Here is a 63,576-nt window from a genome sequence, read left to right as displayed (position 1 = left end):
TGTTGAACGCTGAGCTGTAGTCAATGAACAGCATTCTCACATAGGTGTTCCTTTTGTCCAGGTGTGAAAGGGCAGTGTGGAGTGCAATAGAGATTGTGTCATCTGTGGATCTGTTGGGGCGATATGCAAATTGGAGTGGGTCTAGGGTTTCTGGGATGATGGTGTTGATGTGAGCCATAAACAACCTTTCAAAGCACTTCATGGCTACAGACGTGAGTGCTACAGGTCCGTAGTCATTTAGGCAGGTTACCTTGGCGTTCTTATCGACAGGGACTATGGTGGTCTGCTTGAAACATGTTGGTATTACAGACTCAGTCAGGGAGAGGTTGAAAATGTCAGTGAAGACACTTGCCAGTTGGTCAGCGCATGCTCTGGGTACACGTCCTGGGAATCCGTCTTGTGAATGTTGACCTGTTTAAAGGTCTTACTCACATCGGCTACGGAGAGCGTGATCACACAGTCGTCCGGAACAGCTGGTGCTCTCATGCATGCTTCAGTGTTGCTTGCCTCGAAGCGTGCATAGAAGTCATTAAGCCCATCTTGTAGGATCGTGTCACTGGGCAGCTCATGGCTGTGCTTCCCTTTGTAGTCCGTAATAGTTTGCAAGCCCTGCCACATCCGACAAGCATCGGAGCCGTGTAGAAGGATTCAATCTTAGAGGGCATTGCGGTATTTCTTGGTTAGAATCCTGCTCCTTGGAAGCAGCAGCTATAGATGTATTTCTGTGCTGATTCTAATAATGCATGCTTTATTTGTGTCTACTAAAAAGTGGAGGATGACCTGACTTTCTTTGGTCATAATTACCTGGCGGTGTTATGGATGCGTTAAATAGGTTGGTCACGATATACCTTCAATGCCATGAGAATATGATTAGGGCAGGTCACCAACCCCGGGGCACGACACGCCCCCTTTCTCTGTCTGTTTCCTCGCGCCTCACAGAATGCGCAGAGCACTCAGAAATTAGAGCTTTGAATCTGTATCTCATTGTTGAACAAGTATATCTTATTAACAGTGTTATCTCAACAAAAATCACTTTTTGATGATATGTTCTTTGTTAAAAATCTCTGTTATTTCTAACAATCACGTGGCATTAATAGGCCTACTTGCTGTTTAATTGGCCTGGCCTGCATCCTCATAATAGTATGTCGTTGGACAGCGTTTTCACTTTTCAGAAGACATTTACAAAAATAAAATACAAAGGCTCACTGTCACTGATTCTTCGACGTGAGCATATACTGTTTAGTTCCCTTTGAATGATAAGGGTATCTGTGGTCCTTCAATAACACATTTAAAACAGAAAATAACAAGAGGAATTCTCCCCTCAAAACCTTTCACTTGAATCCAAAACTCAATTAACAATTATAAGATATTCACATAAAGTCATAATGAATCAATTTGATCATTAACAGCTCATTGACAAATCCTTATGTGTAGGTCGTAATTAAAGGCAATTTATATGAATATAAATAAATCATATTTGATTTATTGTAAAGCAATCCACCAATGTCACATGTCAATGTCACATGGGTGACTAAGATTGAAATGTAGGCCTATACTTGTAATCAACTCTACGGATCTTTTGGTTAGAGCCCGTTCAGGCCCAGGTGGATGTGTTTAATCTGCGTCCATGCTCTGCAGTTATTGACAAAACTGACACAATCTCATATTATTTCACAAGGCTTTTAAGCTTCACTGGTTTTGCTATTATAGTTACAATTTACTATACGTCATAATAAAAATAAAACAATACATATTTGAAAACTAAAATTGAGCTAAGGAAATAAAATATTTAACCTCGTAGGGCCGGCCCCTTGCACGTTTCCACTAGTTGACACTTCGGTTTTTAATTTTTCTAACCTCTGCTTGTACAACTATATCTATTTTATTTTGTACATGTTGTTGAGTTTATAATATGCGGACCCGCAGTGTACAGGCTATTTTTATTCGGCATAATGTGAGTCATTCAACTAAAATATTCGATGACCCCTCCATAGGCTTCTTATTTTTTAGTTGAAAAATTAAAGCGTAAGAAACCATCTCCAAATACTGAATCCAAGGAGGCGACGAGATAAGTATAACTCATTGACGTGAGAAAAACATTTTATATCATATTTTATTTAAACTAATGTAAAATATCTTGATAAATGCAATATGGCCAAACATCAAGATATCTTTCTCTGTTCCAGACATGTTGAGTGAGGTAGGCCTGTCCAAAGCCTTATGTTTGTTTCCTGAGTAGAACGGTTAGAGTAAAGGTATTCAAGAGCGTCATTATACATCCATGATTATTACAGAAAAAGACTAACATCATGTTTTGGAAAGCTCTATTATTTTTAACCAGACTGAGTTTGGCAGTTGGCATCCATGTGTTTTTGTATCCTCGCATGGGCGCAAAACCGATGGCTGACATCTGGTTATGATACATTCAGATTTAGACCAAACACATTTCATCGTTAAATTACAATGATTTGAAGGAACATTTGAAATTGCTGAACTTTTTAACAAGAGTTTCTAAACAGAAGCTTTCGAGTTTGATATTAAGACTTCATGCTTACCTTGATATATAAATCCAATCGATATTGGTTTGTCCAGAAATAGGACAATTAGAATAGGCTATAAAGGCCTCTCCCGTTTGGGGAATTATCTGTGAAACTATCAGGCAAGATGTCACCGAACAGCTAACAGCTGAAAGTCATATATCAAGTAAAAGGATATGAATTGATTGTTTTGAAATCGTCGCTGTTTGGGTGTGGACAGCATAGCCTACAGTTTGGGCTATAGGCTATGTTATTCTGGCTGTTTCTAATCATTGGAAATCGGTTTGGCATCAAACGACAGTTAGTGGTTATAATGCAGATTTATGCAGATTCTATTATTGACCGTCCGCTATTGACCGTCGGGCCAAATTTAGATTTATCTATGAACTCGCGGATGATTAATGGTCAGCGGAATCCCACGGACAAAAGTGGCCTAGTTAGAGAGAGCATAAGGCGCCGGACGGAGCCTGCTAGATGACAAAGTAAAAAAGTAACGAAAGATGTCCAGTGTCAAAAAGTTTTTTTCTGAGATGTGTGCCTAGCCCCCAGAGACAAAACATAAAAGGGTTAACCGGTTGTTTCTGAGTTAAAAATAAAATAAAGCAATTTCTCATAGCAATCGGTTATATTGTCCTAAAGAACAACAATAGCAATTTGCAATATTCAATTTTTAGCTGACATTTGGATATTGGCAAATATAATGAAGAAAAAAGTTGGGAGCCCTTGCACTGCCTGGGATGACCCCTGAGAGCCAGCCAGATGAGAGGTCATGATCTTTGACCTTTACCAGCTCCAGGTTGTCTTTCTCCTGTAGATGCACACATTGCAAACTAACTTGGTTTTTCGTACAGGAGACCGGGTCTCCAACCCGGATCTAGCGACTGTCAAGCCAACACCTTAACCGTTACGTCAAGAGGTCCGAACCTCTTGATGAGGTAGACATCGCTAGATGTTGGGTTAAGGTTGCTACATTACCTCCTTCCTTCTGGAGAGCATGTCCTCACATCTCTCAGACTCTCTGATGGCCCCGCGGCTGCCATCCTACTTCTGACACCAATGTAGCGAATTCAGGCAGTAGCCTTGACCGGGACTCAAATCTGGGTCCAGCGACTGTCAAGCCAACACCTTAAAAGTTACGCCAAGAGGTCCGAACCTCTTGATGAGGTCTCTAGGTGTTGGGTTAAGGTCACTACAATATCTATTATGTTGTGTTTGGGACAAGGTTCTGAATATTGTTGTGTTGTCTTTGGGACAAGGTTCTGAATATTGTTGTGTTGTCTTTGGGACAAGGTTCTGAATATTGTTGTGTTGTCTTTGGGACAAGGTTTGGAATATTGTTGTGTTGTCTTTGGGACAAGGTTTGGAATATTGTTGTGTTGTCTTTGGGACAAGGTTCTGAATATTGTTATGTTGTCTTTGGGACAAGGTTCTGAATATTGTTATGTTGTCTTTGGGACAAGGTTCTGAATATTGTTGTGTTGTCTTTGGGACAAGGTTTGGAATATTGTTGTGTTGTCTTTGGGACAAGGTTTGGAATATTGTTGTGTTGTCTTTGGGACAAGGTTCTGAATATTGTTGTGTTGTCTTTGGGACAAGGTTCTGATTATTGTTTGACTACCAAATTAGCCCTCAATGCAACTGTCTCTTTCATGATCTATTCAGATAGTAGGCCTAATTAGTCCAAACATGATGGGCCTTCCTCAGGGTTGAAAAACTGATTTTCATTGAAGGGAAATAATATGCCCTGTCTTGAGAAATGGGCTATAAGGTCCAGACCAAAGTAAAAGTAAGCCTAGGACTAAAGTAAGCCTAGGACTAAAGTAAGCCTGGGACTAAAGTAAGCCTGGGACTAACGTAAACATAGGATTACTACGTTAGGTTACCCTCCAACTTCTTCTGAGTGCAATGACGTCACGTCTATCAGTTCACCACCCCGAAAAGACCTTTGGAAATGGTGCAACAAAAGATGTAGTGCTCTATCCTGTAGCCTCACATGCTCAATCATGATTTAGACCTACTTGAGAATAAACTATGTGGATATATTTTTCCTGAATGAAAGATAGGACTACAGTAGCCTAAATGAAACGTAAATACGGTAGACGCGACACATTGTGAAACTATAGATGTTTTCACTTCTGTACGAGCAGTGAATGAACGCCGTGTGACTGTCTTATTTCATTCACTCTGCATGCAGTGTCAGCTGATCGCGTCACGTGATCCAGTGTCGTGGGTCATTCCTCTCTCAAAATGGAGTTGTCTGAGTCGGTGCAGAAAGGGCTGCAGTCTCTAGCAGACGCGACGTTTTTCGACATGAAAACCTTCTCAGTGTTGATAGAAGTGGCTTTTCGCAGTTTGCTATCAGCCCATGCAGATCGTAGTGTTCTCGGTAAGACCGCTCTGCTTTCCCTTGTTCCTGTCGCCTTTTGTGTCTGCTGCTTCCAGAGCTTCCGGTTTGTTCCCAGTTTGATTTGAAGGCTAGCATTATCGGCTTGAAAGCTAGCTTTATCGGGAAATCTCAATCTTGGAATGTACGATACAGTGTAACACCCATCGATCTGAAACGTATCAAGTGTTTGTATCCTTCATGTTTTAAGTGGTAGCGTAATTGGATACTTTGTAGCTAGTTATGGCCAGGAAATGTGACAATAGGCCTGCTGATAAGGCTAGTGAGGGTGCAAGCTTGGCTACCGTTCTAAAATGATTTTAGGAAGCAATCTGGAACCAAAAACTTGCAAATGGCATTGCTCCCAATTACGAAATTTGATATTTTTATGAAGTTGTATGTTTCTAGTTGTAGCCGAAAATAGTGAATTAATTGGGCTATAGAATTTATTGGACGTGTGTGTGTGTGTGTGTGTGTGTGTGTGTGTGTGTGCGTGCGCGCTACAGAATGTTGCATGTTGTTAATTTGCATGATCAATTTGATCCCCTTTGGTTAAGTTTAGGTTACTGGAACTGGAGAATATACACTCTAATGATGATTAGGCTCACTATAATACGATACAACAGTTCACAGAGAGATTAGGATACAGTTATTATAGATGTGATGTATAACTGGTAATTGATTTTCTCTGATCACAGATCAGCCTGAATTTAAACGTCTTGACCAGAAGTTGCTGAAACATTGTCATACTGCTGCCACGACCTGCATACTGGAGGGGGTCAAACAAAATGCTGACAAATCCACTATAAGGTAAAGCTTGGTCTGTCCTGTTATATTATTGCAAATGGAGGTTGACCTCTCTGAAGTTAGTGAATATTTAATCTTGATGGTACCCCAGAGCCTGGGGACAATGTTTGAGAAGAATAGACCTAGACCATATTTTACTGTCCACGCAATGTTGAGGGTTTACCTTTGGCTTGATAAAATGAAGCATGACAAAATGTGGAGCACTCTGCCATCAAGATTATTCCACTTCACTGCCTACAAATCAAATCAGTAGGTCTTGATCAGGAAAAAGACAGTGTGAGTTCATTATGATTACTGTATTGATAAAAAATTGAGCTAATTTTGTCATTACAGTGCGTGCCTGGAGGATGTTAGTTTTGATGCGGAGAGAACAGAAGTATTCTACACTACATACCAGGTGATAACTACCTTATTATGTTAATAGCATGTTGATACCTTCTTATTGCAAGGAAGTTAATTTAAAGTCCATTCCAGATCTCAACCCCAAACTGTCTTTTTTTGTGTGTTCTCCAGAAATATAAAAGTGATCTGGAAACTCTTTTGTCAAGGTGAGATTATGTCTGTATTTCCTCTAGGCCAATTTGAAATGCCATAATTCATGACTGGAATTATTGTGGCTGAAGCTTTGAGTGGACAAATCAACTTGATTTAAAAAATGAGATTTAAAAATAAAATACTATGTCTGTTTGTACAAAAATATTTCTGGGTCACCACAGTACAGATTGGTTTGTTTACTGTGGGCCCACATTCTAACACATCTCAGCAATGCAGACACAGTCGTATAGAAAATACTTTATCAGAGTTTGATTTGTGTTGTGTTGTTTTTATGGCTCATGGAACATGACTTTGGTGATGATGCAGTTTAGACTTCATTAACGCGCGTCTCTGTAGTACTATCAAATAGTATTGATCTCTTCCATTGACATTTTCCAGTTATATTATATATTTTGCCCAGTACACATTCCTATCCCCATTGAAACATCATGCACAGCCTAAAAACAGAGGAGTGGACATTAAAACCATATAGAGGTTTTCATTGGATAAAAATGTGTTTGTTTAATGTTTGAGTCATAGAAGTTTTGGGGGTTTATTTCAAATGTATTGAACAGTTACATTTAGACACTGTGAAATCAGAAAATATAAATTCTACATTTTCATAAACCCAGATGAGTAAACTGAATAAGCTTGATTAGCATAGTTGCAATTAATGTGATTATTTTACAAAATGTTTAGTTCATTTTAAAAAAAAGTTTATAGCTACTGAGCTGTCAGCACATTGACCATATCGCTTCAGTATTTTTATGCTTCACTTTCCTAGAGAGCAGCAAACTAGGCTATGGAACTAGCCTAACTCAGTTCACATTTATTTGTGACTTATATTTTCACATGATTCTTGATCGTTTAAGATTATTGAATTGCCCTGCAAATGTGACATGACAATTTGGTTCAAACAAATACTTTGAATCGGTTTATTTTCCTTGGAGAAAGTGCCGTTATTGTACGAGGAGCGTTTGTTTGTAGCGCATTGATATACGCTGCTTTTACATTGTAATTAAGCAAAACGAGTGGCCCCTTTGTCTTCATCCTGACAAACAAACTTCAGAAATCTGAAAACTGTTACTCTGGGCCTGTTCCCCATAGGGCTCCAGCAGTGATAAGACGTGTTTGATTTTTACACGTAATATCACTAACACTTGGAATGACTCTGGTTTAAATAAACAAAAAATATGTTTCATTTAATAAGGCTACCGTTGAACAGCCTATAGATACATCTCTATTCATGGGATCATGAATGCATGCTCGTTGCCTTGTGAATATAATGTTTTAATATTGTATGTATCTGGGAGCCTAATTCAGTATTTTGGTTGTCATTTTAGTTTAGGGAGATGCCCACCTCATATCAATGACGTGTCCTGGCGTTTGGAGTACTGTATCAAGGTATTGGTTGGTGATAAACGGCAATACGATCAGATAATTATGGTTTATAAATCATATAGTGACTCGATAGACTTTGTTTCCATGACAGAACGGGCATGTGCATAAGGTCAACGAGCCGTCCTATCTGATTTCATTAAACGTTGAGGTATGTTCCTTTCCAGAACCCAATGATCTAAAACTGTTTGGTATATTAAACGTGTCATCATAACCGATGTTAGCCTATACTTTTACAGAATGCCAACAACGGAGGATCGTCAGAAGATGTACATTTTAGCTGCACGATGGAACAACTTCAGGTAGCTAATGTGTTGTTGCAGCCTATATGGAATGTGGGTCTATCCATTAGTTGGTTAAGGTCATTTCACAGAAAGTCTGTGATAATGTTTGACATACAATTCTGAATGTGCTATTGATTTGAATAGACAACACTGTATTTTCCAATTCGGCTACTTTACAGATATGTAGGCCTATATCATTAGCGTTTAGGTCCACGTCAATGAGCACAATCACACGGAGAAAAAAAACAGTTTCGGGTGCAGCCTGCAATTCAAATGATTATGAAACTTTTTCTTGAATAAGATGTCTTTCAACAATATGTATCTAGATGGGTGTCTTTCTACTAGATTTAGCAGAGATGTAAATCTTATCCTACAAAATAGCTGTATTTTAGTCCATGTGCAGTAATCTAATTTCAAAATTGTTCTGGAGACGGTTCGATCCATCGGGTTTGACATTTTTTTCCAATTTATTCTAAATATGCATCTATTTAACAGAAAAACAATGGTGATTTCAATTCTCATTTTTCAGTAACATCTCAAATTGTCGGTTGCCAAATCATCAATTTTCTGTGTGGATATTGATGGAAAGACTCAGCGGTTCAGCTTTTTTGACAGGGCATGCAGTGGTCTCAGGATTTAAAAGTTTAGCCTATAAACCTATGCTTATCCTAAAAAAAAAGTCTCAATTGTGGCATGTTCTTTAAACTTTTGCTTAATTGAGTTCGATGTAAGCCAAATCCCTTATATTTTGTATGTCTTCACTGCGACCTGAGGTTGTCTGCTTCAACATCTCATGCTTTGGCTTCTTCACTACACTTTAACCATGTAGCTAAAGCTTCTATCCAGAGTTAATTGTATTGAAACAGCCCCATAATGTATTTTGAAAAGAGTTTACTTTGTGCCAAGAGATAGGGAGTTTGTTAATGTGTCTGTTCGGAACACTCTGTTTTAACCCTCTGTTGGGTGAGGTGAACCTGAACGGTTGCATTCCATTTTAGTTGACGAACATTGTTATAATAATAATAAAAAATATATTTACTAATGAACGAAATGTACAGAGGCCTACTATGATGACTATTCAGTTATGAATTTAAAAGGAATCGACTCCCATCCTGCCAGGTTTTTAGCAGAACATTTCTTGGTAATCTGACTGACATGGAGTGACCGAGGCAAGGTTATAATTTATATTCAACATAGTTTCTCCAGTCAGTGAGGGAAACCATTAAATGGTTTGTGATTCAAACTCTCCCTCATTCACTGTTTTGTAGAGGACTGACTGTGTGACTTTGTTTTCAGGATTTGGTGGGAAAGATGAAAGACGCTGCCAAGAGTCTCGAGAAGGCTACGCAGTTGTAAACTTGCGTTGTGCTCGAAGCGCCCTGCAAGAACTGTGGACTCCGGTTTCTCACGTGACCCAATCTTCTCATCTGCTCCTCTCTTCTCAAAGCAATGAAGTTCAGCGATTTCAAACGGTGTTGATATTATTTGTGTCCGCATTGTATTTTATACAAATTTATTTCATAAGTATATATACTGTTGGTTGTCCGTTCTGCAAAGGTGTATTGTTATCAATAAATACGTTCAATGAAATGCATGGTTGTTTTTTTTCTGGGAACTTGCAGGCTGAAGAGGAGAGGAGCCAAATTATATTAAAGTAGGTTATATAGTCCAAGGCACATACTTCATATCATCTCTAGATCTGTAGTCTATGTAGAGAACGCTTTCTGCCTGATATGAGCTTGTAGGTATTTTGGAAAGAGACTTTGCCAAAGGAGGATTTGTGCCACATGACGACGAGAGCTGAAGGGGACAGGTATTTGTATCAAACAAATAATCCAAATTGGAGAGAACCTCGTGTCAATGGTGAGGATGTCGTTACATATCTAGTTTATAAACTGGTGTCAATGCACTGTGGCAGTCATAATGGCTCGCCAAAGGGAACTGCACAGTCTACAGTTTATGGGTCAGAGCCTCGTCCTATAGCCGAGCTATTGTAGCCTACAATACTTCAAATTCTTAAACATTGGAAGATGCCCCTCTTTTCAGGTCGATCCTAAATTAGTACGCTATGGGGTCGTCGGTTATGGAATATAAACACAGTAGCTAAATATTTCTATCGGCTCTGGTAATGAATGGTATGTTGGCAAAGGTATCCAACGCATTTATGACAAAGACGCATTTTGCCAAGCTCATTCTTTTGGAAATGGACATGGGGGAGGCACAGAATAGAAACGGGAGTTGGAAAAACGCACTATTGTTTAGAAAACATCGGTGCTGTATGTTGTAGCTTTAAGTGCCACTAAAACGTTCAAAGCAAATGACCCAATCAGTCAACATGATGGGCTTTGGATAACCTAGATATTCTTTGTGTCATTTTACAAAGCATCATGAATTGGCGAGCCTTCCGAATACACCGACACTAATTTCCATGCCACCCTTAAGGAATGATAGCACGTGACCAGAGCGGGGCGGTCGAACTACAAGCCATTTTGGGGACGGTGTCAGTTTCTACGGAGCCACACTGCTGCATTTTTCAAAGAGCCGATTTTGGAGGCAAAGTAATCAGGAACGCACACACACCATTCGGAACGCACAGCCAAAAGTCTGGAATCTTCGACAACGGAGGACACTTTACGCACCTAAAGTGCACAGCGGGAGAAAAATACGAATTTTACGCATCTGAAATGAGCCCCGGGTTGCCTTGCACTCTCCGCAATTGACAGCGTCTGCAGCTCGTTCGTTTCAAGATGGCGGCTGAGCTCGAATTAATTTACTGCTGATCGCCTCCTAACTTTCATTGTCTCTCCGTCTCCAGTCTCGCAGATCGCCAGCCGAGTCTCTAGGTATGTATTATTCGATATATATTCTTACCAACGGACGAATAACGAGTGGGTTTTCGGCGTTTAATTGTGTTTTTCTGCGGGTTTAAATGGGGTTCCAGAAGGTGGTGGATGTGAGGCTTTGACGGTGTCTCGCGCACACGGACGTGGAGCTCTGTCCTGGCACTGCTTTTTAAATTTGGTTCCCTTCACGCGTACGTCTTGGTTTTGTGTTCAATAAACCAGCGCACCACATGACGTAGTATTTTATGTAATGATCTGTTATGCGTGTCCATGGAGAGTGTTTCTGTGACATTTGTTAGATTTCCACAAAGTCGGTGATCTCAATCGAACAGGACGGAGATGGGTGAGGTGTTTACGGCAGCACACAGTTCAATGGTTCTCCTGGTTGGTTTGGTTCCATATACTGTCCCCATTTTATAGAAATATGATCCTTTGGATGTTGGGGACAGATCAGTGTGGTTGCATTACGCCCACGTCGCTAAGTGTTGTTTTTATGAACTTAACTTCCCTCTTGGTGAACGGGTCCTCAGTAGCCTATATGGTGGAGGGTAAACCATTTCAATTATTAATGAAAATATCGTCACCAACAGTTGTAAAATATGGATTTGAACGTACACACGCAAGCTGAGTGCATAACGATGTTGACGCACATGAATCATGCATTAAACCAATTTTAGGATTTTTCTTACGTTGGCTACAAAAGTCCATTGATTGATTGAGTACAAGGGTCTTGTCAAGTAGCTTACCATCTTGAAATGATCTGTAAAATTCAGATAGGCCTATTTACTATTGAGTTTCGTCACGACTTGTTACCATCCGTAGCCTCCTTGATGTTGTATTGAGCCTTCATCAGCCAACATGAGTTCAGAGGATTTTAGTTTTTTCCTCTGTTGAAACCATCACTCTGGACGCTTTTTGTTAACTCACAGTAGAGCATAACATGTTTTATAAAGTGGGAACATGCATAACAAATTAACCCTGCAAAGATCAGACATGTCAGACTAAGAACGTTTTACACAGTGCTAGAACATTTTCTTGCTGGATTGGTTTGATATACTATGTGTTTGCATGGATCGATGGCGTCTGCTACGTGTATGCCTTGCGTCGTAATAACATAGGTATGAGCAGGTTATCAACCTGCACATGCTGAGTGGGAGATGATCTGTCATGTGGAAGGGTACTGTTTGGTACTGAATATATATATCCTAACGTTGTTTGACAGTTGACAACCTACCAATAGAGGATTTATGTTGGCATGAGGTTGCCAACGTCGGTGCTTGTATACTATTGTTGTGGCCTGATTTATGTTGATACAATGTTTCTGTTTGTGATACTTGTTGAAGTACAACTTTGACGCCCAGTCAAAAAAATTGAGATTTCGAAGTTGACTTATTGATCAATTCTATAAAGTGAGGCCTCGTCTTTCCCATAGCGAAATTAATATCTGAAAATGGTGACGCAAATCCAGCTGCTGATGAATATAGATTAGGGTTCCATCCAAAACATGTCGAGAATGGTGCAGGATATTATATATAGACCAAAACAGTCAGCACTCGAGGACGAGGAGAAAGGTGCTATACTGTATTATCTGTATTCATTTTGCATTACCAGAGAATAAATTGTGTATATTGTGTTTAGATTATACATGGGTGATGCTCCACTTTTCCTTAATTTTTTTGGGGGGAGACAAAAACCTGCCTATCCTACATACCAATTTCAGCCATTCCTTTTATACCTAGAGAGAAACCCAGAGTCGCGCCATGCAACACACAGTTCGTGCATGACCCAATGTGCTAGAATGCAATTGGGATCCAATCTTGCCAACATTGTTATTGATAATACCGCTGTTTTATGAGTCTCAACTAAAATGTATTTGGAAATACATTTTATGATACTTTTTCCTCTAGTGCTTTATTGATGTTTTAGAGTTGTGTCCTGTGTTGTTCCATAGTGATGCTTGCAGAGGAAGTTACAATATGCATGTTACTGCATGGCAGCATTTACTTTACAAAGGCTCTGCTATGACCAGTGCCAGTTGTGCAAACATCAGCTAGTTAATCGATTGATGGCGTAACAGGCTAGCTGTTTGCGATGCACACGATGCGTGACAGCCACTGTAATGACAGCCACTGTGATGGCAATGTGGGATCCTCCGCTGGGTTTCATTCAAATAAATGTTTTTAATGACAGGAAGAGCTGGGGTATTCCACAACAGTGGAGTCCATATCGGTATTTTTATTTATCTATTTTTCTCAATCTATTTGACATAAGTTGCATCCTTATAAAATGACGAGCCCGGTAGTTTTTTTTTCACCATACAAGCAGAATCGTTCCAATTTATATAGCGCGAGCGTGCTGTTATGCATGACCAGCAGTGCACATGTGACTATGTTTCTTGTTTGGTCGTGAGTTTTATTCCTTGTGCCAGGAAGCCAAAAGCTTCTGCCACACAGAATCAGTCCATTTTCCCCATGTTTTGACTGAAGGCTCAGACAGACGCAGACCCATAGTCGTTCAATTGGCACCGCAGTCACCATGTTGCAGAAGAAAAGCTAGTCGCCTATTAACCCCACCAAAGAATGTCTACAAAAAATATTGTGGAACTTATTTAAAAAATGTCCCTCCCTCCAAACAGTGTTTTCTGAAACCTTTTCCTACACCACATTGCAGTTACCTGCTGGCTTTTTGAATCTGGCCGTTATATGGCACTTAATTCGTGATCCATGTGGTGTTGGCTGATCAGTGGCGAGGTTTCTCTGGGGCTTCAACTTCATACGGCCAGAGAAAATACTTGGTCAATGTAATCTTAAGGTCGAGCCATGTTGTTATTGCACTGTGCCGCGCGCCCAGGCAGACTGCAGGATGCACACGGAAACGACACAAGCAACGGAAAATATGTTTATCCAAACTAATGCGTAAGGCATGGGGATACGATTGGCTACCAGGAATTAGGAACAGAATGTAACATGCGTCGGTGTGGAAATTGTTCCCCCTTGTCGGGAATCGCACTAATATATTCTAGCGAGGCGTTCTTTACAAAATGGCAGCCATGGTGTGGGGACTGACTGTACTCGCTTCGCGAGGGAAGGACGGATATTTATTTTCATAGCCTATTATTCGTCGTCACATTAGCATCAACGCGAGCGGTGATCAGTCTCCGAGCGAAGCAAGTCTCTCGGTATTGGTCACTGGCAAGATGCCAAGTAGTGCAACCTAAGTTGCCATAGAAACGGTAAGAATTTCTATGTGTGGTTACACCTGACACGGAGTGAATTACGGTCTGCCGCATCCTCAAAGGTTAAAGGATTCATTGAAGAATATCGTATTCAATGTTGCAACTGGCCGGAATGATGTTTTCCATTTATCATCGGGTTCCAATAGGCGAATAGAACGTTAGAACCCCTGTGCTTTGGATCTTCTATACTGAATCGCGTTAGAATAGACGAGCTGATGTAGGTTGGCTACGTGAGTCTATACAGCGTTTCTTCGTGTGTAGGATTATATGAGATCCGTTGAGCGACCAAAGGACCGCCGTTCTCCCATATCTATCTATAGAGGAGCGCTGTACAGTATATATGAACAATCCCAATGAAAGGATGGATTTATGATAACGCAGTGCCCTCAACAAATCCACACGGATCGACTCCCACCAATTGCTACCTATCAATCAAGCTCTAGGTCAGCGTCTCAAAAACGCCCAACCTCTTCCCAGTTTATTATAGGCTACTATTAGCATAACGTATGGTGTTTCTCTACCAGTAGAACAACAAAACATCCTTCCAAATGGTTTAATGAACGACCGCTTGATCAAGCTGTGAAAGAACTGCAGTCCCGATCGATAGGCATTTATTGTTGCCGTCTGTTTACATTTTTTTTTTTTAAGTAGCCTCAATTTATAAAATCTTTATTATAGATATAGGATACCCGTTCCTGTTAGACTGTGACTCTGTTCCTCTCCCTCGCAGGTGTCTTCCTTCCATGACGATGCATCGAACGACCAGAATTAAGATAACTGAGCTGAACCCCCACCTCATGTGTGTGCTGTGCGGTGGATACTTTATCGATGCCACCACAATTATAGAATGTCTTCATTCATGTGAGTGACACAGGCTGAATACAGACACGGGAATTGGACCAGTCATGAAATGACGGTTGTAAATTCACACTATAGTTTATTAGTGTTTATAATTCACTCTTACTTTCTCTTCTCATGAATGCATTGGTTCTGTACTATTTATATCAGATTCACTAGATGCAACAAAGTAAAAAAAATAAAATAAATAAATAAATGTGTGTGGCAATGAACAACTCTTCAATCTGAGATCTTAAGTGTCAGTTGCATTATTCATACCATATTTGGACTGTAGTGTGTTAGTGTAACAGAGTGTTATCCACTGAGAAACTAATCCATATGTTTTTTAAACTTGTGTTTCAGTCTGCAAGATGTGCATTGTACGCTATCTGGAGACCAGCAAGTATTGCCCCATCTGTGATGTGCCAGTGCACAAAACCAAACCTCTGCTCAATATAAGGTAATGCATCACTTTGTTTCTTGGGAAAAACATTTTTATATTTAGCCGTACAATGTTTTGTCACATTTCTGCTGTTTGTTGCTATTATTCACCCAATGCAGTTAGATGTCATCAAAAGGATTGGTCTATTTCCATTAACTTTGGTAGGCTACTTTCTCGACATCTTTCAATTTATTAAAACCTCATAGCATGCAATGAGTTCTGGGTCAATATGACTGAGTATGAAAACTCTTTTCAAGGTCTGACAAAACCCTACAAGACATTGTCTACAAGCTGGTCCCTGGTCTCTTCAAAAGTAAGTGGAATCCCTCATATCAGTAATGGCATTGTCTTGTTCTCAGTGATGTCATCTGTATGTCCTGAATGGTTGATTATCCTGTTTAAAATCGGAGCTGCTGTCTCCCCTTGCTTGTCTCCCGTGGAAAATAGATTAAAACCCATCTACGGACAGATGCTGAAATGGGTGCTATTTAGCTAAAGCATTGACGGTGCAATGCATCAGACTGTGTTTTTAATCCCTATTCAAATAAACATTTGTGACAGAGAGTTTTTTTTTTCTCTTCCATTAGATGAGATGAAGAGAAGGAGAGACTTTTACGCAGCACACCCTTCTGTAGATGGTGAGTCTCTATTGGAAAAGGTGCAGAACTTTTCTTTCTGAGGTCAGCCAGGGTGCAAGTCCACTGGAGTTGTACCAAGTTAATTCATGTGTATATATATATATATATATATATATATATATTATATAATATGCTATTCTCATGAAGTAGTTTTATTTCTAACCAAAAAGGTTGAATAAGCTGTATTTATTTCCTGCTCCAGTAAGATTGTCTTGATTTTCCCCTCAAACTTCAATATATTATTAGCTGATAGTGACTAGGATTTCTGAGATCACGGTTTTCACAGTTTCTGGGAAAACTCTTCCAACTTGTTGATTTTGTGTGTGTGTGTGTGTGTGTGTGTGTGTGTGTGTGTGTGTGTGTGTGTGTGTGTGTGTGTGTGTGTGTGTGTGTGTGTGTGTGTGTGTGTGTGTGTGTGTGTGTGTGTGTGTGTGTGTGTGTGTGTGTGTGTAGCGACGACAAGGTCTAATGAGGATCGAGGGGAGGTGGCGGACGAGGACAAGAGAATCATCACAGACGATGAGATCATCAGCCTGTCCATTGAGTTCTTCGACCACAACAAGTACGTCAACAACATGCACTTACAGCCAGGCTTTTTGGAAATCATCCCATATACTTGAAAATGTCTAGGTGAATACTTATGGTTATTATAGTTCAGTGTGCAAAACTGATTAGCTCAGTTGTGTTAGTGTGTCTATTATTTAGTGTACATGAACGTCTTCCTTTCTAGAATACTTTTAATCTTGACTTTGGTTTTAGCAGTGTATTGTCATTTTTTTTAAAGTTACATTTCAAACCATGAAGATCTTGAGGTCATTATCAAGATGTTTTCTAACACAAGTGTGACATTGTTTTTCTCAGGGCTAAAAAGACCAGCGTGGCTGAGGACAAACAGTCTAAAGAACAGGTAGGCTGTCTACTGCTGAAGCTCAGGAGCGTTCCGCTGTCAGATAGTTCTGACACTCTGTTGTTGCACAGAGCCTATTGATTGGTTTCTGATATAGAGTTGTTCTTAAATCTGGGCCCTTAAAGAGCTTGTCTTCAAATCTCACTGCATGTCTCATGTCTATTTTATATGATGGAACTGGACATTATTAATACTTTAAAGTAGAAAACAAAAGGTAGTGTGTAGTGAAGTCTCCCTCAAATCCAATTGTCTTTAGAAACTATCTACATTCTCAGGAAATCTGTGTGTCCTCCTCCAGGTCAATAATAAGAGGTATCTGCAGTGTCCTGCAGCCATGACCATCATGCACCTGAGAAAGTTCCTCCGCAGTAAGATGGACATTCCTTGTACCTATCAGGTAAAGATTTATACATTTTATTTGAAATTTGTTTGGCTTTTTAAAATAACACAGCCACATCTCTTGCATCACTTTTTATTTTATTAAAACATTTTTTATAAATAAGATGTATTAAGAAACATTAGTACAAATCACTGCAGGATGATTTGACAATATATATTATATCGGAGGACAATGGAAGTTGAATAGAAAAAAATACTTCTTAGCCTATTTGATCAAATAATTGTGTAATTTCTACAATGTAGGTTGAAGTGATGTATGAAGACGAGCCACTGAAAGATTACTACACATTAATGGACGTAGCCTACATCTACACCTGGAGAAGGGTAAGAAACATAACATTAATGGACGTAGCCTATATCTACACCTGGAGAAGGGTAAGGAACATAACATTAATGGACGTAGCCTACATCTACACCTGGAGAAGGGTAAGGAACATAACATTAATGGACGTAGCCTACATCTACACCTGGAGAAGGGTAAGAAACATAACATTAATGGACGTAGCCTACATCTACACCTGGAGAAGGGTAAAGAACATAACATTAATGGACGTAGCCTACATCTACACCTGGAGAAGGGTAAGAAACATAACATTAATGGACGTAGCCTACATCTACACCTGGAGAAGGGTAAGAAACATAACATTAATGGACGTAGCCTACATCTACACCTGGAGAAGGGTAAGAAACATAACATTAATGGACGTAGCCTACATCTACACCTGGAGAAGGGTAAAGAACATAACATTAATGGACGTAGCCTACATCTACACCTGGAGAAGGGTAAGAAACATAACATTAATGGACGTAGCCTACATCTACACCTGGAGAAGGGTAAGAAACATAACATTAATGGACGTAGCCTACATCTACACCTGGAGAAGGGTAAGGAACATAACATTAATGGACGTAGCCTACATCTACACCTGGAGAAGGGTAAGAAACATAACATTAATGGACGTAGCCTATATCTACACCTGGAGAAGGGTAAGAAACATAACATTAATGGACGTAGCCTACATCTACACCTGGAGAAGGGTAAGAAACATAACATTAATGGACGTAGCCTACATCTACACCTGGAGAAGGGTAAGGAACATAACATTAATGGACGTAGCCTACATCTACACCTGGAGAAGGGTAAGAAACATAACATTAATGGACGTAGCCTACATCTACACCTGGAGAAGGGTAAGAAACATAACATTAATGGACGTAGCCTACATCTACACCTGGAGAAGGGTAAGAAACATAACATTAAAGGACGTAGCCTACATCTACACTTGGAGAAGGGTAAGAAACATAACATTAATGGGGACATTTATACAAAATATTTGAAAAAGGTTTTGATTTTGAGCATAAAGTTATTTACAATTTAACAATGAAAAATGTGAACTCCCAACAAGGAAGGTATGCCAACCTAATCCCCCCCCCCCCCCCCCCACACACACACACAGTCCAGTGGAGACATTTATTATTTAAGAGGTGTATTGAATTCAAATTTCAAAAGATTTAATTGCTGTTTGTATTTAAAGGCTATGTTTATTTTTTTACCAAGCTGGATGATTTAGTTTTTTTAGTAAATAATTATGTAGACAAATTATTATTTCAACCTTTTGCCCTGTGATATTTGCATGGCCTATAGGCCTACTTTGGAGTGTGGAATGTATGAAAGTTCACTATTCAAAGTTCAAATGCTTTATTTCCCATGAAAGGAAACATTTGAGAAGTGCAAGCATTGATTTTCGAGCCAAATTAGGTCTAAATATTACAACTATTTTTCAGAATGGCCCTTTGCCGTTGAAGTACGGCGTCAGACTGAGCTGTAAGAAGATGAAGATGAGTCATCCGCAGCAGGAGGGCCAGAACAGCACCGGTCGGTCCGCTGAGAGCGACTCTGCCAGCGACAAAGCCTGCAGCCCTGCCGGCGTCCCCTCCACCTCCTCCTCATTGCCCAGCCCTGGTACCCCGGTGCAGTCCCCACACTTCCCCCACATCTCCAAACCCGTCAACGGCGCCTCCACCTCTGCCCCTGCCCCTACCAGACCATTCCCCTTCGGAAACAAACCGCGGAAGGCCTCGCTGAACGGTTCTTCTTTGTCCTCGGGACTGGCCTGAAAACCGGGCCAACAGCCAACGCCAGACCGCTCTGCTAATATCTTCATGCCAACGTAGTTCCATTGTTGTAGACGCTCTCTTTTTGTTATCGTTGTTATAAATATATGATATATGTTTACTGTAGTGGAAGTGAAGCATTTCTATAGGAACATAGCAGGGTGGGACGTTAAAGGAAAAATCCACTCTAACAATAGTTTTGTATTTTTTCCATTATTCCACTGTTGATACAGTCCAAACATATTTTGCATGTTTGCAGTCAAGTTTTCTAGATAGGATGTTCAAGAAGCGAAGTGTCACTTGCCACATCATCATGAGGATGTGACATTTTTCTTCTTGAAAATCCTATCTTGAACTTGACTACTGACATGCTAAATATTTTTGGACTGTATATAACAGTGGAATAGTGATGACAAAAATACCAAAATTTTGTTTTTTGGTGGATTTTTCCTTTTAAGTTAGTGAAAGGGATGTTGACCACAGTGAAAATGTTAGACTGGTGGTGAATGGCAAATTAAAGTCCCCCAAAAGCTGCATTTTATTCCACAGATGTGACTGAAGATGGTCTTTTATATTATTTTATTTTCAAGTTTTTTTTCTCCAAATCAGAATGTGTGTTGATTCTATTTTAAGTGTGTATTTCAGCATGGTGATGAAACCTTGTAGGCTTTACTAATATTTGAAACGGTTGACTCTACATTGTTCTTTCGATTGGCTTTTGGAAAGCATTTCACAAAGAAATATTAATCGATATAATGTGTAAACAACTATTGTAGTGTTAGGCCCACGATTCTAGGGGAAAACATACGAAATATCTACTTAAATGTAGCCTGCAACGCTTTTATTAGGCTATACTCGAAATTGGAATTGAATTGCTTATAGCCTCAAACACCCTGAAGCCTTGCAGTCATCAAGCAGTTCAGAAAGTCCACACACACACACATGTATATAGCGAAATATATGCATATTTAATCAGCGATTGTCAAATACTTTGACCTGAGCAGCCCCCCCCACCCTTCATTTCATGCTCGACGACAAATGTTTTGATGTCTCCTGTGTTCTTTGTATCTGTATCGCTCGATTATATGGACAACTATTGTATTGTTACTGTTGCACAGTATAAAAACATCTGAATAAATCCTTTTACACTTAAAGACGCTGGGCTGTTTTTATTTTGGGATATCTGGTGGTGTTTGTATGTGCCTTCTGTATGCATTTTTTAAATATCTGTCAAGGGCCTATTTGGACAAATTTCCCTAGATTTTAGTCTCTTTGAATGTTTTCATTTTGGTTTCATTCATGCATTGTTAAGTTAAATATCCGTTGTTTTGTTGTTCAAATAATACGAATTGGCAGACAAAGCAGACCACCAAGGACATTTTGAAAAGATGGACAGATGTCTCGTACTGGCGCAGCACTGATTTAATTGCATTCAAAAGAGACCACTACTCTCAAATATTCATGTTTTGTTTGTTTTGAATAGGCCCAGAACATCATTGACTAAGATATTTTCCATCGCGTTCAATATATGTAACATAAAAATTATTATAAAATGAATGGGTGAACGAAATTGCTGCGAGAAAGTTACATGTTTTCAGTGAAGGAAATCTACACATTTATTTAGGTGCATTTGAGACCGAAGTCATCTTTTTTTGTCAATTGCTTGTCGACCATCATGGAATAGAATACACAAATATTTCAGTACTCGAATTCAAATATGTTCCAATCTTTGTTTGACTTTCATATAATTTAAAGTTTTGCAATATACGATTTTATGTCGAGGTCATTTTCGTTAGGCTATAAGAACGTGTAAATCATTAGGCTGACACTGGTGTGTTCAAACAAGATTAGTCTATCCCCCAAAATAAACACGTTTTTATTAGGTTACATGTAATAAATGAAAAGTATTACATTAAAATATAAATATTAAAGAAGTTCAAATTGGATCGTATTTTGCTGGTGGAAGAGAGACACAGATAATGTTCGGGAAATAGGGATCAAGAGGACCAAGTCGTAGTTGACGCAGCCTGTAGTCTGAAAACACAATCAAACGACTGTCCTATTCAATCATTTTTGTGATGGGTTTCTAGTTTTAATAAATGCAAGTCGTTAAGTTTTATATGCCCAGATACATGTATCTCATATTGTTACTGAGCTCAGGGAATTTCAGGAGTCTGTCCACAGTTTATTCAGTGGTGAGCTAAAGGCCATGGCATTAGGGTTGGGGGCGTTGATGTGCCTCATGTTGACTCGCAGATGGCATGATGTTACTTAATCTTACAATTCGAGCGATAGACAACTTTTGGGTGTGTGCAGGTTTTTATTTTGTGTAGCCTGCATTAGGCGACTGGTGTTTTGTTTTATGTAGCCCATACAGTAGGTCTACTGGTGTGACAGGCAAGTGGAGTGCATTAATGCATGGCGCACCCAACAACCCTTCACTGGAGGGGTCAGGGTTTCTGGTGAGCTTGTTGCTTTAGCTTTTAAAATGTGACATGGTGGTGATGTGTTAGGATATGTTTTTATTCAAGGCCGTTGGTTTTATGAAATGTACATTACATTTGAATAGTAATCTTGGTTGTGGTTGTGGTGACAGATAATATGGACATTGACATTTTTTAAAGGTACAATGCAGCGGTTTTACATCATTATCAAATAATTTCTGGGTAACAATAAGTACATTACTGTGATTGTTTTAAATTAAATAGGTCAAAAAGAAACAACAATTGCTTCTAAGCAAAAAAGCAATTTCTCAAGCAAAACATTTTCTAGGACTGTCTGGGAGTGAGGGACCTAATTGGAGGAGCCTTATGAGAGGGATATGTAACCTGAAAACTAACTGTTATTGGCAGAGATGTTTGAATCTATCTTTGTTGGTCTATTTAAGTGATAATGCCAAGGAGCCGGTGTTTGAAGGATATATTGGCACAGGTGTTGTTAGACCCGAGACAACGTCTAGGCCAATATATCCTCCAATCACCGGCTTCGAGGGCATTATCACTTTTATACAACATGTTCAAATAATGACTGACATATTTTCACTAAAAACTTTATTCAGATTAATTTATTCATACTATTTCTACCCAAGCCGGCTGGTCGTTCGTTCTATTGGTTCAGTTGCCAGAGACGCGACCCAGTCATTCAGTCATTTTGTTCTGTGTCTATGGACACAACCCAGTCGTTCAACCTAAATGTTCTATTGCCATACTGGCTGGCAACTTTATTTTCCCTTGCTGGTTAGCTAGCCAACTACGGCTAATTTACAGTCACATCAAGCAGTGCAGCCAGAATAACAGCAAAGTAGCTGCATTTGAATTTGTTTAACCTGTTTTCTAGTGACATTTTTTGGGATACATTCATAAGAATGAGCTAATGATGCCCGACTTCACCTGGTATAGAAAATGTGCTCTCTCGTCAGAACACTGTTGTTCAGAGGAGCTAGCCAACAACACAGCTAACACAATCACTTCAAACTGAAGCAGCAAAGACTACAAGCTAGCTGCATTTTGTTTCGTTTTACCTGTTTCTATTGACATGTCCATAAAAATTATGATGATTCATGGTTTCGACTGGCTGAGAAAAGCTGCCTGTCTGTCTGTCTCATCTCGACTCCCGACCCCGGCACCTTCATTACTATGGGACAGCTGGAGATCGAATTTCAATATTGAAACAATGTTGCAAATGTCAGAGACAGACTGCAAGTTTTATATTCCAATCTCTGCTTTTGAAAACCAATTGCTAGTCTAAAAGAAATGGGAGATGATGTCTAGATGCTTTTTACAGTGGAGATCAAGATTATAAATTGTCTGTCTGGGCTGATGAGACAGTGGATTACACAGAACAGAGTAAATAGGCATTTATGATTGGTTTTAACCAATCAGCGTCCAGGACTAGACCCACCCAATGTACAATAACTTATAACGCAGGCCAAAACTCCACCCTTGCAAAACGAGCTGAAATGTCAGGCGGTCTTTTCAAAAAGCTCTTACACTTAAAGGGTATCAGCATTTTCACAATTTCACAGTATTATTCCAACCTCAAAGTGTGAAAATATAAAACACAGGAAAATCCCGTTTTTGACAGCACAGCCACTTTAAGCACTTTTCATAATTTTCCTCTTGGTCTTCCACAACGAAAAAAAGATAATGTTCTTAGGCCTCAGATATGGTATCCTGAGATAAATCACACTTCTCTTCAACCAGCGTCTTCCATCAAATATCATTCCATTTAAATCGGACAAATATTTCGATGTAATATAGCCTTTTATAAGACGTTTGCAATATGCTTAAATATATAAACCTATTTTATAAATCTACAGGCCTACATATTGAGCTACTGAATGTAATGTATGTTGTTGTAAGTCTAGGCATAATGACTCAGCTATAGGCATATAGCTATGGTAACTGCAGATACAATTGCCTACTTTGTCAAATAATGCACTGAATAATTAGATACAGACCCTACTTTGAAATTGCCTAAATTGCTACGAGTTAGTTACATCTAATTAGCATCAATAAATTCCATGTGAACACAATTTATCTCTGCAACAATGGAAAGGGAGATTTTGATATTGATTATATTTTCTTATAAGCATTTTTATATTTGATTATAGGCCTATGCACAATTTTAAAACAGTGTTTGTGAAGATTGCATAGAAGGGTTTGAGTGCACAATCACAATATATTTTGCAATTGCCTGCTGGTTTTGTAGTGTTTTGTTTTTATGAATGAATTGATTGCGGGTCTAATTCTCTGGAACCTCTTTCCCAACTCATTCCTTCTCTGATCAATATTTGGATTTACCGATTTACTCAAAATAAATGTACAGTAATTTAATTTAATTCATGCTGAATTTCCCAAGTGGACATAAATTAGGCCCATGCATTAGCCTAATATTGTTTATTTTTACATTCTGCTGAAATATGTCGTCATGAAACGACTTTGCTTTTTCATCTGTTGTTATTTATTAAAACAATTAAATATTGCCTACATATATCAAATGCTTTTAATTCCTAGTAGAATAAAATAAATATGCACAAGTTTCTAATGTATGGTTTATCTTGTAGCCGAAAGGATAGAACATTGTCTTCATTAATTTGTCTAATAATATGTGAGAAACTTTGGAGGTTTTTGGTCTGACAGGTCTGAAATAATGTAGGTTGTGCTTTAGTGTTTCCCTTATCTATTATCCATTCAGTTAATTCTCCATTAGCATAACGCTTAATTTCAGCATAACATATTTTACAATTGTAGCTAGGTCTAATAGGCTTATGTTTGATGTAGGTTACCGCATAGCTTTTTTCTGTCATCATGTAGGCCTATAGGCTACGTGTATTTTTATTTTATTTTATAGTCAATCCATCTATGACTGCGTAAATGTACAGCCATGTAGGCTTATTTGTTCAATGCAGAAATCAGGACAACAATGTTGCTCTAAGACCTGATAGGCTATCCCACCACGGTGGCAACATTGTTACAAACTTAGTGTAACCATTCGAATCTTCAAAGTATCGTTCTAATTATGCTGTGATTAGCTTTTTTACGTGCATAAAAATGTGATCGCATGTGAGCTACCACTATGTTCCATATTTTGACATATAGAATGAAAGAAGTCGTCTTCTCTCACTTGGCAATATATTTTTGCGGGAGCGACACCAGAACTGTCATCACTAGCATCTATTCTATAGAGTCATTGTTCTATACCCACGAAGTCATAAACCTCTCCCATTTCAACAATTTATCTTCTTAAAATGTGATTTTAAACCTAACTCTATCATTAACCCTAACCTTAACCATACGCCTAACTTTATGCCTAACACTAACCTTAAAATGAAGACCAAAAAGCTAATTTTTGAGCTGCACGAGCGCTGAAACCCCTGTTAATGCTTCCGGTTTGTCGCTACGGCAACAGTAACACGCTAACCAAAACTTGAGGCTGTAAGAGCGAGACAGACGCTGCACCGTACTGTTTACAGATGCTGTTTTAGGGGAAACTAACAAGCAACAATATAATTGTTGCAGTTACATATTTATAAGAAAAGTGGCGTTAATTTTTTTCAATTCAATTTGTAATCATGAGTCAACGACAGGTTTTACAAGGTACGATCATTTGTAGCTGCAATTTTTCAAGACTGTTTTCAAAGCTGTTTTGAATGAACCTCAAGAGTAAAGATAGTGCCTGCAAAACGTAGCTAAAGAACAGCTGACATTTTTTAATACTAATGGATCGTTCATTTTTGTCTTTTAGTGTTTGAGCAGTATCAGAAGTCAAGGACACAGTTTGTGCAGACTATTGCTGAGCTTGCAACAAGACCGCAAAACATTGAAACTTTACAAAATGCTGGTAAATTGGGACTTGGGTACCCATTTCTGTATATATGTATTTTTTCAAACCAATATTCTATTTTAGTTGACTTTCATTTATGTGCTGATCACAGTTCTATAGATAACTTATAACAAGACAGAATTCCTTTCCTACACGTCCCCCCTCTAGGTGTGATGTCCCTGCTGCGGCCTTTACTGCTAGATGTGGTTCCTACCATCCAGCAGACAGCTGCTCTGGCTCTGGGAAGACTGGCCAGCTACAATGAAGATCTGGCAGAGGCCGTCGTCAAGGGAGACATCCTCCCACAACTCATCTACTCCCTGGCCGAGCAGAACGTATGTCTGCGTGTGTCTGTGAGTCTGTGAGTGTTCGTGTATATGTGTGTGTGTGTGTACACCAAATGTCGTCAAGGGAGACATCCTCCCACAACTCGTCTACTCCCTGGCCGAGCAGAACGTATGTCTGTGTGTGTGTGTGTGTGTGTCTGTGTGTGTGTATACACCAACATACACTCCCTCATTCACCCTGCTGAATGGTGTCCCTGACCTTGAGAGTGTGTTGGCATTGTACTCTGGGCAGGGGGCCACTCCAAAGGCTAAAGCACCCTTCACACCACAGCAGGGCCTCTCTCTCTCAATCTGCCTTCTCACAGGGGTCTGCATGCATAGTTAATGCTCTGAATGTAAACTCTCGCTTAAAGATTCAATATGTTGAAATCGCTCTGCCATTTTCTGATTGCTAAAATTCCAATAGTTCGCCTAATTTCAGTTTATGTGACAAAATAAGCAATGTATAGTGCAGAGAATCATTGTACCATATAAACCCGCTGAGAAATATATTTTCAATAACCAAAAGTATTGTATTTTCAGCTGTTTGAAGCTGGAGTGCGAAAGCAGAACTTAAAGCTGCAATCTGTAACTTTTTGGCTCTCCCGACCAAATTCACATAGAAATATGAGTTATAGATCTGTCATTGATATTGACAGAAAGTCTAAGAAGTAGTAGATCTTTAAGAACAAGAAGCATAGAAATACTGCACATAGAGCAGCTCTATTGCTTCTTAGACCTGCTTTCAATGCGTGACAAATCTACAACTCACATTTCTATGTGAATTTAGTCAGTTCACCCAAAAAGGTACATTTTGCAGCTTTAAAAGAGCATCTGCTAAATGTGTATTAAATGTTTTCTCCTTCCATCTGCGTGTGTGTGTGTATGTGCAGCGGTTCTATAAGAAGGCAGCAGCATTTGTCCTGCGTGCAGTGGCCAAGCACAGCCCTGCTCTGGCCCAGGCCGTGGTGGACTGTGGAGCGCTGGACGCTCTGGTCATCTCTCTGGAGGAGTTTGACCCTGACGTCAAGGAGGCTGCCGCCTGGGCTCTGGGATACATTGCACGCCACAACGCAAGTAAGGACATACTATACACAGACCAGGGGTTGGAACCGATTCAGGGAACAGAACCAAGAAATGGAAAATAACAAAACATTTCAAGGAACAGAAACGGAACTGAGAACGAAAGTGATCCATACTGTTCCAGAACAGAACCATTATTTTAAAGGCATGGGAATCGGTTAATAACGTTATTTTAAGTTCTAGGCATTTTTCTCTAGTCCCACAAAAAAATGCAACAAAGCACCGATGCAAAGCCTTCACTGTCACTCAGATACGTTTTCCAGTGTCTGCCTGTCAGCTGAACATCTTTACCAGTGTGTGTGTTTAGGCTAGCTGCCCCTCCCCCTTCAAACCACAGGCTACTGTAGCCCCTCCCCCCTTCAAAGCATATGTTACTGTACTGACGTTACCATAGGCTACTGTACTGACGTTACCATAGGCTAGGCTACTGTACTGACGTTATCATAGGCTACTGTACTGACGTTACCATAGGCTACTGTACTGACGTTACCATAGGCTAGGCTACTGTACTGACGTTACCATAGGCTAGGCTACTGTACTGACGTTATCATAGGCTACTGTACTGACGTTACCATAAGCTACTGTACTGTTACCATAGGCTACTGTACTGATGTTACCATAGGCTACTGTACTGACGTTACCATAAGCTACTGTACTGTTACCATAGGCTACTGTACTGACGTTACAATCGTGATTCTGAAGATCGGGAGAGAGACTTTTATTCGCTAGAGAAAAATGGATTAACTTTTCAATGCCAGTTAAGGATCCTATAGGCTTTGTTATCACATTTAATGTTGGATTTATTAACTACAAAAATGTAAGACGTGTTTTTAATTCTGGTGCCGCTCTGCACACACAAGCTTGTTATCTAGCTAGCTCAAGCTTGTTAGCTACTGTAGCTAGCTCAAGCTTGTTAGCTACTGTAGCTAGCTCAAAGGACATTCAAAGTTCCTTCATAGAAGCCACTCCTCCATAGGTATAATTATGTGGACCTAATTCAGATAATACATTTCATAACAAGATGTCCAGCGCTTCAAGCCTCCTCCTCAACTCTCTCTCGCTCTCTCCCCACTCACAAAATGTCAGTTGCATCTTGCGCCATAGGCTACACTTGTCTTTCCATCGCGCATGTAAACAACTAGTTTACCTGCTCTATCTGCACTGATTGGTGAAGTCATTGAGTGAGCTAAATGGAAAAAAAATATTGGTTCTGTTCAGAACGAAACGATTAGAAAATCCTGACTCACACATACACACAAGCAACCCGTGTACGGACACACACACACCACACACACACACGAACACCCCTCTCTTCTCTGTATCTAGATCTGTCTCAGGAGGTAGTGGATGCGGGAGCCGTTCCTCTGCTGGTGCTGTGTATCCAGGAACCAGAGGTGGCCCTGAAACGCATCGCTGCCTCGGCCGTCAGCGACATCGCCAAGCACTCCCCTGAGCTGGCTCAGACTGTGGTCGACACCGGCGCCATCGCACACCTGGCCCAGATGATTCTCAACCCTGATGCCAAACTGAAGGTGAGGGGGCAGGAACACTGAGACAAAATAAGGCTTCCCTAGGTCTGACAGGTTGACACAGTCATTATGTTGTCAATGTAAACAGACATAGATGAGGTTGGAATATACATTACAGTCCACTCTTAAACCCTGTATGCCACTTTTTTTCTTTCCTCCATCCCCTTCTTCACTTCCTCTCCCTCTCCTTTGTATTTTTCTCTCTTCTCTCCCCCCTCCCCCTCTCTCCTTCCATTCAGAGGCAGGTGTTCTCTGCGCTGAGTCAGATCAGTAAGCACTCAGTGGACCTGGCTGAGATGGTGGTGGAGGCAGAGATCTTCCCTGCTGTCCTGGCCTGCCTACGAGACCCCGACGAGTATGTCAGGAAGAACGTCACCACGCTGATGAGAGAGATCACCAAACACACACCTGAGGTACACCCACACACACCAAACATCAGAGGTACACAGACACTACACACACCAGACATCAAAACACACACTCATTGACACCAAACACACACTAGGGGTACCAAACTCCCTAACACACTACCACATTCTCACATGTGCCCCTACCCTCGCCCGAATGTGTATGTATGTGTACAGCTGTCTCAGATGATCGTGAACACGGGTGGTGTGGCGGCGGTGATTGACTACCTGGGTGATAGCCGTGGTAACGTGCGGTTGCCAGGGATCATGATGCTTGGATACGTGGCTGCTCACTCTGAAAACCTTGCCATGGCCGTCATCGTCTCTAAGGTATGTGTGTGTGCCAGGGTTGGGGTCAATTCAGAATTTCAGAATTTAATTCAATTCAAACAATGAATTTGAATTCAATTTGAATTGGCCACACCCCACAGAAAGCAGAAATTGAATCGAATTTGAATTGAAAAAAGGTATAATTTAATTCAAAGCAATTCAAAGCAATTCAACTGAGATGTGAAACATGAAAGTCTTTTTAATTTGACGAATATTTTATCAAAAGGATATGCCACTCATTACCGCAAAGAATACATATATAATTTCAAATATTAGTTTGATTATAACTCAAAGATGTCAAACAGTGTTTTTCTTTGTCGTGAGATGTTAGATTGGGGACTCCCTAAAAACACGCCACTTCGATACAGCTACGACTGGAAGTGACTTTTTGTAGCAGGTTAGGAGAGCATTTTTGCTAACCTTAACTCTTTTCCTAACCTTAACCTAATTCTACTAACCTGCTACGTTAATTCTTCTAACCTGTTACGATAAAGGCACTTCCGGTCGTAGCTGTATTGAAGTGGCGTGTTTTTAGGGAATCTTGTTAGATTGTTCCTTTCCATACTGCAGTGTTTGACCTAATGCATTCTGGGTAGAAGAAAAAAATATGCTGACATTTATAAATTAAGGGAATTATGAGTTATTATAGACAACCCACAACATGATCTTAGCATATTTAAAGACCCCTGTAATTATTTTAAATAGTTTTAGGAGAACTAGCTTTAAAAACTAAATGTTTCAACCTCAGGCTAGATGGTAGTTGTGATCATACAGTGGGGAGAACAAGTATTTGATACACTGCCGATTTTGCAGGTTTTCCTACTTACAAAGCATGTAGAGGTCTGTAATTTTTATCATAGGTACACTTCAACTGTGAGAGACGGAATCTAAAACAAAAATCCAGAAAATCACATTGTATGATTTTTAAGTAATTAATTAGCATTTTATTGCATGACATAAGTATTTGATCACCTACCAACCAGTAAGAATTCCGGCTCTCACAGACCTGTTAGTTCTTCTTTAAGAAGCCCTCCTGTTCTCCAATCATTAGCTGTATTAACTGCACCTGTTTGAACTCGTTATCTGTATAAAAGACACCTGTCCACACACTCAATCAAACAGACTCCAACCGCTCCACAATGGCCAAGACCAGAGAGCTGTGTAAGGACATCAGGGCTAAAATTGTAGACCTGCACAAGGCTGGGATGGGCTACAGGACAATAGGCAAGCAGCTTGGTGAGAAGGCAACAACTGTTGGCGCAATTATTAGAAAATGGAAGAAGTTCAAGTTGACGGTCAATCACCCTCGGCCTGGGGCTCCATGCAAGATCTCACCTCGTGGGGCATCAATGATCATGAGGAAGGTGAGGGATCAGCCCAGAACTACACGGCAGGACCTGGCCAATGACCTGCAGAGAGCTGGGACCACAGTCTCAAAGAAAACCATTAGTAACACACTACGCCGTCATGGATTAAAATCCTGCAGCGCACGCAAGGTCCCCCTGCTCAAGCCATCGCATGTCCAGTCCCGTCTGAAGTTTGCCAATGACCATCTGGATGATCCAGAGGAGGAATGGGAGAAGGTCATGTGGTCTGATGAGACAAAAATAAAGCTTTTTGGTCTAAACTCCACTCTCCGTGTTTGGAGGAAGAAGAAGGATGAGTACAACCCCAAGAACACCATCCCAACCATGAAGCATGGAGGTGGAAACATCATTCTTTGGGGATGCTTTTCTGCAAAGGGGACAGGACGACTGCACCGTATTGAGGGGAGGATGGATGGGGCCATGTATCGCGAGATCTTGGCCAACAACCTCCTTCCCTCAGTAAGAGCATTGAAGATGGGTCGTGGCTGGGTCTTCCAGCATGACAATGACCCGAAACACACAGCCAGGGCAACTAAGGAGTGGCTCCGTAAGAAGCATCTCAAGGTCCTGGAGTGGCCTAGCCAGTCTCCAGAGATGAACCCAATAGAAAATCTTTGGAGGGAGCTGAAAGTCCGTATTGCCCAGCGACAGCCCCGAAACCTGAAGGATCTGGAGAAGGTCTGTATGGAGGAGTGGGCCAAAATCCCTGCTGCAGTGTGTGCAAACCTGGTAAAGAACTACAGGAAACGTATGATCTCTGTAATTGCAAACAAAGGTTTCTGTACCAAATATTAAGTTCTGCTTCTCTGATGTATCAAATACTTATGTCATGCAATAAAATGCTAATTAATTACTTAAAAATCATACAATGTGATTTTCTGGATTTTTGTTTTAGATTCCGTCTCTCACAGTTGAAGTGTACCTATGATAAAAATTACAGACCTCTACATGCTTTGTAAGTAGGAAAACCTGCAAAATCGGCAGTGTATCAAATACTTGTTCTCCCCACTGTATATGATGTCAAAATAAACATTACTATTGTGATGTGTAGAATAAATAAGCCATTTGAATTGCTTCCGGTGGTGTGTGGCCCATTCAATAATTGAATTGAATTTCAAGAGCAATTCACAACTCAATTCAGATATGACCCCAATCCTGGTTTGTGCACTGTGCATCGTCTACAAGCTCTGTGCTCTCTCTTCCTCCCTCTCTCTCCTTCATAACCTCTCTCCTGTCCTCCCTGCTTGTTGTTGCTCCTCCGGTCCTGTAGGGGGTGCCCCAGCTGGCCATCTGTCTGTCTGAGGAGCCAGAGGAACATATTAAGGCAGCAACAGCGTGGGCGTTTGGCCAGATTGGCCGCCACACCCCGGAGCATGCCAGGGCCGTTGCCACAGCTAACGTCCTGCCCAACCTGCTGGCTCTCTACATGGACACAGACAGCTCCGAGGACCTGCAGGTCAAGGTAGGGTCATAGGTCAATGTTGTCACAGGTTACCAGAAGCTTGTGTAGTAGACACAGGGTGCTACTGAAGCTCTACACTGAACATTTCTGAGGGTCATAAGAGCAGCAAACAGTAAACGGACCATAACGTATCCTGTATAATCCTGAGTCCTGACCCCCCCTCCACCCAGGCTAAGAAGGCTCTTAAGAGCATCCTACCAAAGTGCACCTACCTGCCTGCTCTGGAGCCCCTGCTCTACGAAGCTCCCAGCAACATCCTCAAACACGTCGTCTGCCAGTTCAGCAAGGTGGGGGCGTGTTTGTCAACTTTTATTTCCATAAGCCTCTTCACACTACTAGGTATTGCAGAATGGACCCACAAGGGCACCACACAGCCTTATAATGTTTTAGTTCTAAAAATCAGACGGTTTAAATCCAGTCTCTGACTATTTTTAACCATGTTTGAGAAATTATACTTTCATTAGTTAATTTTAAAAGTGCAATTAAATCCAAGATTAGGCTTGATCTCTGTACAGGAAGTTCAGACAGTCCAGAAAGTCCAATGCTTTGTATTCCCTGTATCCTCCCCTACTCCTCCTCTCCCCTCCCCTCCCTCTCTCCAGGTGCTGCCCCGTGACAGCAAGGCTCGTCGTCTGTTTGTGACCAGCGGAGGCTTGAAGAAGGTTCAGGAGATTAAGGCTGATCCTGGATCTGCCCTGCAGGAGTACATCAACTCTATCAACAGCTGTTACCCTGAGGAGATAGTCAGGTACACACACACACACACACACACACACACACACACACACACACACACACACACACACACACACACACACACACACACACACACACACACACACACACACACACACACACACACGCGCCATGTAATTGACTAATTTACTGGCTATAATATCAGATGAATCTAGTGTGTTTCTACTACCAGGCATTCTCTCAGCCCCAAGTGAACCTTTGTTATGTCCTCTGTCCTCCTGCTGTAGGTACTACTCCCCCGGCTACTCAGAGACTCTGCTGGAGCGGGTAGAGAAGTACCAGCCTGTCTGAGGGTCTGGGGCTCACATCCCCTCCTTACTGACACTGAATGTGATATTACGCTTTTACCGTTTCACCCTCATCCATGATTATGAGGACAGAAGACTATATAAAACATTATTTTATTATTGCACTGATTCTGTTGTCTGTCTTTGTCTCAATGTGTATATGCATGCTCATAGCTGAGTCAGCCTATGTGAGCATTTGAAGAGGAATGACAAACGTCCTCATTCATTTGCTGAACAAGTAATTTACTAGTACCATTGAAACATTGTACAGTATATGCACCTAGTTTTGTGTTATTTAAAAAAAATGTAACCTTTATTTAACTAGGCAAGTCAGTTATTTAAGAACAAATTCTTATTGACAATGACGCCTAGGAACAGTGGGTTAACTGCCTTGTTCAGTGGCAGAACGACAGATTTTTACCTTGTCAGCTCGGGGATTCAATCTAGCAACCTTTCGGTTACTAGCCCAAAGCTCTAACCACTAGGCTACCTGTTATTATTCAGAGGGTTTTATATTTAAGCAATAAGGCCAGAGAGGTTGTGGTAAACGGCCAATGTACCACGGCTAAGGGCTGTCCTTAACGTGGAGTACCACAAACCCCGAGGTGCCTTATTGCTATTATAAACTGGTTACCAACGTAATTAGAACAGTAAAAATAAATGTTTTGTCATAGCCGTGGTATACGGTCGGATATTCCACGGCTGTCAGACAATCAGCATTCAGGGCTCGAACCACCCGGGTTATTTGTAAAGGATATATGACTGCACGTCTTTGGTGATAGAAACCCAATCATCCAGGTATTAAAACAAAAAGGATAGAAATATAATGTAACAAGCCTAATACCATCCAAAAAGTCGTTAAAGCAGGTCAGTGAAACTGTAGATGAACCCAATATTAGATACGAACTCCGCTGTTTTATTTCCATATTTCCACCTTAAAATAATGTTTCCTAGGAGGGCGAACATGACCTGTAGATGCATCTTCTTCGTTCATAGAAAGTCTTCCGTTCGATGAATTTACGGTATATCATTTTATAACCTTGTAGGTCTACTCAGTTGGATGTCAACAAATTAATTCAGATTATTATTAAGAAATGTACTTGCCATTTTCGATCATACAGACAGAATGTTGTTGAGAGCTGTCTTTAGGTGTATTTTGTGCGGTTGTTGTAGACTACCGCACAGACCCTTATCAGTTGTAACCAGCACTCTGCTACCCCCTGGCGGCCGCTCTCTCCTCCCATTTCCTTTCTCCAACACCCGTGCCGCACATGGCGACCCTCCCCTCTTTGTTTACTGGCCCCGGCAAGCTTTAACTAGGGATTGCATTGACTCTAAACATATGATTGGTCTGTGTGCGAGTGTTTCTAACCACTGTATCAGCCTATGTGACGCTATTGACACATATGGGCGAAGAGCCTTTTATTGAATTGTTTTATTTAACCTTTATTTCAACTAGGCAAGTCAGTTAAGAACAAATTCGTATTTAATATTACGGCCTACCAAAAGGCAAAAGGCCTCCTGCGGGGTCGGGGGCTGGGATTAAAAATCAAACATTAATGAAATAAAAATATAGGTCAAAATATATCACGACAAGAGAGACAACACAGCACTACATAAAGAGAGACCTATACAACAACATAGCATGGTTTGTTAGCATATAAACCACAGGACAGGACATGAGCACCAGAATATTTTCCCTTATGTTTTTAAATCGCTTGGATATAGAATAGAATGAAGAGAGCTCAGCTGTGTTGGATGCCATGTAAATTTGGACAAACACGTGCAGAAATGAAATGGCCCGTGGGGTGCAACAAGGCTGCATAATCAGGAATGGTTTAAGGTTCACTGCAGTCGTGATCCTCAGACAAGAGAGAGAACTCAATGCGAGCTCTCTGGAGCACACGTCAGAATGAAACAAGTATGTCCAAATGAACAGCAACATATTTATGCTTTATTTTACAATCTCACTAAATAATGTAAGCTAATTAATTAATAATATAATATTAATATACAGGCCAACTGGAAACAATCTATTTTTGTGATGGGAGTTTTGTTCTTGATAGGCTAATGTTAATTAACATAATGGTCGCATTTTAAATAACATTTATTGGAGAGATTTTTTTTTGCAAAAATAACCAAGGCCCTGATACACTCTGGATTAATTATAATAAAAATAATATATGCCATTTATCCAAAGCATTTACAGTCTTTAGTGCATACATTTCACGTATGGGTAGTCCCGGGAATTGAACCCACTATCCTGGCGTTGCAAACCATCTACCAACTGAGCAACAGAGGACTACATTCTGCGGGTGAAACATGGCTCTCGTGTCATTCATGTTCTCTTTTTAGATTGATATGCTTTTTGTCTACTAATTTAGAAATCTGAACGTTTATTTAAGCTACAAAACAAATCTTCGCATTTCATGATTTTCAAGAGGGTTTTGGAACGATTGTTCACATCGAAGGATAATTAGTTTATTATACATTTTGTTCAAACATTCGATACAGAGCGTGTGAGTACATTTATTCATGGTTAATTAATTTATTAACATTAATCTTAGCATTTGAGAAAAACTAAAAAGGATGTAATATTCACACGAGTACTTCATTACACACACACACACACACACACACACACACACACACACACACACACACACACACACACACACACACACACACACACACACACACACACACACACACACACACACACACACACACACACACACACACACACACACACACACACACAGCATCTGGGCAGGTGTGTGTGGCTATAGTGTGCCAATCAGCCTCACTTGATTTGTTCCTTACAGATCATAAAAACCCACGAGAGGTTTAACCCCTCTATTATTCAGTCCTTGCTCCGCCAGGGTTAAAGGCTGCACAATGATATGCTTAAGGCATTCCATCGGACTCTGGCCTGTGCATAAGAATGACCCATGTTACTTTACAAAATGACTGTACTCAACAAGCACAGCCCGTCATGCAACAGAGCGCCGAGGACAACGACTACAATCTGTATTTCACAGTGTTTTGCATGGTGCATAAAACCAGCATTTTTTTAAATTTTTTACAGAGAACAGTTACAGTGGGGAGAACAAGTATTTGATACACTGACAATTTTGCAGGTTTTCCTACTTACAAAGCATGTAGAGGTCTGTCATTTTTATCATAGGTACACTTCAACTGTGAGAGAAGGAATCTAAAACAAAAATCCAGAAAATCACATTGTATGATTTTTAATTAATTAATTTGCATTTTATTGCATGACATAAGTATTTGATACATCAGAAAAGCAGAACTGAATATTTGGTACAGAAACCTTAGTTTGCAATTACAGAGATCATACGTTTCCTGTAGTTCTTGACCAGGTTTGCACACACTGCAGCAGGGATTTTGGCCCACTCCTCCATACAGACCTTCTCCAGATCCTTCAGGTTTCGGGGCTGTCGCTGGGCAATACGGACTTTCGGCTCCCTCCAAAGATTTTCTATTGGGTTCAGGTCTGGAGACTGGCTAGGCCACTCCAGGACCTTGAGATGCTTCTTACGGAGCCACTCCTTAGTTGCCCTGGCTGTGTGTTTCGGGTCGTTGTCATGCTGGAAGACCCAGCCACGACCCATCTTCAATGCTCTTACTGAGGGAAGGAGGTTGTTGGTCAAGATCTCGCGATACATGGCCCCATCCATCCTCCCTTCAATACGGTGCAGTCGTCCTGTCCCCTTTGCAGAAAAGCATCCCCAAAGAATGATGTTTCCACCTCCATGCTTCACGGTTGGGATGGTGTTCTTGGGTTTGTACTCATCCTTCTATTCCTCCAAACACGGCGAGTGGAGTTTAGAGCAAAAAGCTCTATTTTTGTCTCATCAGACCACATGACCTTCTCCCATTCCTCCTCTGGATCATCCAGATGGTCATTGGCAAACTTCAGACGGGCCTGGACATGCGCTGGCTTGAGCAGGGGGACCTTGCGTGCGCTGCAGGATTTTAATCCATGACGGCGTAGTGTGTTACTAATGGTTTTCTTTGAGACTGTGGTCCCAGCTCTCTTCAGGTCAATGACCAGGTCCTGCCGTGTAGTTCTGGGCTGATCCCTCACATTCCTCATGATCATTGATGCCCCACGAGGTGAGATCTTGCATGGAGCCCCAGACCGAGGGTGATTGACCGTCATCTTGAACTTCTTCCATTTTCTAATAATTGTGCCAACAGTTGTTGCCTTCTCACCAAGCTGCTTGGCTATTGTCCTGTAGCCCATCCCAGCCTTGTACAGGTCTACAATTTATCCCTGATGTCCTTACACAGCTCTCTGGTCTTGGCCATTGTGGAGAGGTTGGAGTCTGTTTGATTGAGTGTGTGGACAGGTGTCTTTTATACAGGTAACAAGTTCAAACAGGTGCAGTTAATACAGGTAATGAGTGGAGAACAGGAGGGCTTCTTAAAGAAAAACTAACAGGTCTGTGAGAGCCGGAATTCTTACTGGTTGGTAGGTGATCAAATACTTATGTCATGCAATAAAATGCAAATTAATTACTTAAAAATCATACAATGTGATTTTCTGGATTTTTGTTTTAGATTCCGTCTCTCACAGTTGAAGTGTACCTATGATAAAAATGACAGACCTCTACATGCTTTGTAAGTAGGAAAACCTGCAAAATCGGCAGTGTATCAAATACTTGTTCTCCCCACTGTATATCCTGCAACTTTGAAGCTAAAATCCTTCATAGATTTATTAATACCATAATGACCTTAACAACCCTGCTAACCAGGTGTGGCATGCAGATAAAGGCCTGTCTTTAATCTGCAAGACAATATCGTTTAAATATGGCTAGACGGTTGTGTGAAAGTTGACAGTCGCAGGTAGGCCATATGCTAATTACAAAAGTGTGTGTGTGTATAAGTGCGTGCTATGCAATCTGCTCCCGGTTGAATATAATTGTTTAATCTTGCAAAGCGACGCTTTCTCTCTTCCTCTTGAAATCGTTTAGTTTCAGTTTTTCATGTTTTTTCTCACGCCAGTGTGTATTCTGTTTCTCACGCCAGTGTGTATTCTGTTTCTCACGCCAGTGTGTATTCTGATTCTCACGCCAGTGTGTATTCTGATTCTCACGCCAGTGTGTATTCTGATTCTCACGCCAGTGTGTATTCTGTTTCTCACGCCAGTGTCTATTCTCTTTCTCACGCCAGTGTGTTATCTGTTTCTCACGCCAGTGTGCTATCTGTTTCTCACGCCAGTGTGTATTCTGATTCTCACGCCAGTGTGTTATTCTGTTTCTCACGCCAGTGTGTATATCTGTTTCTCACGCCAGTGTGTTATCTGTTTCTCACGCCAGTGTGTATTCTGTTTCTCACGCCAGTGTGTATATCTGTTTCTCACGCCAGTGTGTTATCTGTTTCTCACGCCAGTGTGCTATTCTGTTTCTCACGCCAGTGTGTATTCTGTTTCTCACGCCAGTGTGTATATCTGTTTCTCACGCCAGTGTGTTATCTGTTTCTCACGCCAGTGTGTTATCTGTTTCTCACGCCAGTGTGTATTCTGTTTCTCACGCCAGTGTGTATTCTGTTTCTCACGCCAGTGTGTATTCTGTTTCTCACGCCAGTGTGTTATCTGTTTCTCACGCCAGTGTGTTATCTGTTTCTCACGCCAGTGTGTATTCTGTTTCTCACGCCAGAGTGTATTCTGTTTCTCACGCCAGTGTGTTATCTGTTTCTCACGCCAGTGTGTATTCTGTTTCTCACGCCAGTGTGTATTCTGTTTCTCACGCCAGTGTGTTATCTGTTTCTCACGCCAGTGTGTATTCTGTTTCTCACGCAAGTGTGTATTCTGTTTCTCACGCCAGTGTGTTATCTGTTTCTCACGCCAGTGTGTATTCTGATTCTCACGCCAGTGTGTTATCTGTTTCTCACGCCAGTGTGTATTCTGTTTCTCACGCCAGTGTGTATTCGCTTTCTCACGCCAGTGTGTTATCTGTTTCTCACGCCAGTGTGTTATCTGTTTCTCACGCCAGTGTGTATTCTGTTTCTCACGCCAGTGTGTTATCTGTTTCTCACGCCAGTGTGTATTCTGTTTCTCACGCCAGTGTGTATTCTGTTTCTCACGCCAGTGTGCTATCTGTTTCTCACGCCAGTGGGTTATCTGTTTCTCACGCCAGTGTGTATTCTGTTTCTCACCCCAGTGTGTATTCTGTCACGCCAATGTGTATTCTGTTTCTCACGCCAGTGTGCTATCTGTTTCTCACGCCAGTGTGCTATCTGTTTCTCACGCCAGTGTGTATTCTGTTTCTCACGCCAGTGTGTTATCTGTTTCTCACGCCAGTGTGTATTCTGATTCTCACACCAGTGTGTATTCTGATTCTCACGCCAGTGTGTATTCTGATTCTCACGCCAGTGTGTATTCTGATTCTCACGCCAGTGTGTATTCTGTTTCTCACGCCAGTGTCTATTCTCTTTCTCACGCCAGTGTGTTATCTGTTTCTCACGCCAGTGTGTTATCTGTTTCTCACGCCAGTGTGTTATCTGTTTCTCACGCCAGTGTGTATTCTGTTTCTCACGCCAGTGTGTATTCTGTTTCTCACGCCAGTGTGTTATCTGTTTCTCACGCCAGTGTGTATTCTGATTCTCACGCCAGTGTGTATTCTGTTTCTCACGCCAGTGTGTTATCTGTTTCTCACGCCAGTGTGTATTCTGTTTCTCACGCCAGTGTGTTATCAGTTTCTCACGCCAGTGTGTTATCTGATTCTCACGCCAGTGTGTATTCTGTTTCTCACGCCAGTGTGTATTCTGTTTCTCACGCCAGTGTGTTATCTGTTTCTCACGCCAGTGTGTTATCTGTTTCTCACGCCAGTGTGTTATCTGTTTCTCACGCCAGTGTGTATTCTGTTTCTCACGCCAGTGTGTATTCTGTTTCTCACGCTAGTGTGTATTCTGTTTCTCACGCCAGTGTGTTATCTGTTTCTCACGCCAGTGTGTTATCTGTTTCTCACGCCAGTGTGTTATCTGTTTCTCACGCCAGTGTGTTATCTGTTTCTCACGCCAGTGTGTATACTGTTTCTCACGCCAGTGTGTATTCTGTTTCTCACGCCAGTGTGTTATCTGTTTCTCACGCCAGTGTGTTATCTGTTTCTCACGCCAGTGTGTTATCTGTTTCTCACGCCAGTGTGTATTCTGTTTCTCACGCCAGTGTGTATTCTCTTTCTCACGCCAGTGTGTTATCTGTTTCTCACGCCAGTGTGTTATCTGTTTCTCACGCCAGTGTGTATTCTGTTTCTCACGCCAGTGTGTATTCTCTTTCTCACGGCAGTGTGTATTCTCTTTCTCACGCCAGTGTGTTATCTGTTTCTCACGCCAGTGTGTATTCTGTTTCTCACGCCAGTGTGTTATCTGTTTCTCACGGCAGTGTGTTGTCTGTTTCTCACGCCAGTGTGTATTCTGTTTCTCACGGCAGTGTGTTGTCTGTTTCTCACGCCAGTGTGTATTCTGTTTCTCACGCCAGTGTGTATTCTGTTTCTCACGCCAGTGTGTTATCTGTTTCTCACGCCAGTGTGTATTCTGTTTCTCACGCCAGTGTGTTATCTGTTTCTCACGCCAGTGTGTATTCTGTTTCTCACGCCAGTGTGTTAACTGTTTCTCACGCCAGTGTGTTATCTGTTTCTCACGGCAGTGTGTTGTCTGTTTCTCACGCCAGTGTGTATTCTGTTTCTCACGCCAGTGTGTATTCTGTTTCTCACGCCAGTGTGTTATCTGTTTCTCACGCCAGTGTGTATTCTGTTTCTCACGCCAGTGTGTTATCTGTTTCTCACGCCAGTGTGTATTCTGTTTCTCACGCCAGTGTGTATTCTGTTTCTCACGCCAGTGTGCTATCTGTTTCTCACGCCAGTGTGTTATCTGTTTCTCACGCCAGTGTGTATTCTGTTTCTCACGCCAGTGTGTATTCTGTTTCTCACCCCAGTGTGTATTCTGTCACGCCAATGTGTATTCTGTTTCTCACGCCAGTGTGCTATCTGTTTCTCACGCCAGTGGGTATTCTGTTTCTCACGCCAGTGTGCTATCTGTTTCTCACGCCAGTGTGTTATCTGTTTCTCACGCCAGTGTGTATTCTGTCACGCCAGTGTGTATTCTGTCACGCCAGTGTGTATTCTGTTTCTCACGCCAGTGTGTATTCTGTTTCTCACGCCAGTGTGCTATCTGTTTCTCACGCCAGTGTGTTATCTGTTTCTCACGCCAGTGTGTATTCTGTTTCTCACGCCAGTGTGTATTCTGATTCTCACGCCAGTGTGTATTCTGTTTCTCACGCCAGTGTGTATTCTGTTTCTCACGCCAGTGTCTATTCTCTTTCTCACGCCAGTGTGTTATCTGTTTCTCACGCCAGTGTGTTATCTGTTTCTCACGCCAGTGTGTATTCTGATTCTCACGCCAGTGTGTATTCTGTTTCTCACGCCAGTGTGTATTCTGATTCTCACGCCAGTGTGTATTCTGTTTCTCACGCCAGTGTGTATTCTGTTTCTCACGCCAGTGTCTATTCTCTTTCTCACGCCAGTGTGTTATCTGTTTCTCACGCCAGTGTGTATTCTGTTTCTCACGCCAGTGTGTTATCTGTTTCTCACGCCAGTGTGTATTCTGTTTCTCACGCCAGTGTGTATTCTGTTTCCTCAGCTAACAGTTCTATCCCTCAGCTAACAGTTCTATCCCTCAGCTAACAGTTCTAACCCTCAGCTAACAGTTCTAACCATCAGCTAACAGTTCTATCCCTCAGCTAACAGTTATATCCCTCAGCTAACAGTTCTATCCCTCAGCTAACAGTTCTATCCCTCAGCTAACAGTTCTATCCCTCAGCTAACAGTTCTATCCCTCAGCTAACAGTTCTATCCCTCAGCTAACAGTTCTAACCTTCAGCTAACAGTTCTATCCCTCAGCTAACAGATCTAACCCTCAGCTAACAGTTATAACCCTCAGCTAATAGTTCTAACCCTCAGCTAACAGTTCTATCCCTCAGCTAACAGTTATATCCCTCAGCTAACAGATCTATCCCTCAGCTAACAGATCTAACCCTCAGCTAACAGTTATAACCTTCAGCTAATAGATCTATCCCTCAGCTAACAGATCTAACCCTCAGCTAACAGTTCTAACCTTCAGCTAACAGTTCTATCCCTCAGCTAACAGATCGAACCCTCAGCTAACAGTTCTATCCCTCAGCTAATAGTTCTAACCCTCAGCTAACAGTTCTATCCCTCAGCTAACAGTTATATCCCTCAGCTAACAGATCTATCCCTCAGCTAACAGATCTAACCCTCAGCTAACAGTTATAACCCTCAGCTAATAGTTCTATCCCTCAGCTAACAGATCTAACCCTCAGCTAACAGATCTAACCCTCAGCTAACAGTTATAACCCTCAGCTAACAGTTCTATCCCTCAGCTAACAGATCTATCCCTCAGCTAACAGATCTAACCCTCAGCTAACAGTTATAACCCTCAGCTAATAGTTCTATCCCTCAGCTAACATATCTATCCCTCAGCTAACAGTTCTATCCCTCAGCTAACAGTTCTAACCTTCAGCTAACAGTTGTATCCCTCAGCTAACAGTTCTATCCCTCAGCTAACAGATCTAACCCTCAGCTAACAGTTATAACCCTCAGCTAATAGTTCTAACCCTCAGCTAACAGTTCTATCCCTCAGCTAACAGTTCTATCCCTCAGCTAACAGATCTACCCCTCAGCTAACAGATCTAACCCTCAGCTAACAGTTATAACCCTCAGCTAATAGTTCTATCCCTCAGCTAACAGATCTAACCCTCAGCTAACAGATCTAACCCTCAGCCAACAGTTCTAACCCTCACCTAATAGTTCTATCCCTCAGCTAACAGATCTATCCCTCAGCTAACAGATCTATCCCTCAGCTAACAACCCTCAGCTAACAGTTCTATCCCTCAGCTAACAACCCTCAGCTAACAGTTCTATCCCTCAGCTAACAGTTCTATCCCTCAGCTAACAGTTCTAACCATCAGCAAACAGTTCTATCCCTCAGCTGACAGTTCTATCCCTCAGCTAACAGTTATAACCCTCAGCTAATAGTTCTAACCCTCAGCTAACAGTTCTATCCCTCAGCTAACAGTTCTATCCCTCAGCTAACAGATCTATCCCTCAGCTAATAGTTCTAACCCTCAGCTAACAGTTCTATCCCTCAGCTAACAGTTCTATCCCTCAGCTAACAGATCTATCCCTCAGCTAATAGTTCTATCCCTCAGCTAACAGTTATAACCCTCAGCTAATAGTTCTATCCCTCAGCTAACAGATCTAACCCTCAGCTAACAGATCTAACCCTCAGCCAACAGTTCTAACCCTCAGCTAATAGTTCTATCCCTCAGCTAACAGTTCTAACCCTCAGCTAACAGATCTATCCCTCAGCTAACAGTTCTAACCATCAGCAAACAGTTCTATCCCTCAGCTGACAGTTCTATCCCTCAGCTAACAACCCTCAGCTAACAGTTCTATCCCTCAGCTAACAACCCTCAGCTAACAGTTCTATCCCTCAGCTAACAGTTCTATCCCTCAGCTAACAGTTCTAACCATCAGCAAACAGTTCTATCCCTCAGCTGACAGTTCTATCCCTCAGCTAACAGTTATAACCCTCAGCTAACAGTTATAACCCTCAGCTAACAGTTATAACCCTCAGCTAACAGTTCTAACCCTCAGCTAACAGGTCTAACCCTCAGCTAACAGTTCTAACCCTCAGCTAACAGTTCTAACCCTCAGCTAACAGTTCCTACCTTCAGCTAACAGTTCTAACTCTCAGCTAACAGATCTATCTCTCAGCTAACAGTTCTAACCCTCAGCTAACAGTTCTAACCCTCAGCTAACAGATCTATCCCTCAGCTAACAGTTCTATCCCTCAGCTAACAGTTCTATCCCTCAGCTAACAGATCTAACCCTCAGCTAACAGTTATAACCCTCAGCTAATAGTTCTATCCCTCAGCTAACAGATCTAACCCTCAGCTAACAGATCTAACCCTCAGCTAACAGTTATAACCCTCAGCTAACAGTTCTATCCCTCAGCTAACAGATCTATCCCTCAGCTAACAGATCTAACCCTCAGCTAACAGTTATAACCCTCAGCTAATAGTTCTATCCCTCAGCTAACATATCTATCCCTCAGCTAACAGTTCTATCCCTCAGCTAACAGTTCTAACCTTCAGCTAACAGTTGTATCCCTCAGCTAACAGTTCTATCCCTCAGCTAACAGTTCTAACCTTCAGCTAACAGTTATATCCCTCAGCTAACAGATCTAACCCTCAGCTAACAGTTATAACCCTCAGCTAACAGTTCTATCCATCAGCTAACAGTTCTATCCCTCAGCTAACAGTTCTATCCCTCAGCTAACAGATCTATCCCTCAGCTAACAGATCTAACCCTCAGCTAACAGTTATAACCCTCAGCTAATAGTTCTATCCCTCAGCTAACAGATCTAACCCTCAGCTAACAGATCTAACCCTCAGCCAACAGTTCTAACCCTCAGCTAATAGTTCTATCCCTCAGCTAACAGATCTATCCCTCAGCTAACAGATCTATCCCTCAGCTAACAACCCTCAGCTAACAGTTCTATCCCTCAGCTAACAACCCTCAGCTAACAGTTCTATCCCTCAGCTAACAGTTCTATCCCTCAGCTAACAGTTCTATCCCTCAGCTAATAGTTCTAACCCTCAGCTAACAGTTCTATCCCTCAGCTAACAGTTATATCCCTCAGCTAACAGATCTATCCCTCAGCTAACAGATCTAACCCTCAGCTAACAGTTATAACCCTCAGCTAATAGTTCTATCCCTCAGCTAACAGATCTAACCCTCAGCTAACAGATCTAACCCTCAGCTAACAGTTATAACCCTCAGCTAACAGTTCTATCCCTCAGCTAACAGATCTATCCCTCAGCTAACAGATCTAACCCTCAGCTAACAGTTATAACCCTCAGCTAATAGTTCTATCCCTCAGCTAACATATCTATCCCTCAGCTAACAGTTCTATCCCTCAGCTAACAGTTCTAACCTTCAGCTAACAGTTGTATCCCTCAGCTAACAGTTCTATCCCTCAGCTAACAGTTCTAACCTTCAGCTAACAGTTCTATCCCTCAGCTAACAGATCTAACCCTCAGCTAACAGTTATAACCCTCAGCTAATAGTTCTAACCCTCAGCTAACAGTTCTATCCCTCAGCTAACAGTTCTATCCCTCAGCTAACAGATCTATCCCTCAGCTAATAGTTCTATCCCTCAGCTAACAGTTATAACCCTCAGCTAATAGTTCTATCCCTCAGCTAACAGATCTAACCCTCAGCTAACAGATCTAACCCTCAGCCAACAGTTCTAACCCTCAGCTAATAGTTCTATCCCTCAGCTAACAGATCTATCCCTCAGCTAACAGTTCTATCCCTCAGCTAACAGTTCTAACCATCAGCAAACAGTTATATCCCTCAGCTGACAGTTCTATCCCTCAGCTAACAACCCTCAGCTAACAGTTCTATCCCTCAGCTAACAACCCTCAGCTAACAGTTCTATCCCTCAGCTAACAGTTCTATCCCTCAGCTAACAGTTCTAACCATCAGCAAACAGTTCTATCCCTCAGCTGACAGTTCTATCCCTCAGCTAACAGTTATAACCCTCAGCTAACAGTTATAACCCTCAGCTAACAGTTATAACCCTCAGCTAACAGTTCTAACCCTCAGCTAACAGGTCTAACCCTCAGCTAACAGTTCTAACCCTCAGCTAACAGTTCTAACCCTCAGCTAACAGTTCCTACCTTCAGCTAACAGTTCTAACTCTCAGCTAACAGATCTATCTCTCAGCTAACAGTTCTAACCCTCAGCTAACAGTTCTAACCCTCAGCTAACAGATCTATCCCTCAGCTAACAGTTCTATCCCTCAGCTAACAGTTCTATCCCTCAGCTAACAGATCGAACCCTCAGCTAACAGATCGAACCCTCAGCTAACAGATCGAACCCTCAGCTAACAGATCGAACCCTCAGCTAACAGATCTAACTCTCAGCTAACAGATCTATCCCTCAGCTAACAGATCTTTCCCTCAGCTAACAGATTTATCCCTCAGCTAACAGATCTAACTCTCAGCTAACAGTTCTATCCCTCAGCTAACAGATCGAACCCTCAGCTAACAGATCTATCCCTCAGCTAACAGATCTAACCCTCAGCTAACAGTTATAACCCTCAGCTAATAGTTCTATCCCTCAGCTAACATATCTATCCCTCAGCTAACAGTTCTATCCCTCAGCTAACAGTTCTAACCTTCAGCTAACAGTTGTATCCCTCAGCTAACAGTTCTATGCCTCAGCTAACAGTTCTAACCTTCAGCTAACAGTTCTATCCCTCAGCTAACAGATCTAACCCTCAGCTAACAGTTATAACCCTCAGCTAATAGTTCTAACCCTCAGCTAACAGTTCTATCCCTCAGCTAACAGTTCTATCCCTCAGCTAACAGATCTATCCCTCAGCTAACAGATCTAACCCCCAGCTAACAGTTATAACCCTCAGCTAATAGTTCTATCCCTCAGCTAACAGATCTAACCCTCAGCTAACAGATCTAACCCTCAGCTAACAGTTCTATCCCTCAGCTAATAGTTCTATCACTCAGCTAACAGATCTAACCCTCAGCTAACAGATCTAACCCTCAGCTAACAGTTATAACCCTCAGCTAACAGTTCTATCCCTCAGCTAACAGATCTATCCCTCAGCTAACAGATCTAACCCTCAGCTAACAGTTATAACCCTCAGCTAATAGTTCTATCCCTCAGCTAACATATCTATCCCTCAGCTAACAGTTCTATCCCTCAGCTAACAGTTCTAACCTTCAGCTAACAGTTGTATCCCTCAGCTAACAGTTCTATCCCTCAGCTAACAGTTCTAACCTTCAGCTAACAGTTATATCCCTCAGCTAACAGATCTAACCCTCAGCTAACAGTTATAACCCTCAGCTAATAGTTCTAACCCTCAGCTAACAGTTCTATCCCTCAGCTAACAGTTCTATCCCTCAGCTAACAGATCTATCCCTCAGCTAACAGATCTAACCCTCAGCTAACAGTTATAACCCTCAGCTAATAGTTCTATCCCTCAGCTAACAGATCTAACCCTCAGCTAACAGATCTAACCCTCAGCCAACAGTTCTAACCCTCAGCTAATAGTTCTATCCCTCAGCTAACAGATCTATCCCTCAGCTAACAGATCTATCCCTCAGCTAACAACCCTCAGCTAACAGTTCTATCCCTCAGCTAACAACCCTCAGCTAACAGTTCTATCCCTCAGCTAACAGTTCTATCCCTCAGCTAACAGTTCTATCCCTCAGCTAATAGTTCTAACCCTCAGCTAACAGTTCTATCCCTCAGCTAACAGTTATATCCCTCAGCTAACAGATCTATCCCTCAGCTAACAGATCTAACCCTCAGCTAACAGTTATAACCCTCAGCTAATAGTTCTATCCCTCAGCTAACAGATCTAACCCTCAGCTAACAGATCTAACCCTCAGCTAACAGTTATAACCCTCAGCTAACAGTTCTATCCCTCAGCTAACAGGTCTATCCCTCAGCTAACAGATCTAACCCTCAGCTAACAGTTATAACCCTCAGCTAATAGTTCTATCCCTCAGCTAACATATCTATCCCTCAGCTAACAGTTCTATCCCTCAGCTAACAGTTCTAACCTTCAGCTAACAGTTGTATCCCTCAGCTAACAGTTCTATCCCTCAGCTAACAGTTCTAACCTTCAGCTAACAGTTCTATCCCTCAGCTAACAGATCTAACCCTCAGCTAACAGTTATAACCCTCAGCTAATAGTTCTAACCCTCAGCTAACAGTTCTATCCCTCAGCTAACAGTTCTATCCCTCAGCTAACAGATCTATCCCTCAGCTAACAGATCTAACCCTCAGCTAACAGTTATAACCCTCAGCTAATAGTTCTATCCCTCAGCTAACAGATCTAACCCTCAGCTAACAGATCTAACCCTCAGCCAACAGTTCTAACCCTCAGCTAATAGTTCTATCCCTCAGCTAACAGATCTATCCCTCAGCTAACAGATCTATCCCTCAGCTAACAACCCTCAGCTAACAGTTCTATCCCTCAGCTAACAACCCTCAGCTAACAGTTCTATCCCTCAGCTAACAGTTCTATCCCTCAGCTAACAGTTCTAACCATCAGCAAACAGTTCTATCCCTCAGCTGACAGTTCTATCCCTCAGCTAACAGTTATAACCCTCAGCTAACAGTTATAACCCTCAGCTAACAGTTATAACCCTCAGCTAACAGTTATAACCCTCAGCTAACAGTTCTAACCCTCAGCTAACAGGTCTAACCCTCAGCTAACAGTTCTAACCCTCAGCTAACAGTTCTAACCCTCAGCTAACAGTTCCTACCTTCAGCTAACAGTTCTAACTCTCAGCTAACAGATCTATCTCTCAGCTAACAGTTCTAACCCTCAGCTAACAGTTCTAACCCTCAGCTAACAGATCTATCCCTCAGCTAACAGTTCTATCCCTCAGCTAACAGTTCTATCCCTCAGCTAACAGATCGAACCCTCAGCTAACAGATCGAACCCTCAGCTAACAGATCGAACCCTCAGCTAACAGATCGAACCCTCAGCTAACAGATCTAACTCTCAGCTAACAGATCTATCCCTCAGCTAACAGATCTTTCCCTCAGCTAACAGATTTATCCCTCAGCTAACAGATCTAACTCTCAGCTAACAGTTCTATCCCTCAGCTAACAGATCGAACCCTCAGCTAACAGATCTATCCCTCAGCTAACAGATCTAACCCTCAGCTAACAGTTATAACCCTCAGCTAATAGTTCTATCCCTCAGCTAACATATCTATCCCTCAGCTAACAGTTCTATCCCTCAGCTAACAGTTCTAACCTTCAGCTAACAGTTGTATCCCTCAGCTAACAGTTCTATCCCTCAGCTAACAGTTCTAACCTTCAGCTAACAGTTCTATCCCTCAGCTAACAGATCTAACCCTCAGCTAACAGTTATAACCCTCAGCTAATAGTTCTAACCCTCAGCTAACAGTTCTATCCCTCAGCTAACAGTTCTATCCCTCAGCTAACAGATCTATCCCTCAGCTAACAGATCTAACCCCCAGCTAACAGTTATAACCCTCAGCTAATAGTTCTATCCCTCAGCTAACAGATCTAACCCTCAGCTAACAGATCTAACCCTCAGCTAACAGTTCTATCCCTCAGCTAATAGTTCTATCACTCAGCTAACAGATCTAACCCTCAGCTAACAGATCTAACCCTCAGCTAACAGTTATAACCCTCAGCTAACAGTTCTATCCCTCAGCTAACAGATCTATCCCTCAGCTAACAGATCTAACCCTCAGCTAACAGTTATAACCCTCAGCTAATAGTTCTATCCCTCAGCTAACATATCTATCCCTCAGCTAACAGTTCTATCCCTCAGCTAACAGTTCTAACCTTCAGCTAACAGTTGTATCCCTCAGCTAACAGTTCTATCCCTCAGCTAACAGTTCTAACCTTCAGCTAACAGTTATATCCCTCAGCTAACAGATCTAACCCTCAGCTAACAGTTATAACCCTCAGCTAACAGTTCTATCCCTCAGCTAACAGTTCTATCCCTCAGCTAACAGTTCTATCCCTCAGCTAACAGATCTATCCCTCAGCTAACAGATCTAACCCTCAGCTAACAGTTATAACCCTCAGCTAATAGTTCTATCCCTCAGCTAACAGATCTAACCCTCAGCTAACAGATCTAACCCTCAGCCAACAGTTCTAACCCTCAGCTAATAGTTCTATCCCTCAGCTAACAGATCTATCCCTCAGCTAACAGATCTATCCCTCAGCTAACAACCCTCAGCTAACAGTTCTATCCCTCAGCTAACAACCCTCAGCTAACAGTTCTATCCCTCAGCTAACAGTTCTATCCCTCAGCTAACAGTTCTATCCCTCAGCTAATAGTTCTAACCCTCAGCTAACAGTTCTATCCCTCAGCTAACAGTTATATCCCTCAGCTAACAGATCTATCCCTCAGCTAACAGATCTAAACCTCAGCTAACAGTTATAACCCTCAGCTAATAGTTCTATCCCTCAGCTAACAGATCTAACCCTCAGCTAACAGATCTAACCCTCAGCTAACAGTTATAACCCTCAGCTAACAGTTCTATCCCTCAGCTAACAGATCTATCCCTCAGCTAACAGATCTAACCCTCAGCTAACAGTTATAACCCTCAGCTAATAGTTCTATCCCTCAGCTAACATATCTATCCCTCAGCTAACAGTTCTATCCCTCAGCTAACAGTTCTAACCTTCAGCTAACAGTTGTATCCCTCAGCTAACAGTTCTATCCCTCAGCTAACAGTTCTAACCTTCAGCTAACAGTTCTATCCCTCAGCTAACAGATCTAACCCTCAGCTAACAGTTATAACCCTCAGCTAATAGTTCTAACCCTCAGCTAACAGTTCTATCCCTCAGCTAACAGTTCTATCCCTCAGCTAACAGATCTATCCCTCAGCTAATAGTTCTATCCCTCAGCTAACAGTTATAACCCTCAGCTAATAGTTCTATCCCTCAGCTAACAGATCTAACCCTCAGCTAACAGATCTAACCCTCAGCCAACAGTTCTAACCCTCAGCTAATAGTTCTATCCCTCAGCTAACAGATCTATCCCTCAGCTAACAGTTCTATCCCTCAGCTAACAGTTCTAACCATCAGCAAACAGTTCTATCCCTCAGCTGACAGTTCTATCCCTCAGCTAACAACCCTCAGCTAACAGTTCTATCCCTCAGCTAACAACCCTCAGCTAACAGTTCTATCCCTCAGCTAACAGTTCTATCCCTCAGCTAACAGTTCTAACCATCAGCAAACAGTTCTATCCCTCAGCTGACAGTTCTATCCCTCAGCTAACAGTTATAACCCTCAGCTAACAGTTATAACCCTCAGCTAACAGTTATAACCCTCAGCTAACAGTTCTATCCCTCAGCTAACAGATCTAACCCTCAGCTAACAGTTATAACCCTCAGCTAATAGTTCTAACCCTCAGCTAACAGTTCTATCCCTCAGCTAACAGTTCTATCCCTCAGCTAACAGATCTATCCCTCAGCTAATAGTTCTATCCCTCAGCTAACAGTTATAACCCTCAGCTAATAGTTCTATCCCTCAGCTAACAGATCTAACCCTCAGCTAACAGATCTAACCCTCAGCCAACAGTTCTAACCCTCAGCTAATAGTTCTATCCCTCAGCTAACAGATCTAACCCTCAGCTAACAGTTCTAACCCTCAGCTAACAGTTCTAACCCTCAGCTAACAGTTCCTACCTTCAGCTAACAGTTCTAACTCTCAGCTAACAGATCTATCTCTCAGCTAACAGTTCTAACCCTCAGCTAACAGTTCTAACCCTCAGCTAACAGATCTATCCCTCAGCTAACAGTTCTATCCCTCAGCTAACAGTTCTATCCCTCAGCTAACAGATCGAACCCTCAGCTAACAGATCGAACCCTCAGCTAACAGATCGAACCCTCAGCTAACAGATCGAACCCTCAGCTAACAGATCTAACTCTCAGCTAACAGATCTATCCCTCAGCTAACAGATCTTTCCCTCAGCTAACAGATTTATCCCTCAGCTAACAGATCTAACTCTCAGCTAACAGTTCTATCCCTCAGCTAACAGATCGAACCCTCAGCTAACAGATCTATCCCTCAGCTAACAGATCTAACCCTCAGCTAACAGTTATAACCCTCAGCTAATAGTTCTATCCCTCAGCTAACATATCTATCCCTCAGCTAACAGTTCTATCCCTCAGCTAACAGTTCTAACCTTCAGCTAACAGTTGTATCCCTCAGCTAACAGTTCTATCCCTCAGCTAACAGTTCTAACCTTCAGCTAACAGTTCTATCCCTCAGCTAACAGATCTAACCCTCAGCTAACAGTTATAACCCTCAGCTAATAGTTCTAACCCTCAGCTAACAGTTCTATCCCTCAGCTAACAGTTCTATCCCTCAGCTAACAGATCTATCCCTCAGCTAACAGATCTAACCCCCAGCTAACAGTTATAACCCTCAGCTAATAGTTCTATCCCTCAGCTAACAGATCTAACCCTCAGCTAACAGATCTAACCCTCAGCTAACAGTTCTATCCCTCAGCTAATAGTTCTATCACTCAGCTAACAGATCTAACCCTCAGCTAACAGATCTAACCCTCAGCTAACAGTTATAACCCTCAGCTAACAGTTCTATCCCTCAGCTAACAGATCTATCCCTCAGCTAACAGATCTAACCCTCAGCTAACAGTTATAACCCTCAGCTAATAGTTCTATCCCTCAGCTAACATATCTATCCCTCAGCTAACAGTTCTATCCCTCAGCTAACAGTTCTAACCTTCAGCTAACAGTTGTATCCCTCAGCTAACAGTTCTATCCCTCAGCTAACAGTTCTAACCTTCAGCTAACAGTTATATCCCTCAGCTAACAGATCTAACCCTCAGCTAACAGTTATAACCCTCAGCTAATAGTTCTAACCCTCAGCTAACAGTTCTATCCCTCAGCTAACAGTTCTATCCCTCAGCTAACAGATCTATCCCTCAGCTAACAGATCTAACCCTCAGCTAACAGTTATAACCCTCAGCTAATAGTTCTATCCCTCAGCTAACAGATCTAACCCTCAGCTAACAGATCTAACCCTCAGCCAACAGTTCTAACCCTCAGCTAATAGTTCTATCCCTCAGCTAACAGATCTATCCCTCAGCTAACAGATCTATCCCTCAGCTAACAACCCTCAGCTAACAGTTCTATCCCTCAGCTAACAACCCTCAGCTAACAGTTCTATCCCTCAGCTAACAGTTCTATCCCTCAGCTAACAGTTCTATCCCTCAGCTAATAGTTCTAACCCTCAGCTAACAGTTCTATCCCTCAGCTAACAGTTATATCCCTCAGCTAACAGATCTATCCCTCAGCTAACAGATCTAACCCTCAGCTAACAGTTATAACCCTCAGCTAATAGTTCTATCCCTCAGCTAACAGATCTAACCCTCAGCTAACAGATCTAACCCTCAGCTAACAGTTATAACCCTCAGCTAACAGTTCTATCCCTCAGCTAACAGATCTATCCCTCAGCTAACAGATCTAACCCTCAGCTAACAGTTATAACCCTCAGCTAATAGTTCTATCCCTCAGCTAACATATCTATCCCTCAGCTAACAGTTCTATCCCTCAGCTAACAGTTCTAACCTTCAGCTAACAGTTGTATCCCTCAGCTAACAGTTCTATCCCTCAGCTAACAGTTCTAACCTTCAGCTAACAGTTATATCCCTCAGCTAACAGATCTAACCCTCAGCTAACAGTTATAACCCTCAGCTAATAGTTCTAACCCTCAGCTAACAGTTCTATCCCTCAGCTAACAGTTCTATCCCTCAGCTAACAGATCTATCCCTCAGCTAACAGATCTAACCCTCAGCTAACAGTTATAACCCTCAGCTAATAGTTCTATCCCTCAGCTAACAGATCTAACCCTCAGCTAACAGATCTAACCCTCAGCCAACAGTTCTAACCCTCAGCTAATAGTTCTATCCCTCAGCTAACAGATCTATCCCTCAGCTAACAGATCTATCCCTCAGCTAACAACCCTCAGCTAACAGTTATATCCCTCAGCTAACAACCCTCAGCTAACAGTTCTATCCCTCAGCTAACAGTTCTATCCCTCAGCTAACAGTTCTAACCATCAGCAAACAGTTCTATCCCTCAGCTGACAGTTCTATCCCTCAGCTAACAGTTATAACCCTCAGCTAACAGTTATAACCCTCAGCTAACAGTTATAACCCTCAGCTAACAGTTATAACCCTCAGCTAACAGGTCTAACCCTCAGCTAACAGTTCTAACCCTCAGCTAACAGTTCTAACCCTCAGCTAACAGTTCCTACCTTCAGCTAACAGTTCTAACTCTCAGCTAACAGATCTATCTCTCAGCTAACAGTTCTAACCCTCAGCTAACAGTTCTAACCCTCAGCTAACAGATCTATCCCTCAGCTAACAGTTCTAGCCCTCAGCTAACAGTTCTATCCCTCAGCTAACAGATCGAACCCTCAGCTAACAGATCGAACCCTCAGCTAACAGATCGAACCCTCAGCTAACAGATCGAACCCTCAGCTAACAGATCTAACTCTCAGCTAACAGATCTATCCCTCAGCTAACAGATCTTTCCCTCAGCTAACAGATTTATCCCTCAGCTAACAGATCTAACTCTCAGCTAACAGTTCTATCCCTCAGCTAACAGATCGAACCCTCAGCTAACAGATCTATCCCTCAGCTAACAGATCTAACCCTCAGCTAACAGTTATAACCCTCAGCTAATAGTTCTATCCCTCAGCTAACATATCTATCCCTCAGCTAACAGTTCTATCCCTCAGCTAACAGTTCTAACCTTCAGCTAACAGTTGTATCCCTCAGCTAACAGTTCTATCCCTCAGCTAACAGTTCTAACCTTCAGCTAACAGTTCTATCCCTCAGCTAACAGATCTAACCCTCAGCTAACAGTTATAACCCTCAGCTAATAGTTCTAACCCTCAGCTAACAGTTCTATCCCTCAGCTAACAGTTCTATCCCTCAGCTAACAGATCTATCCCTCAGCTAACAGATCTAACCCTCAGCTAACAGTTATAACCCTCAGCTAATAGTTCTATCCCTCAGCTAACAGATCTAACCCTCAGCTAACAGATCTAACCCTCAGCTAACAGTTCTATCCCTCAGCTAATAGTTCTATCACTCAGCTAACAGATCTATCCCTCAGCTAACAGATCTATCCCTCAGCTAACAACCCTCAGCTAACAGTTCTATCCCTCAGCTAACAACCCTCAGCTAACAGTTCTATCCCTCAGCTAACAGTTCTATCCCTCAGCTAACAGTTCTAACCATCAGCAAACAGTTCTATCCCTCAGCTGACAGTTCTATCCCTCAGCTAACAGTTATAACCCTCAGCTAACAGTTCTAACCCTCAGCTAACAGTTATAACCCTCAGCTAACAGGTCTAACCCTCAGCTAACAGTTCTAACCCTCAGCTAACAGTTCTAACCCTCAGCTAACAGTTCCTACCTTCAGCTAACAGTTCTAACTCTCAGCTAACAGATCTATCTCTCAGCTAACAGTTCTAACCCTCAGCTAACAGTTCTAACCCTCAGCTAACAGATCTATCCCTCAGCTAACAGTTCTATCCCTCAGCTAACAGTTCTATCCCTCAGCTAACAGATCGAAACCTCAGCTAACAGATCGAACCCTCAGCTAACAGATCGAACCCTCAGCTAACAGATCGAACCCTCAGCTAACAGATCTAACTCTCAGCTAACAGATTTATCCCTCAGCTAACAGATCTAACTCTCAGCTAACAGTTCTATCCCTCAGCTAACAGATCGAACCCTCAGCTAACAGTTCTATCCCTCAGCTAACAGATCTATCCCTCAGCTAACAGATCTAACCCTCAGCTAACAGATCTATCCCTCAGCTAACAGATCTAACTCTCAGCTAACAGATCTATCCCTCAGCTAACAGATCTATCCCTCAGCTAACAGTTCTATCCCTCAGCTAACAGATCTATCCCTCAGCTAACAGTTCTATCCCTCAGCTAACAGTTCTAACCCTCAGCTAACAGTTCTATCCCTCAGCTAACAGTTCTATCCCTCAGCTAACAGTTCTATCCCTCAGCTAACAGTTCTATCCCTCAGCTAACAGTTCTATCCCTCAGCTAACAGATCGAACCCTCAGCTAACAGATCGAACCCTCAGCTAACAGATCGAACCCTCAGCTAACAGATCGAACCCTCAGCTAACAGATCGAACCCTCAGCTAACAGATCTATCCCTCAGCTAACAGATCTATCCCTCAGCTAACAGTTCTATCCCTCAGCTAACAGATATATCCCTCAGCTAACAGATCGAACCCTCAGCTAACAGATCTAACTCTCAGCTAACAGATCTATCCCTCAGCTAACAGTTCTATCCCTCAGCTAACAGATCTATCCCTCAGCCAACAGTTCTATCCCTCAGCTAACAGTTCTATCCCTCAGCTAACAGTTCTAACCTTCAGCTAACAGTTCTATCCCTCAGCTAACAGATCTATCCCTCAGCTAACAGTTCTATCCCTCAGCTAACAGATCGAACCCTCAGCTAACAGATCTAACTCTCAGCTAACAGATCTAACTCTCAGCTAACAGATCTATCCCCCAGCTAACAGATCGAACCCTCAGCTAACAGATCGAACCCTCAGCTAACAGATCGAACCCTCAGCTAACAGATCGAACCCTCAGCTAACAGATCTAACTCTCAGCTAACAGATTTATCCCTCAGCTAACAGATCTAACTCTCAGCTAACAGTTCTATCCCTCAGCTAACAGATCGAACCCTCAGCTAACAGTTCTATCCCTCAGCTAACAGATCTATCCCTCAGCTAACAGATCTAACCCTCAGCTAACAGATCTATCCCTCAGCTAACAGATCTAACTCTCAGCTAACAGATCTATCCCTCAGCTAACAGATCTATCCCTCAGCTAACAGTTCTATCCCTCAGCTAACAGATCTATCCCTCAGCTAACAGTTCTATCCCTCAGCTAACAGTTCTAACCCTCAGCTAACAGTTCTACCCCTCAGCTAACAGTTCTATCCCTCAGCTAACAGTTCTATCCCTCAGCTAACAGTTCTATCCCTCAGCTAACAGTTCTATCCCTCAGCTAACAGATCGAACCCTCAGCTAACAGATCGAACCCTCAGCTAACAGATCGAACCCTCAGCTAACAGATCGAACCCTCAGCTAACAGATCGAACCCTCAGCTAACAGATCTATCCCTCAGCTAACAGATCTATCCCTCAGCTAACAGTTCTATCCCTCAGCTAACAGATCTATCCCTCAGCTAACAGATCGAACCCTCAGCTAACAGATCTAACTCTCAGCTAACAGATCTATCCCTCAGCTAACAGTTCTATCCCTCAGCTAACAGATCTATCCCTCAGCCAACAGTTCTATCCCTCAGCTAACAGTTCTATCCCTCAGCTAACAGTTCTAACCTTCAGCTAACAGTTCTATCCCTCAGCTAACAGATCTATCCCTCAGCTAACAGTTCTATCCCTCAGCTAACAGATCGAACCCTCAGCTAACAGATCTAACTCTCAGCTAACAGATCTAACTCTCAGCTAACAGATCTATCCCCCAGCTAACAGATCTAACCCTCAGCTAACAGATCGAACCCTCAGCTAACAGATCTAACTCTCAGCTAACAGATCTATCCCTCAGCTAACAGATCTATCCCTCAGCTAACAGATCTAACCCTCAGCTAACAGTTATAACCCTCAGCTAATAGTTCTATCCCTCAGCTAACAGATCTAACCCTCAGCTAACAGATCTAACCCTCAGCCAACAGTTCTAACCCTCAGCTAATAGTTCTATCCCTCAGCTAACAGATCTATCCCTCAGCTAACAGATCTATCCCTCAGCTAACAACCCTCAGCTAACAGTTCTATCCCTCAGCTAACAACCCTCAGCTAACAGTTCTATCCCTCAGCTAACAGTTCTATCCCTCAGCTAACAGTTCTATCCCTCAGCTAATAGTTCTAACCCTCAGCTAACAGTTCTATCCCTCAGCTAACAGTTATATCCCTCAGCTAACAGATCTATCCCTCAGCTAACAGATCTAACCCTCAGCTAACAGTTATAACCCTCAGCTAATAGTTCTATCCCTCAGCTAACAGATCTAACCCTCAGCTAACAGATCTAACCCTCAGCTAACAGTTATAACCCTCAGCTAACAGTTCTATCCCTCAGCTAACAGATCTATCCCTCAGCTAACAGATCTAACCCTCAGCTAACAGTTATAACCCTCAGCTAATAGTTCTATCCCTCAGCTAACATATCTATCCCTCAGCTAACAGTTCTATCCCTCAGCTAACAGTTCTAACCTTCAGCTAACAGTTGTATCCCTCAGCTAACAGTTCTATCCCTCAGCTAACAGTTCTAACCTTCAGCTAACAGTTCTATCCCTCAGCTAACAGATCTAACCCTCAGCTAACAGTTATAACCCTCAGCTAATAGTTCTAACCCTCAGCTAACAGTTATATCCCTCAGCTAACAGTTCTATCCCTCAGCTAACAGATCTATCCCTCAGCTAACAGATCTAACCCTCAGCTAACAGATCTAACCCTCAGCCAACAGTTCTAACCCTCAGCTAATAGTTCTATCCCTCAGCTAACAGATCTATCCCTCAGCTAACAGATCTATCCCTCAGCTAACAACCCTCAGCTAACAGTTCTATCCCTCAGCTAACAACCCTCAGCTAACAGTTCTATCCCTCAGCTAACAGTTCTATCCCTCAGCTAACAGTTCTATCCCTCAGCTAATAGTTCTAACCCTCAGCTAACAGTTCTATCCCTCAGCTAACAGTTATATCCCTCAGCTAACAGATCTATCCCTCAGCTAACAGATCTAACCCTCAGCTAACAGTTATAACCCTCAGCTAATAGTTCTATCCCTCAGCTAACAGATCTAACCCTCAGCTAACAGATCTAACCCTCAGCTAACAGTTATAACCCTCAGCTAACAGTTCTATCCCTCAGCTAACAGATCTATCCCTCAGCTAACAGATCTAACCCTCAGCTAACAGTTATAACCCTCAGCTAATAGTTCTATCCCTCAGCTAACATATCTATCCCTCAGCTAACAGTTCTATCCCTCAGCTAACAGTTCTAACCTTCAGCTAACAGTTGTATCCCTCAGCTAACAGTTCTATCCCTCAGCTAACAGTTCTAACCTTCAGCTAACAGTTCTATCCCTCAGCTAACAGATCTAACCCTCAGCTAACAGTTATAACCCTCAGCTAATAGTTCTAACCCTCAGCTAACAGTTATATCCCTCAGCTAACAGTTCTATCCCTCAGCTAACAGATCTATCCCTCAGCTAACAGATCTAACCCTCAGCTAACAGTTATAACCCTCAGCTAATAGTTCTATCCCTCAGCTAACAGATCTAACCCTCAGCTAACAGATCTAACCCTCAGCCAACAGTTCTAACCCTCAGCTAATAGTTCTATCCCTCAGCTAACAGATCTATCCCTCAGCTAACAGATCTATCCCTCAGCTAACAACCCTCAGCTAACAGTTCTATCCCTCAGCTAACAACCCTCAGCTAACAGTTCTATCCCTCAGCTAACAGTTCTATCCCTCAGCTAACAGTTCTAACCATCAGCAAACAGTTCTATCCCTCAGCTGACAGTTCTATCCCTCAGCTAACAGTTATAACCCTCAGCTAACAGTTATAACCCTCAGCTAACAGTTCTAACCCTCAGCTAACAGGTCTAACCCTCAGCTAACAGTTCTAACCCTCAGCTAACAGTTCTAACCCTCAGCTAACAGTTCCTACCTTCAGCTAACAGTTCTAACTCTCAGCTAACAGATCTATCTCTCAGCTAACAGTTCTAACCCTCAGCTAACAGTTCTAACCCTCAGCTAACAGATCTATCCCTCAGCTAACAGTTCTATCCCTCAGCTAACAGTTCTATCCCTCAGCTAACAGATCGAACCCTCAGCTAACAGATCGAACCCTCAGCTAACAGATCGAACCCTCAGCTAACAGATCGAACCCTCAGCTAACAGATCTAACTCTCAGCTAACAGATCTATCCCTCAGCTAACAGATCTTTCCCTCAGCTAACAGATTTATCCCTCAGCTAACAGATCTAACTCTCAGCTAACAGTTCTATCCCTCAGCTAACAGATCGAACCCTCAGCTAACAGATCTATCCCTCAGCTAACAGATCTAACCCTCAGCTAACAGTTATAACCCTCAGCTAATAGTTCTATCCCTCAGCTAACATATCTATCCCTCAGCTAACAGTTCTATCCCTCAGCTAACAGTTCTAACCTTCAGCTAACAGTTGTATCCCTCAGCTAACAGTTCTATCCCTCAGCTAACAGTTCTAACCTTCAGCTAACAGTTCTATCCCTCAGCTAACAGATCTAACCCTCAGCTAACAGTTATAACCCTCAGCTAATAGTTCTAACCCTCAGCTAACAGTTCTATCCCTCAGCTAACAGTTCTATCCCTCAGCTAACAGATCTATCCCTCAGCTAACAGATCTAACCCCCAGCTAACAGTTATAACCCTCAGCTAATAGTTCTATCCCTCAGCTAACAGATCTAACCCTCAGCTAACAGATCTAACCCTCAGCTAACAGTTCTATCCCTCAGCTAATAGTTCTATCACTCAGCTAACAGATCTAACCCTCAGCTAACAGATCTAACCCTCAGCTAACAGTTATAACCCTCAGCTAACAGTTCTATCCCTCAGCTAACAGATCTATCCCTCAGCTAACAGATCTAACCCTCAGCTAACAGTTATAACCCTCAGCTAATAGTTCTATCCCTCAGCTAACATATCTATCCCTCAGCTAACAGTTCTATCCCTCAGCTAACAGTTCTAACCTTCAGCTAACAGTTGTATCCCTCAGCTAACAGTTCTATCCCTCAGCTAACAGTTCTAACCTTCAGCTAACAGTTATATCCCTCAGCTAACAGATCTAACCCTCAGCTAACAGTTATAACCCTCAGCTAATAGTTCTAACCCTCAGCTAACAGTTCTATCCCTCAGCTAACAGTTCTATCCCTCAGCTAACAGATCTATCCCTCAGCTAACAGGTCTAACCCTCAGCTAACAGTTATAACCCTCAGCTAATAGTTCTATCCCTCAGCTAACAGATCTAACCCTCAGCTAACAGATCTAACCCTCAGCCAACAGTTCTAACCCTCAGCTAATAGTTCTATCCCTCAGCTAACAGATCTATCCCTCAGCTAACAGATCTATCCCTCAGCTAACAACCCTCAGCTAACAGTTCTATCCCTCAGCTAACAACCCTCAGCTAACAGTTCTATCCCTCAGCTAACAGTTCTATCCCTCAGCTAACAGTTCTATCCCTCAGCTAATAGTTCTAACCCTCAGCTAACAGTTCTATCCCTCAGCTAACAGATCTAACCCTCAGCTAACAGTTATAACCCTCAGCTAATAGTTCTATCCCTCAGCTAACGGATCTAACCCTCAGCTAACAGATCTAACCCTCAGCTAACAGTTATAACCCTCAGCTAACAGTTCTATCCCTCAGCTAACAGATCTATCCCTCAGCTAACAGATCTAACCCTCAGCTAACAGTTATAACCCTCAGCTAATAGTTCTATCCCTCAGCTAACATATCTATCCCTCAGCTAACAGTTCTATCCCTCAGCTAACAGTTCTAACCTTCAGCTAACAGTTGTATCCCTCAGCTAACAGTTCTATCCCTCAGCTAACAGTTCTAACCTTCAGCTAACAGTTCTATCCCTCAGCTAACAGATCTAACCCTCAGCTAACAGTTATAACCCTCAGCTAATAGTTCTAACCCTCAGCTAACAGTTCTATCCCTCAGCTAACAGTTCTATCCCTCAGCTAACAGATCTATCCCTCAGCTAACAGATCTAACCCTCAGCTAACAGTTATAACCCTCAGCTAATAGTTCTATCCCTCAGCTAACAGATCTAACCCTCAGCTAACAGATCTAACCCTCAGCCAACAGTTCTAACCCTCAGCTAATAGTTCTATCCCTCAGCTAACAGATCTATCCCTCAGCTAACAGATCTATCCCTCAGCTAACAACCCTCAGCTAACAGTTCTATCCCTCAGCTAACAACCCTCAGCTAACAGTTCTATCCCTCAGCTAACAGTTCTATCCCTCAGCTAACAGTTCTAACCATCAGCAAACAGTTCTATCCCTCAGCTGACAGTTCTATCCCTCAGCTAACAGTTATAACCCTCAGCTAACAGTTATAACCCTCAGCTAACAGTTATAACCCTCAGCTAACAGTTCTAACCCTCAGCTAACAGGTCTAACCCTCAGCTAACAGTTCTAACCCTCAGCTAACAGTTCTAACCCTCAGCTAACAGTTCCTACCTTCAGCTAACAGTTCTAACTCTCAGCTAACAGATCTATCTCTCAGCTAACAGTTCTAACCCTCAGCTAACAGTTCTAACCCTCAGCTAACAGATCTATCCCTCAGCTAACAGTTCTATCCCTCAGCTAACAGTTCTATCCCTCAGCTAACAGATCGAACCCTCAGCTAACAGATCGAACCCTCAGCTAACAGATCGAACCCTCAGCTAACAGATCGAACCCTCAGCTAACAGATCTAACTCTCAGCTAACAGATCTATCCCTCAGCTAACAGATCTTTCCCTCAGCTAACAGATTTATCCCTCAGCTAACAGATCTAACTCTCAGCTAACAGTTCTATCCCTCAGCTAACAGATCGAACCCTCAGCTAACAGATCTATCCCTCAGCTAACAGATCTAACCCTCAGCTAACAGTTATAACCCTCAGCTAATAGTTCTATCCCTCAGCTAACATATCTATCCCTCAGCTAACAGTTCTATCCCTCAGCTAACAGTTCTAACCTTCAGCTAACAGTTGTATCCCTCAGCTAACAGTTCTATCCCTCAGCTAACAGTTCTAACCTTCAGCTAACAGTTCTATCCCTCAGCTAACAGATCTAACCCTCAGCTAACAGTTATAACCCTCAGCTAATAGTTCTAACCCTCAGCTAACAGTTCTATCCCTCAGCTAACAGTTCTATCCCTCAGCTAACAGATCTATCCCTCAGCTAACAGATCTAACCCTCAGCTAACAGTTATAACCCTCAGCTAATAGTTCTATCCCTCAGCTAACAGATCTAACCCTCAGCTAACAGATCTAACCCTCAGCTAACAGTTCTATCCCTCAGCTAATAGTTCTATCACTCAGCTAACAGATCTATCCCTCAGCTAACAGATCTATCCCTCAGCTAACAACCCTCAGCTAACAGTTCTATCCCTCAGCTAACAACCCTCAGCTAACAGTTCTATCCCTCAGCTAACAGTTCTATCCCTCAGCTAACAGTTCTAACCATCAGCAAACAGTTCTATCCCTCAGCTGACAGTTCTATCCCTCAGCTAACAGTTATAACCCTCAGCTAACAGTTCTAACCCTCAGCTAACAGTTCTAACCCTCAGCTAACAGGTCTAACCCTCAGCTAACAGTTCTAACCCTCAGCTAACAGTTCTAACCCTCAGCTAACAGTTCCTACCTTCAGCTAACAGTTCTAACTCTCAGCTAACAGATCTATCTCTCAGCTAACAGTTCTAACCCTCAGCTAACAGTTCTAACCCTCAGCTAACAGATCTATCCCTCAGCTAACAGTTCTATCCCTCAGCTAACAGTTCTATCCCTCAGCTAACAGATCGAACCCTCAGCTAACAGATCGAACCCTCAGCTAACAGATCGAACCCTCAGCTAACAGATCGAACCCTCAGCTAACA

General features: G+C 42.0%; 3 protein-coding genes across 8 annotated transcripts; all 3 read left to right on the top strand.

Moving 5' to 3' along the window:
- The first annotated feature begins 4,657 nt into the window (after positions 1 to 4,657).
- Positions 4,658 to 9,533, top strand: LOC139531561 (COMM domain-containing protein 3-like). 4 transcript variants are annotated; one of them, XM_071328111.1, is made up of 8 exons: positions 4,658 to 4,923; positions 5,619 to 5,730; positions 6,061 to 6,124; positions 6,241 to 6,275; positions 7,605 to 7,665; positions 7,754 to 7,810; positions 7,899 to 7,961; positions 9,240 to 9,533. In XM_071328111.1, the coding sequence occupies exons 1-8, from the start codon at positions 4,785 to 4,787 to the stop codon at positions 9,297 to 9,299; spliced, it is 591 nt and encodes a 196-aa protein (XP_071184212.1). In that variant the 5' UTR covers positions 4,658 to 4,784; the 3' UTR covers positions 9,300 to 9,533. The 4 variants fall into 4 exon arrangements, with proteins under 4 accessions (XP_071184212.1, XP_071184211.1, XP_071184213.1 ...); XM_071328110.1 differs by having other exon boundaries at positions 4,684 to 4,923; positions 7,884 to 7,961; XM_071328112.1 differs by having other exon boundaries at positions 4,754 to 4,987; positions 7,884 to 7,961.
- An 870-nt stretch (positions 9,534 to 10,403) lies between these two features.
- On the top strand, positions 10,404 to 20,513 carry LOC139531560 (polycomb complex protein BMI-1-A-like). 3 transcript variants are annotated; one of them, XM_071328109.1, is made up of 10 exons: positions 10,404 to 10,786; positions 14,752 to 14,882; positions 15,222 to 15,318; positions 15,558 to 15,613; positions 15,888 to 15,938; positions 16,392 to 16,500; positions 16,800 to 16,845; positions 17,144 to 17,242; positions 17,488 to 17,568; positions 19,030 to 20,513. In XM_071328109.1, exons 2-10 carry the CDS (start codon positions 14,765 to 14,767, stop codon positions 19,360 to 19,362), a joined length of 990 nt encoding a protein of 329 aa, XP_071184210.1. In that variant the 5' UTR covers positions 10,404 to 10,786; positions 14,752 to 14,764; the 3' UTR covers positions 19,363 to 20,513. The 3 variants fall into 3 exon arrangements, with proteins under 3 accessions (XP_071184210.1, XP_071184208.1, XP_071184209.1); XM_071328107.1 differs by lacking the exon at positions 10,404 to 10,786 and adding an exon at positions 13,571 to 13,701; XM_071328108.1 differs by lacking the exon at positions 10,404 to 10,786 and adding an exon at positions 13,716 to 14,018.
- A 4,786-nt stretch (positions 20,514 to 25,299) lies between these two features.
- LOC139531336 (sperm-associated antigen 6-like) lies at positions 25,300 to 33,353 on the top strand. Its single transcript, XM_071327811.1, has 11 exons — positions 25,300 to 25,457; positions 25,606 to 25,701; positions 25,852 to 26,018; positions 26,903 to 27,086; positions 28,419 to 28,624; positions 28,861 to 29,034; positions 29,206 to 29,358; positions 31,996 to 32,187; positions 32,358 to 32,474; positions 32,790 to 32,935; positions 33,171 to 33,353. Exons 1-11 carry the CDS (start codon positions 25,433 to 25,435, stop codon positions 33,232 to 33,234), a joined length of 1,524 nt encoding a protein of 507 aa, XP_071183912.1. The 5' UTR covers positions 25,300 to 25,432; the 3' UTR covers positions 33,235 to 33,353.
- Positions 33,354 to 63,576: the final 30,223 nt, after the last annotated feature.

The sequence above is a fragment of the Salvelinus alpinus genome, chromosome 10, assembly GCF_045679555.1.
Source record: "Salvelinus alpinus chromosome 10, SLU_Salpinus.1, whole genome shotgun sequence".
In the NCBI taxonomy this organism is placed as follows: Eukaryota; Metazoa; Chordata; class Actinopteri; order Salmoniformes; family Salmonidae; genus Salvelinus; species Salvelinus alpinus.
The sequence above is the reverse complement of the archived record's forward strand: the minus strand, read 5'-3'. Positions and strand labels throughout refer to the sequence as shown.

Coding starts and splice junctions, on each gene's coding strand:
- LOC139531560 (XM_071328107.1), top strand. CDS start 13,649: ATGCACACGGAAACGACACAAGCAACGGAAAATATGTTTATCCAAACT. Junction 13,702..14,751: donor ATGTTTATCCAAACTAATGC/GTAAGGCATGGG, acceptor TCTCCCTCGCAG/GTGTCTTCCTTCCATGACGA. Junction 15,939..16,391: donor AGCACACCCTTCTGTAGATG/GTGAGTCTCTAT, acceptor GTGTGTGTGTAG/CGACGACAAGGTCTAATGAG.
- LOC139531561 (XM_071328110.1), top strand. CDS start 4,785: ATGGAGTTGTCTGAGTCGGTGCAGAAAGGGCTGCAGTCTCTAGCAGAC. Junction 7,666..7,753: donor GTTTGGAGTACTGTATCAAG/GTATTGGTTGGT, acceptor TTTCCATGACAG/AACGGGCATGTGCATAAGGT. Junction 7,811..7,883: donor TGATTTCATTAAACGTTGAG/GTATGTTCCTTT, acceptor AACCGATGTTAG/CCTATACTTTTACAGAATGC.
- LOC139531336 (XM_071327811.1), top strand. CDS start 25,433: ATGAGTCAACGACAGGTTTTACAAG. Junction 26,019..26,902: donor ACTCCCTGGCCGAGCAGAAC/GTATGTCTGCGT, acceptor GTGTATGTGCAG/CGGTTCTATAAGAAGGCAGC. Junction 28,625..28,860: donor ACCCTGATGCCAAACTGAAG/GTGAGGGGGCAG, acceptor CCTTCCATTCAG/AGGCAGGTGTTCTCTGCGCT.